Source organism: Petaurus breviceps, unplaced genomic scaffold (genome assembly GCF_028583685.1).
Source record: "Petaurus breviceps papuanus isolate PSGF00001 unplaced genomic scaffold, PetGlider_PUasm1.0 98, whole genome shotgun sequence".
Classification (NCBI taxonomy): Eukaryota; Metazoa; Chordata; class Mammalia; order Diprotodontia; family Petauridae; genus Petaurus; species Petaurus breviceps.
Window position 1 is genome coordinate 33,161,107 of NW_027187460.1, and position 72,089 is coordinate 33,233,195.

The window sequence follows — 72,089 nt, forward strand, 5'->3', positions numbered from 1 at the left end:
ATAGATCTGGCAATATCCCTTACTAAAAGAGTCATGGAACAGGCCTTTGACCTGAAAATCCAACTGCTGGGTATAAGTAGTAAGGCTATAGCAGAAGGAAAGAATAATGATTTGTTGAAAGATGTTTCCAGCTGTGCTATTTGTAATAAGGAAATGGAAGCCCAGAGATATGAAATGGGTTGCCCACTGTGTTGAATTGTCCGATGTGATTCTGCTACACATCAGCTTAGGACCTTAGACAACTCATTTTCTCTTATAAATCAAGGGAGGGATTTGATTTCTACTACCAGAAGTCTTCAAGCAGAGGCTGTAAGATAAATTGTCTGAGATCCTACCATGAGCTGGACTCATCTGAAATCCCTTCTTATTGTCATTCTGTCATTTTCTATTCCTTTTAAAGAGGTGACATTATAGGATTTTATAGGAAAGCCTCAGCCCTGAATTTTCAATCTTATCCTTTCTTTTTAAAATATCTATGATGGCATCTTTTAATCATTCAAAAGCTCCAGTTTTCAGTTCATCCATGGTGATTGTTTCCTAAAAGTTCACTTCAAAGCTTAGTTCCTACTTAATTAGTACACTGGTAGGCTATGTAGAAATAGAAGTTCAAAGTCTAATTACATAAAATTGTTACAGCTTTGGTGGTAGGGAGAATTTTGGAAGTAGGGAACAATTAAAATCTTTGTGAATGTGTGCATAATTTTCTTTTCTCTCCCAATAGTTAAAAGATTGTCATGGGTAAATTTGACTGGCTCTGTTTGGCTTCTGAGACATCAATTTAAATCAGTGTAAGTTGTAGAAAGGAACATTACAGCTCAATATGAGGAAGAGTTTCCAAAATCAGAGCTGCACAAAAAGGGAATGATCAACTTTGTGAGGTAGTGAGTTCCCCATCATGGGAGGTATTCAAGCAGAGTCTAAGTGAACTGGGTCTCCTTCTTACTACTTGTGTGACCTTTCCCTGACAGCTTTCTTTATATAGGCTTTAGTTTCTACAGCTGTAGAATGATCACGTTGAATGAAGAAATACAGAATTTTAGCCTTGGCCTTGAAGTTCATTTAACTTCCCTTCACCATCCTATCTTCCATCCCTATTTTAAAGTTGAGGAAACATGTCCAAAGAGATGAACAAGGGAAAGATCAACCATTTAGGTATTTTTTAGAGCACCAAGACTCAAAACTAAGGTTTCCTAACTCTCAATATGGTACTTATTTTCCATACTACTGTAACCTTGCCTCTCAATCATTTTTTTTTTTGTTTTCTTTTTCTCACTCATTCTTGTAATTTGTTCTGGAACTATAATTTCCTTGTGGTGAGGGAACTCCAGGTGTGGAAACTTCCTCCAGCAATGGAGGTCTGCAACCCCTCTGTAAATTTTCATTTTGAGACAGTTTGCTTGGAGACAGTGAGAAGTTGTGACTCACTCAGAGTCACACAGCCCTATTATGTCACAGGAAGAATATGACCCTAAATCTTGGTGCCTTAGAAGAAGCCCCTCCACTTTAGCAAATCTTATGCATTTAGAATGTATGTCTCCATAATAAATAATACAAAATGGACACAAATACCAATAACTAGGATAAAGAGTGTATCTTATCTAAAAGTTTACAGGTTGGTTTCTGAGGAAAGAAACTTCTGTAATTTACAAGATGCTCTTATGAGGTCATCTGTCTGTGTTGAAATGAAGGCAGTCTTAAGAAGTTTGGCAGGGACAGATGCTTGACCGTGTCTGTAGAACCAGGTGAAGTCATACGACCCATGTAATTAATGTTCCTTTTGGTGTACCAAGGAAGGCTCTGTGTGGGGCTTGGCTGTGTGTGTGTGGCTGTTAAACAAGGGGAGGCCCCTGGGTCTTCATAAGTTACCTCTAACCTCTCCTCTGGTAGGCTTGCACTCAAAATCGCAGAACTGGTACCCCAGCTCCAGTGAAAAGTGATGAAACATCCCTACTATTATCTTGATTTACCTTTCTCATTTTTGATATTATTTCGGGGAATAAGGAAAACCTACCTTAGTAGACACACAGGAATCCCACCGTGACACACACACACACACACACACACACACACACACACACACACACACAAAACCCCTAGAGCGGTTCCTCCCACCCTTCAGCTGCAGCATCACCCAGGGCCCCTGGAGTTAATTGGGAATTCACTCTCATTATTTCCTAAACAGTGCCATCTTCTGGTCATTCCGAGTCAGCACGCGACTGTCTGGAAGGAGCAGTGGGGCGGAGGTAGGGAAGTGACCATGCCGAGGAAGTCTTCAGGACTGGGGTACTGGTTCTGGAGATTGCCGCAGCGCTCGCAGATCCTAGCACCCAGCCTCTTGGCTGCTAATGTTCGAGGGAGGCATTCAGGAAACTCAGGGCAGTTAACGAGATTTCTTCGGCAATTGGTGTGATTGTCCTTAGGCAGACAGAAGGTTCCTCTTCCTTTTGTAGAGCGATTTTTAAAATAGGCGCTGTTTTAACATTTTTACTTGGAAGCGATGGCTAGATTTAACAAAGTATATTCTACTTAGCTGATCATAATTCTGACTTTCTCAACTCTGCTAATTAATTCGGGGGTGGGGGCAGACTTTGCCTCTCGTCCTGAATTTAGATTCTGGTATCTACCAGAGAAAAGGGATGGGGGTGGGGCGTGCATTGTCGGGGTAAGGGGGGGGGGGAGAAACTAGCAGGCAGAAAGACAAGGTTTTTTTTAAAGGTTTTAAGGTTTTTTGTCACTACCCTTCTGACCCTCAACATATAAATTACTATAAATACAAACATGTACATTTACATAGGCATATATGGGTACATATACATATAAATGAATGTCTATGTATCCCCTCATCAATGCAGCCGAATCTATGAATGGCATCATTCCCCTCTTCTCCCCCTCCCTCTCCTTAAAATATCTTAATAGAGAAATGGTCCACGCAACTCAGACAGAGCTAAAAAACATTTTTTTTAAGTTCACATTGTTGTACAGCAAGACGAAATCAGGTGGTGCTAACATGTGCGTACTGCATTTCTCTGCAAACTTTTGCAATTAAATCAAATGAATTTACTGGAGTTTGAACCGGTCCCAAAACTAAGAAAGTGACTTTGAATGTTCAGTTTCCTCTCTCTCTCTCTCTCTCTCTCTCTCTCTCTCTCTCTCTCTCTCTCCCCCTCTCCCCCCTCTCCCCCTCTCCCCTCCCCCCTCTCTTTTCTCTCCTCCCTCCCCCTCCCTTCCAGCCACCCCCTCTTCCCCACCCGCCCTCCCCCAACCCACCTCCCTTCTCCACTCCCCTCACCCCCACCCCCATCCTCCGCCCTATTAAAACAACCAGCAAGTCTCACTTGTTAAAAAGACCCCCTTAAGTTGGAGAAGGCAGAAAGGCAATAGCAGGAAAGAAAAAGTCAAGACGTCTGGAAAAAATTACCCAGTCCCTACTCTGAGAAGCTCATTGAACTAGGGACTTGAACTGGCCGGCATCAGCCAAAGAAGACTTTCTCCTGATGCTGCACATCTTGGGACGACTTCTGCTGACTCTTCATGAGAGTAGCTTTTGGAACTGAAAGGACACTTTCTCATATACAGACCTGGGAGCAAGAGGGGGGAAATTAGTAATTTATTTTAAGGGCACAAGCAATACACGTCGAGAGTTTGAGACCCGACGCTGAATTTAAATAATAAGTACAGAAAATAATAATTACAATATCCACTAAAAGTGCGAAGAACAGTGCATCTTAGGGTTTCCACAGAACCCCTCTTTTTTAATGTTATTTTTTATTTTTTTAATTTTTTTGGCCGGCCGTCTCAAATTCATCTGATCTCTTATTACCTCAATTTTGGGAACTGCTCACTACCAACCCACTGGGACCACACAGCAGGCTGAAGAAGACCTTTATGACCAAAGGCTGAACAAGGTAAGTTATTTATGGTGGCATTTCGGTGCATAGGACGGGTCTGAAATAAAACAGAGGTAGGCGGGAAGATAGATGTCTAGAAATATTTGTATGCTTGTATTTATTTACTTTTAAAAAAACCTTAAGACAACGTTGAACCTTGAAAGTTTGTAATCAAAAGAAAATTTTAGGTAAGTTTTTCAAAATGTGCATTTTAGGTTAAGTTAATCATCTTTCTCTCCCCCCCATCCCATCTGAGCCCCCTTAGATAAATCCCCTTGTAATGGAGTCGCAGGTACCTAGTTTGGGGGGGGGGGGGGGAGAGAGAGAGAGAGAGAGAGAGAGAGAGAGAGAGAGAGAGAGAGAGAGAGAGAGAGAGAGAGAGAGAGAGAGAGAGAGAGAGGATTGTCTCAGGATGGAGTTTCCTATCTTTGTCTTTTGGGAACTGTGGAAGAATGGCTTGCCGTGTAGGAAAGAAAAAATCTCAGAGAGAAGAGTCAATTGACAGCTTTTTCTCTCACCCCATTCCCTTCCCAATTCCTCTAGTCTTCCCATGTATCCGTAAAACGATCAGTATCTCAACTGTGTCATTAGTTCTCTGCTTGCTCTCCTTAGCGGAATATAAAGGGTTAAGTGATCCTGGTCCTTAGCTCCAGGGAGAAGGGATCCCAGCAAGGGAGGGCCCTAGTGCCACCTCGTATGTTCGCGGCAATGCGCGACCCGGCGGGGGCGCAGCCACTCCCACTCTCCTTCCCCTAGCCTCTTTCTTGCCTCACTACCCCCAGATCAAACCGCGGGGACTCAGTCGGGCTCTGCAAAACTTTCTTTGGGAGCATCTGTTCCTCCTGCTAATGCACATCTGGCCGAGCACCCTTAGAGGGGAAAGGAGGAGGTGGTAGGATGAGTTTGCTGGCTGGGCCGACGCCTCTCCGTTAATTGGGTCCGTTCTTCGAACATCCCACTCTGCCCAGCGAGCAAGCCTTGCTTTGGGAAGGGGCGGGGGGCTGAGGAGAGCAGCTCCAGGGAGAGTCGTGGGGGCAGCTTCCAAAAGAGCCCACCACCTTATACTAGTCCGGTGGTCTCTCAGCTCCTTCACGGCTTGGGGCTGCGGAAATTGCTGGGGCTCGGGATCTGGGGGCGAAGCACAGGGCACCAGGCCTAGGGGAGGCAGGGGGTGGAAGTGGGAGCAAGACCTTGAGACTGAGTCGGGATTTATCCACACCTTAGACTGAATTCGTCACGCCGGTTCCCGCCCAGCAGCAGTAAGAGGAGAGCGCTTTCCAAAAGGCGTCCCTAGAAGCGGGAGGGCGGGTCTGAAAAGTGAGTTTGTGTGAGCCTAAGAGAGACTTTCGTGGAGCCCAAGAACGACCCCGAGGGAAAGCCGCGCTGAAAAGAAAATTAAAGCTTGGGAGAGAGGGGGGTTGTGACTGGGTGGAGAAGGGAGATGGGGGAGGGTTTAAAAGGGGCGGCTCGTGTTACACCACTGAGGCTGCCAACTACCCCCACCTCAAACGCCCAGGCTGGGGAAATAGGTGCGCCACGGCATGCCTCCCGGGCTAGGGAAAGTGCCGAGGCAGCAGCCCGAGCCTAAAATCTGGAGCCTTTGGGGTGGGCGTGGAGAATCCTCAGCTCTCCCAGCTCTTCCGCTCCTCCCAATTCCCCAAGGAGCCAGACGCTGAGCTATATAGTCTGTGGATCTCCCAGCAGCAGCTAAAGAGCGAGCCTCACTCCCACACGTCCCCTTCCCCTACAAAACCCACGTGGCAAGGGCAGGGAATGCCTTTGACGTCACATCAGGGGGGAGATGTGACGCAATAGATCTGAAGGATCCTGATTGGGTTAGAGGGGCTTCCCCAAACTTGACGGCTGAGGGCTGAGGACCTTCTCAAAAAGGGGAAGAGACTGGGTTCTAAAAGGCTAGAGAAAGGAGGAGGTGTTTTATTGGAAGAGCAATTAGGTTTCTTTTAGGGAATGAAGATCCTAGCTTCAGGGAGAATAGCTTCCAATTTCCACTGGTCCTTGCCAGACTGTCTCTGGTTTCAGAGAACCCTAAAGCCAAGTAGAGTGACTTTGAAGGTATTAAAAGAGATTAAGATTTTCAAATGACACTTTACTCAAAGTTCTTAGCAAACTCCCGCCAAATGTCAGTTACAGATGACATCTTTTAAAGTAAGTTCAATGTAAGTTTCAGCCAACTATAATGTAAACTAAAGGTGGCGGGGGGGGGGGTGACTATAAATGATTTTTAAACCATTTAAATTTTATTTATTTAAAATTTTACACTAAAGAATCAAATAATTTCTTATTTTTGAAATTTTCCTGGTTTAAATGTTAACAAGTAGACTTCAGGTTTTTGTTTTTGTTTTTTCGCTCCAGTCTCCCCAAGATGCTGACAAGATTACACACACAGAAGTCCTGTGTTTCAAAAATCATAGCTATCCATGCAAAATAACCTTTAACTCAATGCAGGCTTTCCCAAGTAGTTTTCCTTTAATATATGAAGATATGTATATACATCATAAGCATATAAATACAAATATATGAATTATGTATTATATGCATTATTAAGGAGTATTATATTAATATGTATTATATGCAGTATTAAGGAATACACAAAAAATGAGTAATGGAATATATGTCTAATGATAACAATAGCCTTGATGTGAAAATACTTTGGTTGTCAGTGGAAAAGGTTCAAAGAACCCATGTTCCAGTCCTAACTCAGTGTTGTCTCTAACTCATTAGCTATGTAACGTTAGAAAAGTTCTCTCTAACCATATATAACGTCCTTTTCTGTGAAACAAAGGGGGAATTGGAATAGGTGTCCCAAAATCCCTTCCAGCTTGTGAAATAACATACCCTTTGAAATATTTTATTTTACTTTATTTTAGGGTAATACATTCTGACAAAAAATGAACTATAATTTGAACTATGATATCATCTTCGGAATAAAGTTAGTTTATATTTGTATATCTCCATAAGGTTTGCAATGTGTTTTATATCCAATATCTCATTTGACTTAGAACAGTTATGTGAGGTATGTAATATGGGTATCATATAGAGCACTGGGTCTGGAGTCAGGAAGACTCATCTTCTGGAGTTCAAATCTAGCCTCAGACAGTTACTGTCTATGTGACAAGTCACTTAACCCTGTTTGCCTCAGTTTTCTTATCTGTAAAATAAGCTGTAGAAAGAAATGGCAAAACCATTTCAGTATCTTTGCCAAGAAAACACCAAATAGGTTCATGGAAAGTCAGACATGACTGAAAGCAAATGAACAACAGCAAATGACTATCCATCATCCTTCAGTGAAAAGAGAGCTGCATAGGAGACATGGGATCATAGATTTAGAGTCAGAATTTAACTTAGTTGAATTACTCAAAAGCAAACTAGTTCAAAGTACTCATTTTACAGATTAGGAAACTGAGACCCAGAAAGGTTGTGACTTGCTCTAGGTTACATAGGTAATAAGCTACAAAGGCAGGATGTGGACCTTGATCCTTTTAGGATCATAGTATCATAGATTGGGAGGGACTTCGGAGGCTACTTAGTCAAACTCGGGGGGCCTCCCCTGCCCCCATCCCATTTTATAGTATGATGAAAGGCAAAATTTAAATACAGTTCCTCTGATTTCACAGCCAATACTCATTTTACTCTTTTATACCACAGAATTTTCCCTTATCAGAGGATCTAGATGCAAATTCTAACTGCAATTTAGGTGTCCTGAGTTCTAATCCCACTTTAGTTACTTATTAGCTGTGTGATCCTGGGTAAGTCATTTTAATTTCACTCAATTTCCATTTTTTCTGTCATCTGTAAAAAGGAGATAATAATAACACCTACTTTCCAGAGTTGTTGTAAGGATTAAAAAGAGATATTAGATAATAGCTAACATTTATATAATGCTTACTACATGCCAGGTACTTTGCAATTATTATTCCTGTTACTGCATCCACTGCACTACCTAGCTGACCCATTGTAAACCTTAAAGTGCTATCTAGTTATTACTTCTCTGTGTGACCATGGCAATTTACAGTAATACTAATCATGATGATGATGATTATAGCTAATATTTACATAGATAGAACTTTAAGTTTTGAAAAGCATTTTATAAGTGGCTTATTTTATCCTCACAGTAACCCTGGGAGGTAGGTGCTATTATTATCCCCATTTTAGAGATGGCTTATTTGATAGACTGAGGCAGAAGTTAAATGTGTTGCCCAGAGTCATACAGCTGATGCAGGGTTTGAATTCAAGTCATTTTTCCTCTAGGTTCAGTGTGCTATCTGCTGTAGCACCTAGCTGAAATTATCCATGGTCCTCATTTTTTTTTTCATGTTCGAAATGAGGAGGTTGGATTAGATGATTTATGAGCACCCTTCCAACTCTAAATATTTAATCTCCATTTAAAAGATAAGGAAACTGAAGCAAAGAAAGATGAAGTGACTTGCCCAGGATGAAACAACTAATAAATGTCAAAAATGTCAGCAATGGGATTTGAACTAAGGTCTTCCTGCCTGTAAGTCTAATAACAGAACCACTTTGTGATATTGCCTCTGATACCAAACTATAAAGATTTAATGAAACACGGGCAGAAGAGCAACTTTATATATAAGCATTAGCAAAGCAAAAACTGGGTTCACATAATAAAGAGCCATTCTCTAACATACTGAAATCTTATTTATAATGTCAAGGGTCCCTCTGAAAATTCCCAAACAAAAGGGAGAAAACATTAGGCAATAAGGTGACTGAGGTCTCCTCAGCCATTTTCTGGCCAAATGCCTATAGCCTACATAGAGGAGCCAATTTTCAAATTGCATCAGTATATATTTCCACAGCACATTTCCTTCTTAGCATAAAAGTTTGCAAAAGAATACCCTGAACTAGCAGAAATCATAGTGTAGTAGTAGTAGTAGTAGTAGTAGTAGTAGTGGTGGTGGTGGTGGTGGTGGTAGTAATAGTAGTGTAGTAGTAGTAGTAGTACTAGCAGCAGCAATAATAGCAGTAGTAGTAGCAGTAATATGCTTACACTTACATAAAGCTTTAAGGTTTACAAATAAGCCACATTCATTCACAACAACCCTTTGGCATAGGTAATACAAGCATTATTATTAATACTTTGTAGATTGAAAAAATGGAGAAATTATGATTTATCCAAGGTTGCAAAGAATTCTTCCTGCCTTTCCTCAGGACTTTATCCAGACTTGAACTTACTTGACTGACCTCCTATCTGGTTCACTTCGTCTTTCTAAGCCTCAGTTTCTAGATTTGTAAAATCAGGATAAGAATGCCTATAGTACCTCCCTCATAGGGTTGTTCTGATGCTCAAATGAGGTCGTTTATGTGAAACACTTTGTAAATTTGAATGTGTTATGTGTGTATATATGTATATATAGACATATACACAGATGCACACGTTTATATTTACATATGAATTTTTCCAAGACTATAAAAGCAAGCATTAATGTGATAGCAGTATGAACTGTGAACTCTTTTATACAAACATATGTTTGTAAATATATGTATGCATAATATATAATAATGTGTATATATATATGGAGAGAGACAAAGAGAGAGACACATGGCAGCGGGGGGGGGGGTGGAGAGCTGGCTTGAAGTAAGGAGGATCTGAGTTCAATTCCCCATTCTGACACATGGCAAATCACTTAACATCTCAATGCCACTAGATAACTCTCTAAGACTACAAGTAACAGTGACGGTATCAGTCTGTATTGTTAGAAAGGAGGTCTGATTTAAAAAAAATGGTGGATGTATGAACGTACATATATGTGTATATATGCATACAAAAATATACATATATACACACATGTATATATATGTGTGTTTATGTATTCATGGATGGGTATAAAATAAGGGCAACTAGATGGTACAATAGATAGAATGCTGGGCCTGTAGTGAAGATTCATCTTCCTGATTTCATATCTGGCCTCAGACACTTACTAGTTATGTGACCTTGAACAAGTCACTTAACCCTGTTTGCCTCAGTTTCCTCATCTGTAAAATAAACTGGAGAAGGAAATGGCAGACCCCTCCAGCGACTTTGCCAAGAAGACCCTATATGGAGTCATGAAGAGTCACATGTTCCTGAATAATTATATTAAAGTACCTCCATTTTGAAAGCTGCCCTTCTACCCTCCCCCTTTAGGATTTATGTAAGGAGGCCTGTTGTCCAGTGTCTTTCTTCTTTCTTTTGTAACCACAAATTACTCCACTATTCTGAAGCAATCATATGATATTCTGCTTTCCTATGCTCAAAAGAAGTCTTAACTAAATATAGAATCTAGATAACTTGCAGGTAGCTCTGAAATTCTTATCTTTTACTCAACAGCTGTCTTCAGCAGCCACAAGATGTCTCAATTTGGGTGCTTAGGAAAAGCCTAGACATAACAGGCATCCTGCTTCCTCACAAGCTCTGCCCTCTCCTCCTCTGATGCTTAGATACCTTGGGCAGTCCTCCCATTCCATTTATTCATCTGGGCACACCCAGTGGACACACATGACCTCGAATGTCCATAGCCAGGGAGCTCCAGCAGCTATGTAGGAGTGGACAGCTCCTCTACTAGAATCTTGTTAGGACCATTTCAATATGACTTAGATCTTCCTTCTCCCTGCACAACCTGCACTACACATATGCGACTCAATTACCTTTGCCTCAGGATGTCCTTCTGTACTTAAGAAAGCAAGTTCTTGAGTTCCCACCACGGGCCCTACACCCAGCAAGCCATGAGAGGGGTACAAAGTAAGTATACTCACTTGCCGACCACTTTGTTGGGGAGGCAGAACTCACAATCATAAATAAATAAATCAGATATTTGAAACCTTCAGTTGTGTGGTTCTGAAATATGGGCAAGAGCAGTTGGGTCTCTGGAAAAGAACAGTGTATGTCTGGAGTAGAATTAGAGAATGAAAGAATTTTTAAAAGTAGAAGGTACTTCAGTAAGATCTGGCTTCTTGGGGGATTTGAGCTGGACTTAGAAGGATTAGCTAGGACTTGGATGAGTAAAGGGGGAAAGGCCAGGCATTCCTGGCTAGGAGCACATGTATCATTGATGCTGGGGAGGGAATTCCTGAATTGGGTAAGGATTTGGACTGGATGGCCTCTGAGACCCCTCCCATCTTTCTAAGATTTTGTACTTTTATGAGATTGGATTGGACTTGGAGTGCTGGGAGATAAAGCTAAGTCTGTAGAGTTAGAATCAGATTCTGAAGGAACTTCAAAGAGAGTGGAGCATTCATTCTTTGTTTGCAGAGGTTAGGGACTATGGGTGTGGTTCATGGCATATACTGTCAGGCTAGGTTCCTATGTTGGTTAATTTTGCTGAATTGATTTTTTTCTTTTTCTCTTCTTTGTTATAAGGGATGACTTTCTGGGTAGAAGAGAGAGAAACATATTTAGAAATGCAGGTGTTGTAAAAACAGAAGATAAACTGTGTTTTAAAAGACACATGTAGGATTTTTAAAACTTGCTATATAAACAATAGAAAACTTTTGGATAAAAGATTCATGAAAAGGGGTGGGATGGTGGCAGTGGAATAAGAATGACCATTCCATCAATCAATCAGTATTTATTAGACATGTGTCAAGCACTGTGCTAGGTACTTGGCATATGAATATGAAAAAGAAAGACAATTCCCACCCTTAAGGACTTTAAAATCTAATGGGGGAAGACAGTATACAAAAGGAAGCTTAAAATTGAGGGTTTGGGGTGGGGGAAAGGATACCCCATGAGGGAAGGATGCTGGTGGTGAAGTCAGTCAGAGAAGTCCCAAAGTAGTCCAGCCAGATGAGAAATGAGGAATAACGTAATAAGAAAAGTTTGTCATGAAGAGTAGTCTTCAAGGGTGTGCAAAGTGAATTGGAAAAAGAGGCTAGAGTCAGGAAGACAATCTTGGATGTTGTGACTAGCAATAAGGCCCTGGATTCAGATGAAAGCAATGGAAATGGACATTAAACCTGAAATATTGGTGTATAGTCTATCAAGCAGAAAGAGAGAGTTTGTTAAAAGGGCAGAGATGCTATCTTCATGCAAGGGCCACTGGACTCGAGAATTAGAAGGCACTGGATTCAAGTTATGAATTCCCAAGTTATACTCTGTATTACAGCTTTAGACAAGTCAGTTTCCTTTCTGAGCCCCAGTTTTCCCAGCTATAAAATGGGGATAATGATACTTGAAATTTGGAAAGCACTTCTTAATCCATAAGGTTCTAGCTAAAAGTTGCTGTTTTAGTAATTACTAATAGTCCCCTGAGTCTGAGAGGATCAGTAGAGTTGAATGTTTTCCATCTATGAAGCATACTGAGGGCAGTTCATTTGAGTGATAGCCCTCCCTCTGCTCTCAGTGTTGGAGCAGGGGACTAATGTTATCAGATTGGATTTCAGATCAGAGCCTTACACCAGGGATATGCATCCATGCAAATGATGTATTGAATGCCTTTGCTTGGACTAAAATCAGGACTCTCTTTAATTTGAAATTTGGCTAGACATTAGTGCCAAGCCAGCATGACCATGAAGACAAGAACCCACCTGAAGGTTTGGTCTTCTAACGAAGTAGAGTTTTTCATAGACTTGAGTTATGTTACAGATCAGCTACTGAAGATGATGAATGTTTGATTCCTCTCCATGCTCCCACTCAATGATCTGGGACACCTACCCTCAAATATATTAAATTATATTTATGATCTCTCTTCAACTTTACCAGGTCAATGAGTTAAGGCAGCAAAAGCATTATCAAATGAGATAATATTTCTAAAGCACTTAACATAGTTTTTGACAAATAGTAAGTGCTTAATAAATGCTTGTTCCCTTTGCCCCTTGCCATTAAATTGCAAACATGGAAGCACTTGAAAGAATTCTGGATCAAATGACCTGGGTTCAAATCCTACCCTTGACCTTTATTACCTATGTGATCATAGGCAAACCAAGTAACTTCTCTGGGTCTCAGTTTAATCTCTGTATCCTGGGTAGGGGTACCACCCCAATCAGAGACTATGCTCAGGAGATTATCACTCTTTGAACTACAGAACTTCCATCCTACCCTTCTCCTGATGAGTGACTGCCTCATGTGAACCACTGTTTCAGGCAAGCCCAGCCACGTTTTGCTTCACTCAGCACTCTGGTCTTTTCATGTTCTTATCATGCCCTCTCCTTCCAATCCAGCAACCAGCATCGCAGTAAACTGTGACATTGTTCCTAGATGGACCAATGGATCTGCTCCTCATTGGCTCCATTCACTCTTCCTATAACTTCGTATACTAAAGTTCCCCTTCCTGGTCACTACTCCCCTAGGTGTATTGTTTCTCTGTAGATTGTAAGCCCCTTGAGGGGAAGGACTGTCAGGTTTTGTATTTGTATTCCTCTGTGTTTGGTTTTTGGCAAATGCATAATAACCAAGGCAGCTAGGTCTTGTAGTGCATATAGCCCTAGATTTGGAGTCAGAAAGACCCAAGTTCAAATTCTGTCTCTGACCCTTAGTAGCCATGAGATTCTGGGCAAATGGATTAACTTCCGCTTGCCTCAATATCCTTGTCTGTTTCATGTGATCAGTCATTTTTCAGGCCTGTCTGACTCTGTGACCCCGTTTGGGATTTTCTTGGCAAAGATACTGGAGTGGTTTGCTATTTCCTTTTCCAGTTCATTTTACAGATGAGGAGACAGAGGTAAACAGGGCTAAATGACTTGCCCAAGGTTTTCCTGACTCAAATCCAGCACTATATCCACTGTGTCACCTACCTGCCTATATATTTGGTGGGGGCAAGGCAGTTGGGATGAAAGGACTTGACCAGGGTCACACAGCTAAGTATTGTGTCTAAGACTGTATTTGAACTCAGAAGGAGTCTTCCTGATTCAGGGTCCAGGATTTTATCCACTGTTCCACCTAGTTGCCCTTCCTCATCTATTAAATTGGGCTAAAATTAGCACCTACTTCCCTGGTTTTGAGAATAAAATGAGATATTTGTAAAAGAAAAAGTTTATCACAGTGCCTGACACATAATTGGTGTTTATTAGTTTTAATTTGAATAAATGTTTTTTCCTTCCTCCTTATAAAAAGTTAAAAGTTTGGAGCAGATCATCTTCTAACCCTAAATCAATGGTCTATGATGCCTGCAAGGGGAAATATGCATACATTATCTCTTTTGCATAATTCAAACATTAAACTGACTATCATGTCTTGTGAAAGCTAGGGATACGAAGTCAAGATACAAACAAGGGGTACATAGGTGGATAGAGCACTGCCCCTGGAGTCTGGAGGACCTGAATACAAATATGACCTCAGACACTTGATACTTACTGGCTGTGGGACCCTGGGCAAGTCACTTACACCGGACTGCCTTGCCAAATACACAGGTACATATACACACACACACATACATACGTATAAGCTTTGTCCTCAAAGAGCTTATATTCTATTGGGGAGGGATAATACTAGGGTACTACATATATGCAAATAAGTGAAAATTAATATATTTGCCTAGTTATCCCATCACTAAACTCCCTAAGGACTTGGGCGCTAAGGAGATGACAAAACAGGCAGGTAGATTTTGATGGGGAAAAAGGATCTCAGGAAATGTTGAGACTGAACTTAGCCATTAATTATCATCATCATCATCTTTTTTGTCATAGAGTTCAATAGAAATGGTCTAGTTATGTCATGTCAGTATCCTACTTTTCTGTTTAATGTTTTGTGGACTATTACACAGGTTGATAAAACAGCTACTTTCATAGCTGAAAAAAAGCATTAGGGTATAATTTCATTTTCTGTATGTTCACTGAAAAACTCCTCGATGCAATTCAAGTAGCAGAAAGTACCACAGACATGACAATTAACTTATGCTGTTCCCCCATGATTTTCATCTTCTCTTCTAGGTCTCTTTATTTTAAAAGCTTTTCATTTCTTGAATCTTGGAGATTATGAATATGGTGACATCTATGAAAATTTTCTTAAGTATGTATGACTTAATATTATATCTCGGTGATTGATTGTAAAGGCTTTGTGAACCAGGGGTGCGGTCCAGTAGAGTGTATTAGTTGAGTTCTATAGGATATTTTGAGGTCTGTATTGTAGTATAAAGATTTGTACTTGTTGTTTGACTGACCAAATCTATTCCATGTGAACTCATGAAAGTACTAGGTAAATGACACCTATCCTTATAGTATTGTGGCTCAGGTTTTAGCTACAGGAGGAAGAGATATACTCCTAATGATTCATCTCACTTCCACATTCATTGCTGATAAAGCTTAAGGTAGGGGGAGTTAGAATTAGGGGTGTTTATAGAGGCCTTCCTAGTTTTCTATGCCTTCCAAGCAGCTGAGTAGCTAGGTGGAGCTGTAGCTAAAGCACTGGGCCTGGAGTCAGGGAGACTTACCTTTGTGAGTTCAAATGTGACCTCAGACACTTGGTAGCTGTGTGACCTTGGGCAGGTCACTTAACCCTGTTTGCCTCCGTTTTCTCATTTGTAAAATGATCTGGAGAAGGAAAAGGCAAACTACTCCAGTCTTTGCCAAGAAAACCCTAAATGGGGTCATGAAAAGTCGGACATACCATTGAACAGTAACCAGGTGGGCTGTTAGAACCAAAGTTAGAACCTAAAGTGTTCTAAAAACAAAATCACAGAATTTTCTAGTTGGAAGAGACTTGAGAGGTTATTTCATATGAACTCCTACTCCTACTTCATTTATCTGTCTGTCTGTCTGTCTATCTATCTGTCTATCTATCTATTGTTGGTTGAAGAAACTGAGATTCAGAAAGGCAGAAATGGAGCAGGAAAATTTGAGACTGATTTGAACCATTAAGTATCATTATAGTCATCATGCTCATCAGTGTGTAAAAATTCTCCTCTTTTCATAGAATTTACTAGAAATGGGCTAGGAATGTTGATATCCTACTATCCTTTTATATTTAGTGTTTTATGGGCAATTGCACAACTACATTCTTTGTAGCTGAAGAAAAATGTTAGGATGCAATTTCACCTTCTGTACATTCTTTGAAAACCTTCTCATTGTAGTTCAAGTAGCAGTTGCTGGGATTTTTAATGATAGAGCAAGAATTAGGATTCGGGTCTTCTGATTCTCATTCCAGTGGGTTAGAAGTTTCTTATTGCATGACGTGCAAGGTGAGACGCACCAAGGTGTGGTCATCTGTAGCAGCCAGACATATAAATGTAAGTGGCATTCATGTTTCCCTGTACTGCATTCCTTTTTCTAAGAAACGGAAGTCTCATGTTGCCTTGCCCTTCACTTTTGGGAACCTTGGTCCTGTTCCATCACAACTGAAAGACCTTCAAGAGAAAATAGCTATTTTCTCTTCCATCCCCTAGCTACCTAGTCCTCTCATTGTTTGTGTCATCCATAGTCATTGCATTGTTTTTTTTCCATAGGCTCTCAGAGTAATAATGGATAATATTTACATAATACTATTTTATTTAAGATCTGAAAAGTGCTTTAAATATGTTAGTATCTTTTTGTGCTCACAGAAGCCCTTTGGGATGCTTGCTATTATTATCCCTCATTTAACAGTCGAGGGAACTTATGTACTTGCCCAGAGTCACAAAGCCATTAGGAGGCTAAGGGAAGATTTGAACTCAGTTTTCCTGACTCAAATCCAGCACTATATCCACTGTGTCACCTACATGTCCATATATATACATTTTTTTTTTTTGCGGGGGCAATTGGGATTAAAGGACTTGCCCAGGGTCACACAGCTAGTAAGTAATGTCTGGGGCTGGATTTGAACTCAGGTCCTCCTGACTCCAGGCCTGGTGACTGTACCAGCTAGCTGCCCCTAGCTGTCTATGTCTAATCACTACCCAAGTCCTATCTTTCTGCCTCTATGTTGGGTCTATAATACCATTCCTCCTTTCTGTCTTCATTTAGATTATTCTAATCCAGACCCGTCTTTTTACACTCAGACTATTACAGTGATCTCCTAACTGATCTCTTTTCCTGTAGTGTCTGTGTGTCTCTCCAATACCTTCTATATAACACTGCTAGAATAATCTTCTTAAAGTCCAGCTGTGATCATTATGTCCTTTCTTCAATGCTTCCCCATTTTCTCCTGAATCAACACCAGCCACTTAGCCTGACATTCAATACTCTGAATTCCCTTACCATACCTATCTTCTCGACATTATATTCCACTATTTCCCTCCCTGTATACAGTAGGGAAATTGCCTTAGAGAGTTACCTTGGGGTTGATACTGTGTAAAGGTAGATACGTACCCAGCATCACAACAGGAATGGACTATTTGTGCACGCACACACACACACACACACACACACACACACACACACACACTGCTTTCTTGCCTCCATATTTTCTATCATGCAGATCCTTTCCCTTGGAATTCTTTTGGCCATCAATTTCTGCTTTTCAAAATTCTCCCTATTCAGGGACCAGCTCAAATTTAACCTCCTTTGAAAAGCCTTCTCTGACCCTCCAATGCAGATGAAATGCCCCCTCCCCTCAAACCATGTAGTACTTTTTCATATTCTAACTTTTCATTCCTTATCTTGATCTTGCCTTTTTATATTACCAGATTGTAAAGTCCTCAAAGGCAAGAATTGCTTCTCTCATTCAAAGCTTTGTGTATAGTACACCCTCAGTAAGCATTTATTAAATGGAAAAGGGAGGCACTGAAATAGTTAGTTATCTTGACTTCTATATAATTTTGATTTTCTAAGAAATTATGAAGTTCCTCTGTGGTTGGCAGCCAGCTGCTGTCCTTGGATCCTATTTAATTGGTAGATAGTGAGCTGAAAAGTTACAGCCATTATTTGGACAAATCTGCTGACTTTGGGGAATACTTGTAGGCAAATTATAGATCAGAGCAGAGAAAGGAGAAATTGAGTATTCCTGGAGCACCTGCTATATGAAGGTCTAGTATTATAAGGAGGTTGTGGAATATGGGCAAAAGAGGGCTGGACGTTTGGGCCCAATGTAGTATTTTCAATGTTGACTCCTGCTCATCCATAAGAAGAGGAAATAATTCCCCCTTCCCAATGCTGGTCTAAGCAAAGAATAAGTTCTGAATGGGCCAGAAAGAATTAAGGATAGATCTTTTAGAAATAACAGTTATGGGGCGGCCAGGTAGCACAGCAAGTAAGAGCACCGACTCCAGTGTTGAGAAGACCTGGAGATCGAATCCCAGGCTCAGACACTTAGCACCCACCCAGAAACACCTGGCCGTGTAACCTTGAGCAAGTTACTTAACCTCAATTGCTTAGGGGTGGCCAGGTGGCTCAGCGAGTAAGAGCACCGGCTCCAGTGTCAGGATGACCTGGATCAAATCCGGGCTCAGATACTCAGCACCACACCCAGAAATAACTGGCTGTGTAACCTTGAGCAAGTTACTTAACCCCGATTGCTTAAAAAAAAAAGTCACCAGCAGATCAATCTGGTTCTTAGAACTAGGAATAATACTTAGGGATCTCCATTATTATTTTTAATTCTATTGGGCAATGACAAAGGGGGGGGGGATTTTTATCCAAGAAGCTTGGTAGTCAATTTGAAAGGCATTGTGATCTAATAATATATATTTCAAACATACTCAAAGATCAACTAAGTCCTTTCCTTACAACAACCCTATAAAGTAGAAAGAATGTAAGATAGGATTCCTCTGTGTCAATACTTTTGAGTCATACAGAACACTTATATACATTATCTTGTCTGATCAGCGAGTAACCCTATGAAGTAGGTAGTCTATTATTATCCTCAATTTATAAATGAGGAAATATTCTCTGAAAGACAAAATACTTTGCCTAAGGTGTACATATATGTAGGTGTCAGAGATGGGATATGAAGTCAGGACTCCTGACTCCAAATTTAAGCCACACTGCCTCACTGAAAGAGTTTTGAGAGATATAAATTTCCATAAAATATAATAAGGTCACAGCTTACCCATCTGTAACATGTGGAGAGCAACTCTTGCCCCACATACCCCACTGGGATACTTCAAATAAAATAAATGAAAAGTCATATAATAACTATAAAATACTGCCTAAATGTATGCTAGTAAGAAAAATTCAGGGAACTAATGTTCTAAATCTTTTTCCTTATCTTTCTTGTCCTTTCTCTTCCTTCTCCTTTTCCCTCCTCCACCTCACCCTCCTTCCCACCTTTCACTCTTCCTCTTCTCTCTTCTCAGGTCCTGTGGCTCCAAGTTCATTTTTCTTTCTACTGGAACTTGCAAATTTCTATTTCTCCCATCCTAGTTTAAGGCTCCTTCTCCCCAATCTCAATCATTTATTAATATACAACAAATATTCACCAAGCACTCATACTGTGAATGGAACCATGATGAGCCAAATCAAATAGAAAATAAATTATAAGACCTATAAACCTCAAGGAGATTACTGTATAATTGGACCTGCAGCATGCATATATGGGAACTAATATTATAATAATGCTGATGATAATAAAAATAATAGTTTCAGGATCTGTTGTTTTATCTGTCTAGGTGATTTGTGTCTAATCACAATCCCATCCATATCTTTGATGGTTTCATGATTTACTTTGCCAAAAAAAATATTATTTACCTTTTTTAGGACTATACATTTCTGCAATAAAACAAGGCTGCACTCTGACAAAAAGTCTGAGATGAGTGCTGTCCTTGACTTTCCATTTGCTCAGGACCTGGCAGAGATTTTGTTCTCTCCTTTCACATTCACTCTGCTAAGCATTTTTTTTTTACAAATATCCCATTGGATCCTTACAACTCTTTGAGGTAAGTGGAAACTGAGTCAGTCAGAGGTTAAGTGACTTGCCCGGGGTCATACATTGAACAGGTATCTGAGACCATATTTGAACTAAGATCTTCCTGACTCCAGGGAAAACACTGGTAGTTTATGATCAGGATAGGTTCCATGAAGAAAGTGGTGAGCCCTTGGGCTGTCCCTCAGGTCTTCTATGTTAAAATAAAGATGCTGTGTTAGTTCCAGCATTGCATGTGCAGCACAAAAGATTGATATCATTGACCTGACTTCCATTTCCTAGTAATTTTTCCCAAGATAATTTCAAAGGGATGGTCTGAGGCTCCACCAAGGTCAGAGGGCAGTGTTTCAGCTTCAGCAGATGCTATGGCAGAGCCTATCAATATCATATGTAGATAAAGACCAGGAAAATGTGAATAATAGAAAGCCAAGAAGGGGAGCTCCAGCCGCTGCCCTTGGCACTTGTTAAACACACCCACACTTAAGCTTCTCACTGGCAAAGTGTCTGAGCTGCACTGGATTTTTTTTTTCACTGTTGTGAGAATGACTCATTTCTTTGAAATGAAAAGTTCTGAGACTGAGACCATGCTCCTGGGGTCCTTATGGGGCCGGTTCATAGAACCCTTGGGAGCTGCCAACATACCTACTGCCCTGCTCTGTTTATGAGGAGATACCATGCTTGCAGGCCTGGCGCTAAATGTTTAGCATTTCTCCTATTCATCTTACTGCTCTGCTTTCCAGTGATGTCATAAGTTCCCTCAACAAGTCCAGGAGAGTGCTAAGCCAAAACCTCTCTTGAATGTGAGGAGAGGGAAGGGAGGTGAGGAGGTGGCCTGGTTAAATGAAGCCAAAGCTTGACTGGAAGTCAGGGCACCAGGAATCCAGCCTTGATTCTTCTGCTAACAACTGTATAACTTTGGCCAACTCACTTCCCTTGGTTCTGTCATTTGTGAAATGGGGGGGAGAGGGGTGGGGTTGGACTTCTGGGCGTAATCTTTTATACCCTATGGTGATTCTACTGTTATTTTTCTTTTTTTTAATCTTCTTTCCCTTTGGCCTTATGGAGGGTGGGGGTGGGGAGGGAGAAGGTCAAGGTAAGAAAAATTAGAATTATTTATCTTTAATTAAAAAGCTAATGCTTTAAGATTTTCAAGAACTTTACATAGATTATCTTTTTTTTTTTTTTAAAGAAATTGGGATTAAGTAACTTGCTCGAGGTTACATGGCAGTTATGTTGTGTGGGTGTTAAGTATGAGGCCAGAACCGATCCCAGGTCTCCCGACTCTGGGGCCGGCGCTCTTACTCACTGCACCACCTGGCGGCCCCTATGTAGATTATCTTATTTGATCCTTACAACTGCCACACCTGCCCTGCAAGGTAGGTGCTATAATTATCCTCTAAGTATGACAGAGGTAAAGGAGGCAGAGTAATTAACAATAACACTGTACTACTGCTGCTGCTGCTGAAAGCTAACATATATATAGAGAGAGGTTATGATGTACCAGGCACTGTGCTAAGCACTTTATAAATGTTACTCATTTGATCCTCACAACAAGCTTGGGAGGTGGTGGTATCATTTACCCCCATTTTAAAGTTGAAGAAACTGAAACAAGCAGGGGTTAAGTGACTTCCCCAGGGTCACAGAGCCAGTAATTGTCTGAGGTCAGATTTGATCCAATTTCCTGGTTTCCACTTCCTTCCCTCTCCCCAGTGTGTCACTTAGGAGCCTTAGTAGGGGTTCTAGGAACCAAGGAACAACTACATAGGGGATATAGAGAGCTTAATCTAGAATCAGGAAAACTTGGGATTGAGTCCTGCCTCAGTCACTACCTGTGAAGTGATGGAAAATTCATTTAATGTCTCTGAGCTTCAGTTTCTTTACATGTAAAAATATGGATAATAATTCCTGAAAGATCTACCTTACAGTCTTGCTGTATCAACACAGGTAAAACATTTAGATTATTCCGTAAACATTAAAGGGCTATGTAAATATACAATGAGAGAACCTTTGTGGGTATGCCATTCGATATTTCTCCATAGCACATCATCCTTTACTCCTGAAATTTGTTCTGTGAAGTTTGGATTTGGTCAAAGAGTCACACTTGAGGAACTAGAGGGCCACATGTGGCCTCAAGGTCTCAGGTTCCCCACCCCTGCTCTAGATTATGGCACATAAGCATACTTTGGGTGTTGATGAGAAGTCTTGATGAGACCCTCTCCCATGCAAAAAGTGAAATTCAACTCAACAATAAAAATCCTTTGTAGCCCATTGAAAAAAGTACTGAACGACCACTTCCTCTGGCCCTAGCACTGTTATGCATGCCATGGAGGATGCAGATGTCAAGGAACTCACAGTCTCATTTCAGAGACTAGACTACCATGAATGGAAATTGATGTCAGATGGAGCAATGCACAAGGAAGGGCTTAATTTCCTGGTATAGACTATGTTGACTATGAAAGTTCAGAGGATAAGTTGATCAGTGAAAGGGCAGAAATAAAGTCACACTAAATTTGTATACCCATCCATTCTCCAAACTCCCCTAATTATTTTGAGAACACCATTTTTCCAGTCACTCAGATTCACAACACTGAAATAATCCTTGACTTTCCCTTATGGGTAATGAATTGTTTGCCAAGTCTTACCACAATGTTCACATGTGTCTCCACAATGGCCACCATCCCAGTTGAGACTCTCATCACATCATCCCTTGACTACTACAATAATTTCCAAATTGGTCTCCCTGCCTCATCTCCTTCTCTACCCCATGCTCCATACAGTTGCCAAATTGATATTCCTAAAGCACAGGGCTAGTAGTGCTATGATTTCCTTGCTAAAAAAACAAAATGATCCAGTGGCTTCCTGTTGTTTCTCTGTGATGCATTTTAAATTATTTACAATCTGGCTCCAACGTATCTTTCACATCACTTCCCTTTACAAATTTGATGTTCCAGCTAAATTGTTCTACTTAATATTTCCTATATGCAATGATCTGCCTTTTACCTTTTCAAATAATCCATATTTTACTTCAGACACATTCTAGCTGGATGCCTCTGGGTAGCTGAATTCCTCTCTCTGTGCCTCCTTTTGTCCTCTGTAAAACAAGGAGCTAGATCTGTAGGTCTGTAAGATCCTTCCCATCACTAGTCAGCACAGTGGATGAAGTGACCTGGAGTTAAGAGGATCTGAGTGCAAATACAGATTCAGACACTTAATAGTTGTGTGACCTTGGGCAGGTCATTTAATCCTGTTTGCCTTAGTTTCCTCATCTGCAAAATGAACTAGAGAAGGAAACAGCAAACCATTCTCATATCCTTGCCAAGAAAACTCCAAATGGGGTCGGTCATGGAGAGTCTATTGAAATGACTTGAGAACAAAAGTCTCTTCCAGCTGAAAATAGTTGATTCTGTGAGCTCTATGATTCCTCCCATGATGCCAGTGCAGTGTAGTAGAGTACTAACATGAGAATCCTGAGTTCAGGGATTCCGTTCAACTGAGCAGGTTGTTGTCCATGCACTTCCGCATCACCTTGACCTCTACCTCTTTAAATCACTGGTTTTCTTCAAGATTCAGTTTTGTCTCCTCCTATATAAGCCCTTTGTTGCTTTCCCCATTTGTTAGTATCTCTCCCTGAATTTACTTCGTATGTATTTCACATTTTCTACTTATCTTTGTACAAGCTGTCCTCTTATCACTCTTATGCCTGACAAAATAGAATATATGCTCCTTGAGAGCAGGGACTTTTATTTTTGCCTTTGTATTTACAGCTCCTTGCATCACACTCACCACATAAGTAGGAGCTTAGTACATACTTGTGCAATTGTATTGATTTCATTCCTGTTCCCAGTACAGATGGTGAGAGGGGACAGTAAATGATATAACCAGTCTCCTTCCAGAAATGGAACTAGAACCCAGGGTGCTCAGACTCCTTGTCTAATACACTGTACTGGCTTCATGGGAGGGAATATAGGGTTCACAGAATCATGAGTTTTGAGCTGGAAGGGACGTTACAGACCATCAGATGTAGTACTCTTGTTTTGCAGATGAGAGAACCAAGGCCCAGGGAGATGAACCCTCACCCAGAGGCACCCAGCTAGAATGAGTCTGAGATGGAATATGAACCCAAGTCCAAGCTCCATATTGTATCCCCTATACCTTATTAACACTATAAAGTTAAGACTGGAGCTGGCTTTGGAGGATGGGTAAAATCTGATTGTGGAAAGGGGAGAGAATTTCAAATCTTGGAATAACACAGCAGCTCCTGTAAGTCATATCAAAGCTAATACTCTGTATATATTTTTCTGGGGGAGAACAATAGAAATGAAAGCCATCCTTTGGATACAAAGTCTCTAGGGTCATTAATGGTAGTATTTCAATATTCATCACTTGATAAAAGATAAACCAAAGTTCTGACTTGGCTAGACCAATAGCTACTCTAGGTGTGACTGCAAGGGATGCCTTGAGGATGGAGAAAGGGGAAGGTAGGGAGATGAAAGAACCCTCAACACAAAACTTTATACACAAAAGGTACTAAATTAACAGTCAATAAGCATTCCTTAAGCACATTGGCAGCTAGCTGGAACAGTGGATATGATGTGGGGGTCAGGGAGTTCAGGGAGTCCAGGAACCCCAATAACCAGGGTCCCTAGAAAGCAGTCTGGAATGAATTGATGTACTCAAGCATTCTCTAAGTCAAGGTGGCAAAGATTTATTGTTATGTTTTACACAGGCAAGAGTTCTTAGAGAACCTGCAACCTTAGAGGGGTACATTTAAAGTTACTATAGGATATTCTATAGTAAAATTGTGCCAAATGTGCTAAGTAGGTGAGTCAGGGTGGGATTAGGGAGGAGTTAAGGAGTGGTCAGTGATTGAAGGAATATACACTTTTAATATCTACTGTGCAGGCGTATTGCCCAGAATTCACTGGGAAATAGTCCAAGGGGGGTGCTGCATGGAGGTGTGGTTTTAGGCTTGAAAATTCACTAAGTCAGCAAGCAGTCAGGGCTGATGAACCTGCCACCCATCAATGTTATGTTTGACAAGATGAATGTTGGGAGTATACATATGTCCCAAGCCTAAGGCATACATAATGAGGGATTCAGGATGTATATAATGAGCTAGGGAGTTACTTATAGATGATCTAGTGAACAATTCATCAGGGCAGCTTATTATTGTACCAAGGGGAGATAAACATTTGGCTGGGGCTTGATCATGAATGATTGCTAGGCAGAGTATTGGCATGGGGAGAAGTGAGCAGAGATAATGCTCTGAGGCTAGGGAGAAATGTGATTTTACAAACTGTGGTTCAAGCACAGGTAATCAAGCACCCCATCAGATAGAGTGCTGGACCTGGAGTCTGGAAGACCTGAGTTCAAATCCAACCTACTAGCTGTGTGACCCTGGGCAAGTAATTTAATCGCAATTGCCTCAAAAAAAAATACTCATCAAGAACCTATCATGTGAAGCACCTGGTGGTGTTGACTAGGAAGGTGCTGGAGGATCAGAGAGATTACCTGACTGGATTTTGGTCAAACAGCTATGAAGCATCCTAGGTCTGTAGACTGCTTTTAAGTGGGAATTAAACATATATACACACATACACACACACACATATATATACATACACATATACACATACATGTATGTGTGTATATATAATGAATGGTTAGTTTTACCCTCTTTATCTCTCCTTACTCTGCTCATGTTTTGGCAAAGGTTGAAGAATGTGGTTGTTGGATAGAATTTCTTGATTCTTTCAACTGCCAGTGGCCTCCCTCCACAAATACCTTGTATTTAACTGCTTTGCACATGTTTTATTTCTTTATGCTGTCAATATTTACATAGCTACTTGTCTGTTTCCTCTCCATTAGAATGGAAATTCATTGCAAGTAGTCATTGTCTAGGCCCTTGCTATATTCTCAATGCCTAGTACAACTCCTAGCAGCAAGTAGGTACTTAAAATCAATACTTGTTTTTTGACTGATTGATTGCCAGACATAGTGCTGAGTCCTAGGAATAAAAATACAGAAAGGAACATAATCTTTTTCCTCAAGGAGCTTATTTTAAGAGAAGGGGAGGGGGATACATTCTGCTTATCAATAGCCTTTCCCAGTTTGCTTGGATATCATTTGACCAGGTACCACTTGGGAACATTTGGCCAGAGTTTCTAAGCTCTGATGGGCATGTGAAGATGGAGATTTCATAAATGTATTTCTAAGAATAACCCAAGAATGTATGGCAAGCCATTTGCCAAGCTCTGGTTCATTCTGTTTATTTTATTCTATTGCAGATGCATTGTGAGAGGTTTATCTGTATCCTGAGAATAATTGGAACTACCCTTTTTGGAGTCTCCCTCCTCCTGGGGATCACAGCTGCTTATATTGTTGGCTACCAGTTTTTCCAAACAGAAAATTATTATTTCTCTTTTGGACTCTATGGTGCTTTCTTAGCCTCACATCTTATCATCCAAAGCCTCTTTGCCTTTCTAGAGCACAGGAAAATGAGAAGATCACTAGAAACTCCTATTAAGTTGAACAAATCTGTGGCTCTTTGCATTGCTGCATACCAAGAAGACCCTGATTACTTAAGAAAATGTTTACTTTCTGTGAAAAGGCTTACCTACCCTGGGATTAAGGTGGTCATGGTCATAGATGGAAATTCGGACGATGACCTATATATGCTGGAGATCTTCCGAGACGTCATGGGCAGGGACACTGCGGCCACTTACATCTGGAAGAATAACTTCCACACAAAGGGCCCTGGTGAGACGGAGGAGTCACATAAGGAGAGCTCCCAGTACATAACCCAACTGGTCTTGTCCAACAAAAGTGTTTGCATCATGCAAAAATGGGGTGGAAAAAGAGAAGTAATGTACACAGCATTCAAAGCACTGGGGAGGAGTGTGGATTATGTGCAGGTAGGTCTTCTAGACTCATTCCAATGCAAACACCCTTTTAAATAAAGCCACTTTTGTATCTCTCCAGCAGTATGCTATAGACCATCCCAGGGCCTTCTGAACACAGTGTTTCTTTCACTCTGTTTGAAAACAGCATTACTGTTGAAAGCATATTAAAAAAAAAAAAACTACTGCAGAGCTGTTAGAAAGTATCTATGAAAAAGTTTCACTTGTGCCATATGATTGGTTAGAAATCAAGACTATTTTGGACACGAGACCTTTTTCTGTCCCTCCCTCCCGTTCCTCGCCCTCTCTCTTTAGCCAAGTCAAATCCAAGGTCATTTTCCACAACTTTTCAAAACCTCCAACCCTTTAAGCAAATAATATCTTATGCTAGCTGCCCCCAGTACAAAGCTATTAAGACGTTGTATTCTACCAGCCCAAGAGGAAGGCACTGTGTGACCTTTAGAAACATTTTGCACAAAGATGGGTGACAGAGCAATTTAGAGATCATTTAAGAGGAAAAAAAAGCAGATGAGAAGAAAAAAAAAGAAAAACACCCATTTGTAAAAAGCCAAAATGGTGTTTACTTCATCCCAATAACAGCATTACCTCATTCCTAGCAGCTTGACCTTTGAAAACTTTCATGATGCGATTCACATCCACACAAATAATTACCCCATGTCCTTTATTAATTCCCTGAGCATACACTGTAGGGTGGGATCACTCAGTTTTTACATCACTCCTTATCTCTTATCGGGACTTTTACTGCGTCTTGGAATTGTCATAAATGAGTCTTTATGAAGATGAAAATGTCCTATGAATTTTCAAGTGACAGTTTTTCCCTACACTGAGATCTTTCAGATAGATTTTAGGAATAAGAACACAGAAAAGTTCTTGCAAAGTAAAAATTTAAAAGACAATCTCCCCATTGTCATTCCCTTTATTTTTATTTCTTTAGCTTTTGCAGTTTTATTGGTGCCTTTTGTTTTTATGTTACATTCATTTGTGGCCTTACTTACCTTCCCCCCCAACCCTCCCAGTGAACCTTTTCTGATAACAAGGAACCAAGGGACATAGAAACTTGCCTCTGACAATTATGTGATTATCCATATTCATAGTCTAGCTTCCCACCCCCACCAGGAAGAAGGTACATTTTCACATCTTTGCTATAAGAACAATATTGGCCATTATAACTATATTGCATTTGCCTTTTTTTTTAAGGTTTCTTTCAAATTATTATAATTGTTGAGTCGTTCTCCTGGTTCTTTAATTTGCAGCTGTTTATACAGGTCTTCCCAAGATTCTCCACTTTTTCATATTCTTTCTTTTCTTACTGTTTCATTCATATCTGAACAAGGCCTTGTTCCTGGGTTTAATGGGACTGTGATATCAATAAAATCCCCTTTTAGTTGAGAAGCAGGAAAAAAAAATCAAATGATCTCATTTCAGTCTTTTTTGACAGATACTAGGGTGTGCTATTTCCTTCTTTGTTCATTTTACAGTTAAAGAAACTGAGGCAAAGAGGGTTAAGTGACTTGCCTAGGGTCACACAGTAAGTGTCTGAGATCAGATTTGAACTCAGGAAGAGGAGTCTTCCTGGTTCCAGGCCTAGCACTCTATTCACTGTACAACTTAGCTGTCCCCCAATAAAGTTATTTTTTCAAATTTTATTATTAAAATTAATTAATAATTAATTTTATTAAAATTATTAGTCATATTAGCTCTAGTTGGTTAGTGCTATGATTTGTTGTAATGTCCCAATTGATGGGAACCAACTTTGTGCTCTGTTCTGTGCTACAACTTGTAACTTATGAAGTTTTTTCTGACAGACTTGACCTCTGTATTCTCTTTTAAAGAGGGATACTAGGTTCTATCAACCTTTTTAATGATTCTGTAAAAGGCCTTCTGGTCATTACACTCAAAGGTATGTTGGTTAATAGCATGGTATAGTAGAAAGCCTAGGACTAAAGGTGACCTGATTCAGTAGAACAGACTCAGGTGACCTAACCTGGCCTCTGTCCTTGAACAGCTATTTAACTTTGGACAAATAATTTAGTCACTTGGTGTATAAGTTTTCTTCTCTTTAAACTGCGAGGTTTAGGCAGCTAGGGAGCATAGTGGAGAGAATGTTGGACTTGGAGCCAGGAAGTCCTGAGTTCAAATCCTGCATCAGAAACTTCTGCCTGCCTCAGTTTCCTTATCCTCCCCCAAAAAAGTAATAATAATTATCTGACAGGTTGTTATGAAGATCAGGTGAGAAAATAAATGTGAATTGTGCTGCAAACTTTAAGGCACTCCAGGGGCTGGCTAGGTGGCACAGTGAGTAAAGCGCCGGCCCCGGAGTCAAGAGGACCCGAGTTCAATTCCAGCCTCAAACACTTAATACCCACACAAATAAACTAGCTGTGTAAACTTGGGCAAGTTACTTAACCCCAATTGACCTCCAAAAGGCCAAGAAAAAAAAAAAGCCAAAAACCTTTAAGGCACTTCAAATGCTATTTTCTAGCTATTATTTATACCAGTTGACCTAAGGTTCCCTCCAGTTCTCATATTCTGTAGGTTAATAATAATGATGATAATAATGATAACTAACTTTTACATATGACTCACTATCAGCCAGGCATTGTGAAAAGTGCTTTGCAGTGATTGTTGTGGTTGTTCAATTGTTTTTCAGTTGTGTCCGACTCTTTATCTCCACAGGGGGTTTTCTTGGTAAAGATACTGGAATTGTTTATCATTTGTTTCTCCAGTTCATTTTAAAGATGAGAAAACTCAGGCAAACGGTGAAATGATTTGCCCAGCATTACACAGCTAGTCTCTGAGGCCAGATTTACGCTGGAAGATGCGTCTTTCTGATTCCATGTCATCAACTCTATCCACTGTGGCACCTAGACAATGATTATCTCATGTCTGTGGTCACACACACACATGACAAAGTAGTCAGAAGACTGGCTTTAGCATCAGGAAGACCTGGGGTTAAGCTTGCCTCTGATACATACTGGCTATGTGACCTTTGGCCTCTTATTGTCCCAGACAACTCCCTAAAAATATAAGTTACAGATTAGTTTCTGACCTTCCCAGATCTAATGATTGGACCAGGCTTGAATATGAGATCAACTAGGATTCAGTATCAGAGGCCTCATTTTAGATAGGTTTGAGAAGTTTAGGAAATTTAGCCAAGTAATTCAAACTTCTTAATTTTGTTGTTGTTAAGTTATTTCAATTCAGTCCAACCCTTTGTGATTTTCTTGGCAAAGATAGTGGAGTTGTTTGCCATTTTCTTCACTGACTCATTTTACAGATGAGGAAACTGAGACAAACAGGGTTAAGTGACCTGCCCAAGGTCATGTAAACTAGTAAGTGTCTGAGGCCAGGTCTTCCTAACTCCAGGTCTGGTGCAAATACTTCCTATTTTTACCTCCTTTGAAGTGTCATAAGAAAGCTGTCTCCCACTTTATCTCTTTGACTCATTCTTGTCCAATACTATGTGTGACTTCCATAGTAAAATATCATAAGGGCTGCCACCACTGCATCTTTAAGCACAATAGTGCTAGCAGTATTAAGAGTAAATGCTAAATAGCAATAGCAACAATGATATTTCTTATGTTTGAATTGATTTAAGGTTGAATTAAGTACTTCCTTCGCAAATAACCCTGTCAGGTAACATAACACAGATATCATTACCCCCATTTTTCAGATGAAAAAACTGAGACTCATAGAGGTAATTTTACTCATGGAGGACACTGTCTGTCCGGACAATGACTGTACAGCTTATTAATATCAAAGTTGGGATAGTCTGGGTACTTCCTGAAGTCCCTCTACAGGGAACAGGACAACATAACCTCTGACTCTGTTTTAAATTCGAGCTCAATCTTACAGGAGTAGTCCCTAACTGCTTTAAACAGTTCTTATTTTCATTGGAACTCCTCTTTCTCTTATAATTCTGGCTTTAGATTGTGCCTGTATCCTTGACAACCTACACTGTGCCTGTCCAGGAAAAAAAAAATACAAACTTTTGAAACCGTGAAAGGACTGATTTTCTGCTAAAGCAGTGGTCAGACTTGGGAATAACAGAACGGAGGCCCTGCCTGTTGTGGCATGATCAACCTGGATAAGTTAGTGTTTTCTTTTGAAATGGCAGCATGGTTCTGTTGTTACTATTGTTTTTTTTTTAATGAATTCAAGTAATGACCCTGATGATGATATATGTGCGCATGTAAATGTATGTGTATGTATGCATATATGTGTGCAAATCACATATGTGTATCATATATGTGTATATCTAAACATGCATATATATACACATATATATTAGGTTCAGACCTATAATTTCTTCCTGTAGGAAATTCCCCATCAGGGAGCCTTCTCTATCAAATGCAAATCTGTATTTCTTCTTCAACTTGTAGTTGCTTTGGGTACTAAGAATTAAGTGACTTGCCTCAGAGTCAGAACTTAAACCCTGCATCTTCCTAGGGAGGCAGCTAAGTGAGACTGTGGGTAGAGAATTGGATTGAGTCAGGAAGACATGAATTAAAATCTGGCCTCAGCTACCCAACTGCATCCTTAAGATTACATGAATTGTGATTCAAACCCAGGTCTTTCATTACAGTTTCAGTTTTCATTACATTGTTCCCACTTTACTGCTCTAAGGAAAACAAAAAAGATACACTTTGGTGGGGAATGATAGTCAAGTTCTTTCCCAGAAGCTTAGCCTTAGATTCTTTTCTAGAGGTGTTTTCCAATAGGACTGATTCTCACCTGTCTAAGATGCTGATATATGTGTGTATGTGATTATTAGATAAGGTGATAGATTAGACAACTCTTAAATGTTCCTTATAAGTGTTACATTAAAATTTTATGTTATACTGTTAACTGTCAGGTCTATGAGGGTGAGGAATAGGGAGTGGACTTAAGATTTTATGGGTTATTGAGAATTGCCAAATGATCCCTCTCCCAATGCAGGTTGGACCTTTATTGTAACTTAAAGTCTTAGAGAAAGTTGCCTTGGGAGGGAGGTTATTTGACAGGATCTTATTATGTGACAGAGGGTTGTCCACCTAGAAGGCACTAAATGAATGTTTGTTGAATAGCTAATTGAAATAATCAGTCAACAAGTGTTTGTCCTCATCTGATCTTCCTGCTTCTGAGAACAGCTCTCACTGTCCAACTCTCTATGTCCCTTCTCATACAGAAACATTTTAAATCACCACCAGGGTAGTGGGGGATCCCCCTACCCCACTGCCTCTAATGCATATTTTAGGAATTTGCAAGCAGGGGAGGTCTAATGAGAATAGGTTAAGTATGCAGGAGGTTCTTGTAATTCTAGCCATTCCAGAATTCTTGGAAGAAAATCAGACCACAAACCTCAAAATATTCATGGTGCTTTAATTAGTGCACAGTTTGGATATCCCTTATGATATTCTCTGTCTTAAAAACCTGTTTGTTTGTTTTTCCCCTCCCTGCCCTTTATAGCAGTTCACACCTTTAGAAAGTTTGAGGATAAGCAAAATCATGGGGAAACAGTTAAGGTACAGGGAGTTGTAGACAAGATTCACGTTTTGGGAAAGGGTTAGACCAGACCAACTTGAGAGGCTCCCTGATGAATAATCTCCATTTCTCAATATACTTCTTTTTTCTGCAAATAGAACTAAGAGCCCTGGGTACGGACCCAGGTGACATAGGCACTGGTCCTGACCTCAACTCTAGGCAGGGGCTTCATTTACTTCAGGTTTCTGCGCCTTGTTTTTCTCATCTATAGGACGAGGGAGTTGTTCAAGGTGGTGTCCAAATTTCTTTGCAGCTCTAATATTCCAGGGCCCGATGGTATAAAAACAAAGAAAACAAAAAAGATTCTTCATGCTACTACCTCATTGCAGATAGCTAGTCATATCCATTCATCTCTAATGGCTTTTTGTTCCTCCTCTTCCACATGCCTGGAACGTTCTTCCTTTCAGTTGTTGACTCTTAGAATGCCCAGTGACTTCCTCCGAGATTCAGCTCCAGGGTCATCAACTCCAGGAGACTTTTTTGGTCTTCCCAGCTGCTAGCATGACACCATCTAGTCATAATAACTGGCACTTTAATGTTTGCAAAGTGTTTTACAAATATTTGATCTTCAGCAGAACCCCGCAATGTAAGTGCTGTAATTATCCCCATTTTACAGTGGTGGAAACTGAGGCAGACAGAGGTTAAATGATTTGCCCAGGGTCACACAGCTAGTAAGTACCTAAGGCTGAATTTGAACTCAGTTCTTTCTAACTGCAAGCTCAGCTGAACCATCAGCTGCCTTATATCACTTTGGTACTCAACTTGCAAATTCTGATTTTAAATAAATTATCTCCCCCATTAAAATATAAGCTCCTTCCTTGAAAACACAGACGTTTTTCTTTGTAGCTGTGCAGCTTAGAATAGTGCCTAGTATATAGTAAATGCCTAATAAATATTTGCTAATTAATTGATTGTATCATCAATCATTCAGCAAGCATTCACTTCATGTCTACTCATACAATTACAAAGCTCTGCTAGTTGGCATTAAATAAAAGAAAAATAGAAAGCCAATTCCTCTTTTTACTTATTCAATTATAACCACCATGTGGTACTTTTTGTGAAAATCATCTCTTTAACTCCCAACTGAACCCCAATGATCTTATGCCTTTCCCCATTTATTTGCTATCCCCAGTTTGAAAACACTGTAAGAATAGTTATGTCTTGAAAGTGATTAAATTGAGTTTGGGGGGAATGTAGGTCAATGTCTACCAACCAGCACTCAGAAAAAAAATATAAGTGCACAGGACACATTTTAAAGTCAAATTTACATTATTAACTTTTTCTCCATCCCTTTCTTAAGTCTAGGCCATCAAGAAAACAATATATCAAGCCCTGAGTTGTAGTATTGCTGAAATGCTGAGGTGTAAATGCTTACAGAGAAAATTTAACAATCAGCTCTTGTGAATAGTTTCAAGTTGCCTCTAGCACAGCCTGTACTGATATTCTATTTTTCCAGTGGTTTCATTACAGAGCTCTGTTCTTTTGTGCATTATACTATGGTGGGAGGGATTCATAAGTTTTGGAGGACATATTTAGATGTGGAACGTTACTCAGAGCTATGTGGTCCATATTCTTCATTTTATAGTCTTCTTACTACAAAGTTAACATTTTTTTCACTTTTACTACTTTTAAGTTCTCCTAATGAGAGGGAAGGAAGGTAGATAAGTGGCAAAATCATATACGCTTTCTTCTTATTTCTGGGTTGACAAACTGGGAAAGTATCTTTTAAAACACTTTCTTAAATTTATATAATTCTGTATTCATGATTCCTGAAAGAATAGCAAAGAAGATCTGATGAAAACTTCAGGATATCTGTCAAATACAAGTGCATCATGGATTGGTTTGACTGTAGTTAAATCAACCAAATCCAACAGGATAGGAAAGGAAAACTTTGCCGAGAGAACCATCAAATTGTAAAATAAAACTTTACCCCATCCTTAAAGATAGCACCTTCTGGGAAAAAAAATCCTTCAAGTTCCTTGGTCCAGTTTTTTGGTCTCAATGGCTAGAGCACCAGACCTGGAGTCAGTCTAAACCTGACCTCAGACGCTTACTAGCTGTGTTACCCTGGGCAAATCATTTAACTGTTTGTCTTAGATTCCTCATCTGTAAAATGGGGATCATAATAGCATCTTTCTCCTAGGGTTGTTGTGAGGTTGTTCCTTCGTGAATTCAAACAGAGTAAGTGAGATTTCCTTTTATTCTGTTAAGCTCTTGTAACCAGTCCTTTGGAGTGAGTGTAGAAGGAGGCTACCCATCAGTGAACCTGTAGGAAACAAGAAAGGAAGCCAGAAAATTGAGAAATACTAAGGCTTTAGACAGGTCTGAGGGCCTCACATTTCATAGCACAAATTATATTTTAGTAGGCTTTTCCATTTAAATCCAGGGATCTTAGCCTGGGGACTGTGAATTTTTTTAAAAATGAATATAATTTGAATATAATTAGTTTACTTTCTATAAAAAAGATAACTACCTCAGTTAAAAACAGAATCTCAAATGTACTTTTTCATTTTTGAGAAAATAACTCGAAATCTATTCCCTCTTGGAGAGACAAGAAAGAAAGAAGTAACAGCTGAATTAACAAGGATAAGGAAAAGTTGTTCAGCCAGGTCCAACTCTTGTGACCCTACTTAGGGTTTTCTTGGGAGAGATACTAAAGTGGTTTGTCATTTCCTTCTTCAAATTATTTTATAGATGAAGAAACTGAGGCAAACAGGGTTAAATTACTTGTCTACAGTCACCCAGCTATTAAGTCAAGTCTGAGGCCAGATTTGAACTCAGGAAAATGAGTCTTCCCAACTCTAAGCGTGGCACTCTATCCACTGTACAATGTAGCTACCCTGTAAGGGAACATATCAATTAGATTGACAGGGACAGTAGTGGTTTGTATTTACCTTATCTTTTTTAATGAAGAAGAGAGCAGGTATTTATTAAGCATCTACTATGTGACTGGCATGGTACTAAGTAAACACTTTTTAAATATTATCTCATTGATCCTTACAACATCCCTCTGAGGCAGGTGATATTACTATTCCCATTTTATAGTTAAGGAAACTGAGGAAGACATTAGGAAGGGTTATGTAGTTAATAAACGTCTAAAGCTAGTTCTGAACTCACATCTCCCTGACTCAATGCCCAGCAGCACTCTATCAGCTGTATCATCTAATTCTGAAGCAGGAATTTAACTGCAGCTGTTCTGACCAGGGTGTAGTCTTCTCTTCCATTTGTATTTCTTCTTTCTGTTTTTAAAATTATCTCAATTATCAGAACATAGAATATTTCATCGTAAGGGAATATCATAAGAATACAATGCAGAGATTTAGCAATATCCTAGGTCAGGTGTCAGTTGCATGCTGCAGGTTTTCTCACTGCAGTCCAGAACATATTACAATTAATTGGGAAACATTTTACAAAATGAAAATACAAGAAGACATAAATAACAACACTTTTTATTATTTTTAAAAATATTTTTTGTTTGTTTTTGGTTTTTAACATTCACTTTTATAAGATTTTGAGTTTTAAATTTTCTTCCCCTACCGAAGATGGCATGCAATCTGGTGTAGACCGTACATCTGCAATCATTTTAAACATATGTTCACATTAGTCGTGTTGTAAGGAAGAATTAGAACCAAAAAGGAAAACCACAAGGAGGAAGAAACAAAACAAGAAGAGAGAGAGAGAAAATAGTGTGTTTGACCTGCTTTCAGACTCCATAGTTCTTTCTCTGGTTCTGGACAGCATTTTCCATCATGAGTCTTTTGGAGTTGCCTTAGATCCTTGCATTGCTGACTAGAGCTAAGTCTATGAAAGTTAGTCATCTCACAATGTGGTTGTTATTGTGTGTAATGTTCTCCTGGTTCTGATCACTTCACTCAGCATCAGTTCATGAAAGTCAGTGACATCCCATTTTAAAACTAAATCAACACACTGCCTTTAGGGTTCCTCGTGTATGCCTTAGTCATCCCCATTTCTATTGAGTTTGATACCTCTGGGCAGCTAGCTAGCCCAGGAGAGAGTCCTGGCTCTGGAGTCATGAGGATCTGAGCTCAAATCCAGCCTCAAACACTTAAAAGTTGTGTGATCCTAGGCAAGTCACTTGACCCTGTTTGCCCCAGTTTCTTCATCTGTAAAATGAGCTGGAGAAAGAAATGCAAACCACTCCAGTATCTCTGCCAAGAAAGCCCCAGATGGGGTCATATAGAGTCAGACATGACTTGAAATGACTGAACAACAACAAAACCACTATCCTAGGTTGTTGCTTTTATGACTTGCCCAAAGTATACAACTAGAAAGTATCAGAAGCAGAGTTGGAACCCAGTCTTCTTGATCCAAAGGCCAGTACACTCTCTATTATACCCCACTGCATTTATTATCCTGGTTATTTACTGGTTAACTTTGTGAAAAACTCAATATAATTGGCAATGCATTATTCACAAGGGAAGGCTAAGGGCAAAATGGTTTTGGTCAGTGATATAGTAGAAAGTTCAACAGAGTCTAGAGTCAGAAGCCCTGAGTTCAAACACAGATTTTGTCAATTCTTTACTACCTATGTGAACTTGGATAAATCACTTTATCTATAAAGTTTCCTCAGTTTCCTTATCTGTAAAATGAGGCAATTGGACTAGATTAGAGATGTCATACTTAAGGCTAGTCAGCATTCCAGTGTACTGGAATCAGATTAAAATGTAATTGGAAATGTTTAAGAAAATTAAAAAAATACAATATAGATAATATTAATTCTTGGTTTTCTAAGTCTATAAGGATCCATTTGTATTTGGGTGTGACACCAGTGGACTAGATAATCTCTCAGGCTCCTGACCACCTTGAATCTTAAGAAATTTGAAATGTACTTTTGATTATTTCTCTGCATCAGGTACATAAGCCTTGTCTTGCCCTATATGACAGTGGGTTCTTTAAAGAAAGCCCTCCCCTCCTCTCATTTCTTGTATCCCATATGACACCAGTTGCTGAGTAGATAATAGGTGCTCAATGAATTATAGTTGTTGACTAATAGAAAACTATCTAAAAACCATGCAAAATTCCCTATAATATAGAGGTTTCCCCCCCCCAAACAGCTAGTATTACCTTTCTTTTTTTCTTTTGCTCTCCTGTATAGGTATTATAGTTGCATAATGCCATACATCAGGGTTGGGGAACCTGCAACCTCGAGGTTTTATGTGACCCTCTGGGTCCTCAAGTGTGGCCCTTTGACTGAATCCAATTTCACTTGCAGTTTGGATTCAGTCAAGGGGTGGCACTTGAGGACCTAGAGGGCTACATGTTGCCTCGAGGTCACAGGTTCTTCACTCCTGTTTTCATAGCCTGTTAAAGGTAGTGATAAATATAGGTTTGGAGTTTTCTGGGGCAAGAGTGTCAGACCCATTGCAACCCAGGTCATATGATGCCACTCTTTCCGAGAGTTTATCATGAGAATGGACTTCAGGATACTTGGTTTTTGAACCTCAGCTGAAGTTTACCTTCTGTGTTTGGTTAGTCATTTTTTTTTGAACCTCAGTTTCCTAATCTGTAAATTGAAGATAACAGAAAAACTACCAATATCACAAGGGCTATAATAAATCTGAGTAATTGTTTGGTTGACTCTGTAATAAGCTTAAAGGCTTTGTATGGGAGTGGGACAAATAAAAAAAGATTAGTTCTGAGAGTTGAACACGAACATGTGAGTTGAGTTTGAGGCGACCGGTATGAAATGAGAGGGTGAGCAGCTTCTTCCAATGTCCCAAATCTCCTAATGGCAAGCTCTTTCCCAAGGGATTTTGGACAGTTTTACTTTTCAGTCATGGCTGAAAAAGTCATGAGAACAGTCTTTCTCACAGAACTTTTGGCACGATGCTTTTGGAAACTGGGAGGAGTCTGGGGCTGTTCAAACATTTTAGAGCCTCAGAGATTTCCTTCAAGTTGAGCTTTTTATAAGAGGCAGTTCTAACTTGCTCTCATTCCCAAGCTTGCATGGTGATTGGAACGTTAATTTGGGGTTGCTCTTTCCTGTTGTCATTAGTCTTATTTTAGCCCAATTTTACCTTTCCTGGCTTAAGTCAATATTAGTGGGTGTGTCACTAATGCATCCAGATGCTGGAATCTTAAGGTGGTTTTGGAATTGTGCCTTCACCTTTTGCTGGCCTCCTCTTCGGCCTTTTGCCCAGCCTGTAGCTCTGTGCATGACTAGTGATTGGCAACCCTTGGAAGGGGTGGGCATCCAGCTTGGGGAAAAACACCTGGGCCCCCTTTGCCTAGAAGGTTTAGGATGCTAACTGAGGTATAAGACATGCTTGAGAATTTGTTACCAGTAATCATGTTGGATTTTCTAATCTAAAATATTTTCTATCACCTTCATTTCTCTATTCTAAAATCAGAGAGTACAGGGGTATTTCAAAATGGAAAACCAAAGAGTCATCTATCCAATACATAGGCATACCATACTTTAAGAAGTTCTGATATTTGAACACTTGCATTTATTCCCAAAATAGGGTGGATGAGAATTCATCTTTACAGAAAATTTGGCATGAGTCATTTATTCATTTAAAATTATGCTATTTATAGTAATTTTCAAAATTTGCATAAAGTGAGGAGCAGACACACACACTTTACACGCATATATACACACATGTATCTGCTCCTGCATATGTTCATTCACATGTATGTATATACACATATATATGTATATACACATAGCCATACACATCAAAATAGGCACACATATAAAATAATATGCACATGCATACATTGTATGTTATTTGTGTAGATGCCATACATGTGTATATATTATACACATGCATGCATATATACACACATGCATACATGCATGCATGCACACATGGACGTATCCTCACCACTCGCAAATTTTATACACACATATGTGTAGAGTATATACTTCTACCCTAAAACTATATATCTTTAAACATAAACTACAAAACTGGGGAGGGGAAAGAAACAGACCCTACAAACCTGTTCCCCTTCATTCATCCCTACAATAAATTATATATACACATTTACACACATATATATGCATATACATAGTTATGTATACACATACCTGTGAATATACATAAATCATATATGCAATGTAAAACTATATGTAATATAGCACAATATTATAGAACACAAATTCTATATATATAATTTGAGGGTGGTGGTAATTAATGAGGAATTATAACTTAAATAATGTACATATATGTAATTTATATGTATTTATATGTGTATATATGTATACAGACATTTATATTTATATTCATAGTGGTAGAGATGAGTGAGATCAAGGCAGGTTTGCAGTGTTTGTTTCTTGTTCCTCCTCAGCTTTAGCGCTTGTGTCTGTAGAGTATTTATAACGCAGAGGCATACTGTTTTTGCTTTTTCTGTTAGAACAAAATTTGCCAGTCCCTAACTATGGCCATTCACGGAGTGATTTGAGGCATTGTTGAGACTGGAAATTTCAGATTAAAATCAATCGCTCAATTCCTAAACGTTTATTAAGTATCTGGCCCGTGCCAGGAAGAGACATGAGGCTAGATGTTGGAAAATCTGAAACCCTCAGGTTTCTAATGAGTGGTCATTTTGTATAATGACTTGGCCATCTAAGCCATAAGCACTGCTGTTTATGAGAGCAGAGACGTTCCAGAATGTCAGTGTGGACCGCAGCCTCCTTCCAATGACACATGGCTGTTCACATCGTGGAATACTCTAGAAGTGTAAAGAATAGCCCTGAAGTAGGTAACACATCACGAGGTTTGAACTTAGCCTTAATCCTCCACCAGGACAGAATTATCTGCTGCCCTGTCAAGCATCTCGTTGTCTTTTGAGGGACGCTTGAACCAGTCACTATGTTTAGAGCGGCATTCCCTCATCTCCATGGACCATAGACAATGGAGCAAAGACCTCCGGTTGATTTCACACACCTTTCTCTATGCTTTCCCCATGCTGTGCCTTCATAAGAACTTGCAGAATGTCCCCAGAAGTTATTTCACCAGACATCACAGTGTCATAACTCAGTATAAGATTTGAGCCATCCCATCTAGCAGGTCACTAAACTTAGTGCTTTGCTTATGGAAAACAGGGGGGTCTTTGAGATGCCAGGGCTGTGGCATCCAAAACCTTATCAGGAAGCTTTGAAGTAGTAGGGCAAAGCATGTGATGTCGGAGTGCAAATGTGCCTGAGCTTTTCCTTGCCCTCTTTCACCTCCTTTTTTCACTCTGCAGGTGTGTGATTCAGATACTATGCTTGACCCAGCTTCATCTGTGGAGATGGTCAAGGTCCTAGAAGAAGATCCTATGGTTGGAGGTGTTGGTGGTGATGTACAGGTGAATATAACCTGAGATTTGACTTGAATAAAATAAGATTATAATGCAGAATGTGCTTTCTGGACACCTTAAAATTGAAGTCTCTTGGAATTTCATAGGTTAATTCTTAAACATTCCATAGTTAAAGAGAAATTTCGGGGGCAGCTAGGTGGTACAGTGAATAGAGTACCGACCCTGGAGTCAGGAGGTCCTGAGTTCAAATCAACCTCAGATACTTGACACACTTACTAGCTATGTGACCTTGGGCAAGTCACTTAACTCCAAGTGCTTTGACGTCCCCCCTCAAAAAAAGAGAAATTTCCTAATGCCTTATAACTTTACTTAAAACATGCTAATATTCCTAAAATGAGAGACAACATGGCATTGTGTATAAAAGACCAACCTTGAGTTCAAGAAGATCTGGGTTCAAGAACTACCTTTGACAAGTACTAATTGTGAAAACCCAGGGAAGTTATTTAATCTCTTAGTGCCCTAGGCAACTGGCCAAGATTCTTAAGTTACATAAGAGTTGCCAAACTAATTGTGGAAGAAATTTCCACACCAGAAATTACCATACCAATGAAATCAGTTCAGACCAATGCTTAAAATAATTCCATGCAGTGACATATGGGCTGAATGTGGGAAACGAAGAAGTTGATTGTGTATGTGTCTATAGACACACATATATAAATATGTATATATAAGCACCTATCAATGTATATGTTTTAAATTTTTTATTATAAACTTCATGATCAACAGATTTTTACATTTAAAAACAAAAGAGAACATTATATATAATTCCATTTTTTAAAAAATGCATATTGAATTCAACCAGGTAGTAATAACCAATAACTAACCTGCTACCAGTGCTTTAAAACTTTCAAATTTCTTTATATATTTTATGTTGTTTGTGTCCCCTTTTGAATTTCTTTTTGTTTCCTTCTTTGCATACCTATCACAATGTATTACTAACTGATCCCACAAAAAACATCCCATCACTCTAATAAGTATGTGAATAAAAGCACATAAATACATTTGATACAGTCATTTCTGAAAATGTATTTTGCATGTGTACATCATGAAAATAGATAACTGATAGTAAGTGGAGATGTACTTTTGTTAAATGACACTTTTAAGAGAAAAAAATCTAATCTTTTCTAAAACAGAATTCCAAAACAAAAAGAAAGGAGTACACAAGAAGAGAATTAGGTTATCCCGATGTCACACTAGAGAAAAAGGAGAAAATAATAATGGGGCTCAATTTTGATCAAGTCCTTGCTGAATGGGAAAAAAATATTATGTACACTATATGTATGTATGTATTTATATGTGTACATATATGATGTATTTTAAAAGAGGAGGAAGTGTTCATAAGATAAAAAAAGAGGAAATCATAATTAGAATGGTAGGAAAGAAAACTGCATATAAGGTAGTGAAAGAAAATAGCTGTTCTTTATAGGAACAGAACAGAGGGCAAGAAGAGAGGAGTGCTTGGGAGGTGACAGGAAGTGAGCAGTGGGAGAGCTAAGAAAGATCTTTAGGAAACCCAGATCAAATGGAAGCCAATAAAAAAGGGAATCCATAGGTTTATGGTACAAGAGAGAAAATGGAGTCAGTCAGGTATGAACAAGGGGGAGAATCTACGATCCAGGTGAGGGATGAAAGGAATGGAGTTGAGAGCCCTCTAAAGCAATCTAGCTTTAATGTAGAAAGGATTATTTTAGGACCTTGCTCTGCTTGGGAAACAAAGTTCTTTGTGTTGACAGTGACAATCCCTGGGAAAAGTTGGGAGACAGAAGGCAGTATTTTAAGATAAATTGGAAACTGGGCAGAGCTGGAGTGAATCAGTGAATCCATAATAAGTTGATATGTAAAGTTGAGGGAGAAAAGAATAGGACCCTATAGATTGAACTCAGAAAAAATCAAAATAGAAAAAAAAAGATAGGTAAAGGAATTGCTTGCCCAAAAAATCACTACTGTGATGTTCAATAAAGCAAGAAAATCAGAAGATATTAGCAAAGAAAATTAGGAAGAGGGAAGTGAAAAACTGTCGAGCTGACACATGTTGAAGGCAATGAGAAGATACTTGTTAGATTTGGATCTGGTTAGTGGGCCTTATACCTTTTTAACAATGCTTAATATTTCTGTTTCTTCTGATTGCAGATTTTAAACAAATATGATTCTTGGATCTCATTCCTTAGCAGTGTGAGATACTGGATGGCTTTTAACATAGAGAGAGCTTGCCAATCCTATTTTGGCTGTGTGCAGTGCATCAGTGGACCCCTGGGAATGTACAGAAACTCTTTGCTTCATGAATTTGTAGAAGACTGGTACAATCAAGAATTTATGGGCAACCACTGTAGCTTCGGAGATGACAGACATCTGACTAATCGAGTGCTGAGCCTGGGGTATGCCACAAAATATACTGCCAGATCTAAGTGCCTTACAGAGACCCCTATAGAGTACCTGAGGTGGCTGAACCAGCAGACACGATGGAGCAAATCATACTTCCGGGAGTGGCTGTACAATGCCATGTGGTTCCATAAGCATCACTTGTGGATGACCTATGAAGCAGTTATCACTGGATTCTTCCCTTTTTTCCTCATTGCCACAGTCATCCAGCTATTCTACCGGGGGAAGATTTGGAATATTCTCCTTTTTCTCTTGACTGTCCAATTTGTGGGCCTCATCAAGGCTTCCTTTGCCAGCTGCCTACGAGGGAATATCGTCATGGTTTTCATGTCCTTATATTCAGTGTTGTACATGTCAAGTTTACTCCCAGCAAAGATTTTTGCCATTGCCACAATAAACAAAGCAGGGTGGGGCACATCTGGAAGGAAAACCATCGTCGTTAACTTCATAGGACTCATCCCAGTGTCCGTTTGGTTTACAATCCTTTTAGGGGGTGTGATCTTCACCATTTACAGGGAGTCCAAAAAGGAATTCAGTGATTCGAAACAGACAGTTCTCATCATCGGTTCATTAGTCTATGCGTGCTACTGGGTAATGCTCTTAACCCTCTACGTGGTTCTCATCAGTAAGTGTGGCAGGCGGAAGAAGGAACAACAGTATGACATGGTACTTGATGTATGAGTGTACTTTTCGTAAAGTTGGCAAACATACACACACACACACACACACAAAACACTTGGGTCATCTTCTTTAGGGACTGTAATGAAATGGGGGCATTGGATAATGTCACCAAGGGAAATTCTTCACTGCTGCTGGGACTTGAACATTCAATCTCTATGGGTTTATTTTGATTCTGCCAAAGTAAAACGATCAAAAAAAACACAAGGATAAACTCAGATTTAACCTGTTGTTTCTATGAAAACGAGATGAATTCTTTGTTATGCACTTTTTTCCTTACTGTGCATATGCCTGACAGTATTTTTGCCTCATATACCTCACTAGTCATGCTTACGTGGGTTCTCAAGCAAGAAAAGCATTGGAAATCTCAAGGAAAAGTTCTTTCAACTTTTACAACCTAATTTATGGACTGTTTTGATAGATTTTTTTTAAAAAAAGAATTTTTAGAAAAGGTCTTCTGTTTTAGTCTGCCAAACACAATGCCAAAGGAGAATTGGCTGTATTTTTATACTGTTGTATTGTGTGTTTTTGTTTTGTATGATGACTTTTCCAACACAATTTTCACATATTCTTTATTCTACTTTTCTGCCAAAACCCACCTGTACTTCCTTTTTAGACAGATTTCAAAAGAATTCATACTTAAAAAACAAAAAACAACAAAAAAAAAGACAAAAAATAAACCTGCCCAAAATGTGAAGCTTTGTTGGCTGATGCTGTTGATGACAAAAAGAATAAAACATTTCTCTCTGCCTTTTAAATTGAATAGTTATTTCTATGAGAAGGCAATTTAGATTTCAGTCTTTTAACTTTGAACTTCCACTCAATTTCAAAAAAAGGCTAATAAAATTGTCCAACTTTTATGGAGGAAAAAAAATCATATTTTTGTATGCATCCAAAAATATGTCATTTTAAATCAAGGCCAAAGGGGTAAATAAGTGCAATTTTGTCATAACTGAATTAAAGGGAACATTGATTCTCAAAAAAATATGACACACATCACTGCGCAGAATGTGTGTATTTTTGTGGGTTTAAAAATGCACAGTAGATAAAGTTTAATATTCTTTGGACATACAGCCAATATCTACACAGACCAAGTTAAGAGCTAAAGTAATTATTTGGCTCATTTGTAATGTATCATATAGTTTTTCCAAAAAAGATAATTGTTCAACTTCTACTTGACTTTGCCTGTGTAGACAGAGGGTAAAACCAGCCCCATGTGGTCAAAATCAAAAAGAGTTGGGCACAATGTAGTGGTCTTGGAGCCTATTGATCAATATCCTGTTTAATTCAAATCAGAAGATTTCCCTCCAAAAGTATTTGATTATGAAATACACAGATTACCTCAACTTTCCCTCTCTTGACTTATATTGACATAGCTATGCAGTACAAGGGAAGGAGAAGGCTGGCACCTATCTCTTGAATCTGGGTATATAGAAAACCAAACAGGATATTATGGGTACCCACCCCCAAAACACACACACCTCTACATTTTGGGGCCTCAGTTATCCAGACTGGTGGATGGCACTGCAAATATTTTCCTATACTTTGTGCTGTGTAGAATCGGGCTAAAAATGTGTTTGGAACCCATAAAAGAAGTAGGCACCCTTTGGATTGTGACATTAAAAAGCCCTGTGGTAAAGCAGAAGCCATTTGGTGTTCTAATGAATTAGCCGTCTTTTCCACTTTCTTTTTATGCGGGCACCCACATGAAATTCTGCTGTAGAGAGAGCTGTACATGCTCACTACCTTTTGGTTTGTCTTAATTCAAGGTTCACAATTTTATGAAAAACCGAATGCTCAGTGGTTGGTGAACCTGTGAGAAAACAACACAGCCATTCAAAAAAATGAGATTAAAACTTGATTTTACCTTTTTAACTATTTATGTTCTAAGTTAAGCTTTGATACCATTCAAATGTCAAATTCTCTCATTCTATAAAAAGGTTGAATTAATTGCCTGTATTTATTTTAGCAATTATTCAATGTATTTCCAGTATAAGATGTATAGTAAAAATTGATTCTTTTTGTAAATAAAATATTTTTGATAAAACTCTTGCTATTTTCTTTTTTTCTCCTTGGGTTTGATTTAAGAGCATGAGTTTATGGAAATGTTCACAGCTGCCCAGGGCAGCAAAGGTTATTGATGATTTATGTCATATTAAAGTAGAAATTCACACCTCTGTTAAATCTAGCTTTTGAGAATATGTCAAAATTGAAATTAACCCTACATACTAGTAAGCTAGGTCATCTATGTGGCTCAGTGGATAGAGTTCCAGGCCTGGAATCAGGAAGACTCATCATACTAAGTTCAAATCTGACCTCAGATAACTACTAGTTGCATTAACACTGGGCAAATCACTTAACCCTGTTTGCCTCAGTTTCCTCATCTTTCAAATGAGCTGGAGAAGGAAATGGCAAACCACTCCAGTATTTTTGCCAAGAAAACTCCAAATGGGGTCATGAAGAGTTGGATATGACTGAATAACAACAGCAACAAATTAACTTGATTAATTTATTCATACTTCCGTCTTCCCTTGCCTCCCTTTCCCCCCTCTGTTCTCCTACTTTAAAGCTACTTGGAAAAATTTTGTAGACAGATATCACTTTATAAGTGGCTGATTATGGTTTGAGTGTTTTTAAAGGGTAACTATACTCCCATTTTACCACTACTTTACTTTCTTCTCTTCTTTTCACACTACTCTGGTTTCTCTTTCCATTGTTAGACACTTCTATGCCTCTCAGGACTTTAACCAGTCAATCAGCATTTATTAAGTACTTGCTCTGTGCTAGGCATTATGCTGAATCCTGGAGTTACAAGTAAAGGCAAAAATATGGTACCTATCCTCAAGAAGCTCACATTCTAATGGGAGAGGGCAACATAGAAATGAATATGTACATATAAGATATATAAAGGGCAAGTGGAAGGCAATTCCTTAAAGGAAAAGCAATGGGGTCTTCATGAATGTGGAGGGAGGGGTGAGATAGGGGCCTGAGAAAGGTCTCCTTCAGGTGGTGGCATATATGTTGAGTTATGAAGGTAGCCATGGAGGCAAGAAAGTGGCATGAATCAGTCTCAGATGCTGAGGATATTTTAATACCTGAAAAGATGCTGGATTACATTGGCATGAGTATTTCTCCCATTCATGTAGACAGGGGTGGGGATCCTTAAGGATTTGCTCTGTGAAGGTTGGATTCAGTCAAAAAGCCTCACTTACAGATTTAGAAGGCCATGTGTCCTTAAGGCAGCGGGTTCTCCATGCCTGAAAAAAATCTCTCTCCAATTAAACTGCCCTCTATTCAGCCCTTTTCTGATGATCCTCTTTAAATTCTCCTAATCTGGTCCAAGGATCACAAGAACAATCAATAGCTAGGCAACACTGAGAGTCTTTCCAGCCTTGTAGGTCTGGATAGAGCTTGTGTCCCAGTGACATAACCATTAAAAGCCCAAGGCCACCTCCTTGGCAACTAACATTTGCTGTCTTATATATAATGTCATATTTTAGGTTCATCACTAGCAATCTTGTGAGGCACACAAAAGAAATATTTTTAGCCTGTTTTATATGTTAAGGAAATTGAGGTTTGAAGAGGTTAAATTTGTCCGCCACCATAAAAGATACTGTCAGAGAGGATTTGAACCTAGGACTTCCTGACTCCAGGTCTATCACTATGCACTGTACTACTCTGCTTCTCTACTGAGACATGTGAGAATCAACAGTCAGTTATGGAATACTAATGATAATTGTTCTAGTTCTCATTTGTATGATGCTATATAATTTTTATATTTTATTACAACTGTGAGGTAAATAATATAATTATTCTTATTTTATATGTAGGGTGTGTGGTGTTGTGTTACGCATATATAGGCTATGTATGTCCACACGGTTCTGTCTAGATGTGGTTTTCAGGGAAACATGGATAGTAATCTTCAGAGTCATCTCTCCTCACCCTCCCTCTGTCCTTCTCCAAGGGAAACTGATTCTTGGCAGGCTGGTCATTACGTTCTTTTCAGTGAGAGGGGGTGTCTGGCTAGAATTATATCTTTCCACGTCCCCCTTGATATTGTTAGTCTAGGAGAAATAATTTTTAATTTTTAAGTTTGAGCTGAGTTCCTCATCATTCTTCCTTAATAGAGAATGAGTTCCCCAAGCTATATACCCAAGGCTTGACTCTTCCCAAATATCAGTTCCACAATGATCATGCATAGCAAACAAACTCATTTATCTAAGTCAATAGCAAACCAGACATCTGAGGAGGCATACATATAAGAATATATACTAGAAGATTCACAGAACAAATGAGCTCTAACATCGGAAGTGAGAAATCTCAGCTCAACCAAGAGAGAAACCTAGATCTCACCCAAGGGTAAATCCTCTCAAGTCTCATGTGTGGTAAACTGAGGCTAGAGACATGATCAAGGCACTGCTTCTTGTGACAGCTTCTTCCAAGAGTTTTGTTTTTTTCCCTTCATGGATTTGAAGAGAGTCTGGTTCCATATGTCTTCTCTCTGGAAGTCAGGAAAACAATTGCCTCTTTTTTCCCAGGTTCTCACCAACTCCTCCCCTTGCTCAGGCATGGATAGATCATTAAATAGTCAGTCTCCATAAATGAGGAGGGTCCCATGAAAATGGGCTTAGAAATTCAGATTACAGATAGATGAGGGAACAGGATAAAAGAGGTTAAGTGCCTTAACTAAACAACTAGTATAGGTAACAGAATCTTAAACATGGATCTTCTGATTTTTGAGTTATGTGTTTTCATTTTACTCTATTGCTAAATATGTAATATGGTACCTTTTCCATTCCTGAACCTTAATGTCTTTCTCTCTGGGATTACCTTCCATTTATACTGCATAGATCATATAGATATAGATATCTATATATATGGATATGTATATATGTGTATATATGTATACACACACACACATATATATGTATATATTTTTTTGCATGCTGTCTTCACAGGTAGAAAGTGAGCTCCTTGAGGGTAGAAACCATGCTATTCTCATTCTTTGTATTCCTATAGTTCAGCATAGTGCCTAGCACTTGAGCTTTTATTAAATAGTAATTAAGCATTTTTTTTTTGTTTTGCTTTGTTTTTATTTTTGTCTTTTCAGATTGAAGGATGAAAAGTCCTGATTTTTTTTATTAATTTGTTGCATAGTAAAAGCATTTTTCTGTACCTCCAGTTTTATTTTGCATATCTTTATTTTTTAAATGTATTTTTGCAAAAAAACTCGGGGCGGCCAGGTAGCACAGCAAGTAAGAGCACCAGCTCCAGTGTCGGGATGACCTGGGGATCGAATCCCGGGCTCAGACATTTAGCACCCACCCAGAAAGACCTGGCTGTGTAACCTTGAGCAAGTTACTTAACCCCAGTTGCTTAGGGGTGGCCAGGTGGCTCAGCGAGTAAGAGCACTGGCTCCAGTGTTGGGAATGACCTGGGGATCAAATCTGGGCTTAGATGCTCAGTACCACACCCAGAAATAACTGGCCGTGGAACCTTGAGCAAGTTACATAACCCCAATTGCTTTATAAAAAAACCTGATTTTATATTTTTATTTTATTACCTAATCTATTCACATTTAAAGTTCTGTGAATTGGGTTTATATTTTCCTACATTCGTGTCCATTTTTTCAAATTATATATTTTTTTTCCTTCTGATATAAACACAGTTTACGGTTACTTTAGCTTATGCCTTTTTTAGCATAGTCCTATTCTCACTGGCTCACTTCTCCTTGCTCCAATTTAAAAACAAAAAAATCATCTTTTTAAACTTATTTACCTTTGTGATGGTTTCCATTTTCTTTCCTATTTTTATCTGGATATTTATTTTTTTTGTCTCCTTTTTTCATTTCAGTCTAGTAGAATTCTCCTTTAGCCCTCTATTTCAATTATTCCTGATCATTAATTTGTTTTTTAATTTCATTTTTGTGTCGTTTTCCAGGTAGTTTCTCTCACTTTCTTCATTATCCATTCTCTTCTTGTCTGCTTTAGACTTCCATTCTCTGGTTTGTGACCCCTACACTTATGTAGTCTTTGCCTATTCTCTTTAATCCTCATGGATTGTATGGGCTGTTCCCTGAGCCCTTTTCAGAGCTGTTAATCTACCTTTCCTGTCTACGTGGTATTCAACTCTCACCTGTGGTTCCAAGAAGCTGTAGTATGGGCAGCAGTCACATTCTGGTAAATCATCTCGGCTGACAGGCTAAACCATGTTGAGAGTAACTGATGGGCCTCAATTTCATTGGTGAACTAGGGATGTCTCCCCTAAGCCTATGGAAACTTCCCCTAGTGGAATCTTTGGATAAGAACAATTTATTCCAACAGGCCATAAAGGTGGCTGAAGCTTAGGGCTTGGCCAGATGTTGAAGATTATAAGGTCATCCACTGTATCCCAAGTCATTACTAGTCATTTTGACTTTTGTCTTGCCATTGGACCTCGATGAATCTGGACAAGAAGGTGATGCTGATGACTTTGCACCTCACTTGAATCCAATTCACCCACAAGTCAAGACTTCACCCTGTGATGTCATTGGTCCTCTTCCAAAGCAAAGGACAAACAACAATCCTCATGGAATTAAAACTTTCAAGGCACCCATTCTGGGCTCTCGTGTTTAAGCTATTTCTGCCACTGCCTTGCAAAGCTTGCCCTGCATATTCGTTTTTCTACTGTCTCATTACCACAACAAAACCAATTCATGCAGGTAACACAGATAACATTGCCACATGATAGGTCATATCCCCCCAAAACTTGTTCCTGATTATGCAGCCTACCACTAATCTTTATCCTCCTCCTGGTTTGCTTCTTTTCTTCATTTGCCTCAAAATTCTCCTCTGTAGGTCCAAGTCCTCCCTTTTGTTCAGGAGGTGATCTGTGAATTCTTTCAAATGGCAGTTTATTTCCTATGTTCAGAAGTGCTGGGAAGTTCTTTTCCATTATTTCCTTCATTATAGTGTTAAGGTTTTTTGTCTCTCATGTTTTTTGGGAGATTGATGATCCTTATGATGTCTTTACACATTTTATTCTTTGTGACTCATATGTTTTGTTTGCATAATGAGTGTGTTTTCTTTTAATGTTATTATATTTTGCTTCTCTTCTATATAGTTATTTTTATCTGTTTATTTACATTCCTAATCTGTTGTTCTCTATTTCATTTCTTTTTTATGACATGCCCTCACAGATTCAAGGTTTTTTTTTTTATTCTGTCCATTATTTTTGGCCATAAATTTTGTTCTAATAGTTCTCATTTCTTTTTCAAACCACATGGTTTCATGTTCTCCTTAATTACCACAGGGTCTTCTGACTCATCAGATATAGGATCATTTTGTTTTGTTTTATAGTATTTATTCATGGATACTTGAATATGTTTACTAGATCTGGAGGCCATATTTTCTTCTGCTGTTAGTGTTTTCCCTGTTGATTTATTTGCTTATGTTTCTTTGAATTTTCTTCCTTTGAGATCTTTGGTAATTTCAGTCTCCCCCCACTTTTATTTTCTCCTATTGCTCAGTTTCTGGCTCCCTCCCTTCTGATGGGTCTTAAAGTATCTCAGCCTCCTCCAATGCTGGGCAATTCATGATTCACTTGCCTAGGTCTTTGTCCCAAGTGACACAGCTGGAGGCTGTCTTTCCATGAGGCTTAGTAAATATAACACAGCAACCTCCATACAATAAAATCTTGTTATAGTATGTTATTCTTCTCCCTTTTCCCCTCAGTTCTCAGGCCCAGTGATGACAGTTCAGAGACCTACCATGATGGTACAATGGGATTGATTTCTTAGTTATCTCTGAGGTGCTGGGAAGAGGAGAGTGTGCAGCTGAATTCTATTTCAAGCCCAGACACTTTTTCTGCTCCTTTGGCTCTGTTTCTCTGTTCCCCTGATGCCACCACTGTGCTTTCTCTCAGAGCCCTAGCAAGCTTCTGGGATCTAGAGTGATGCCAGGGCTTGGACTGTCTGTTGTAGCTCAAACAAACATCCAGAGCCTGGAGTAGGGATGGTACTGGAAAAAAAGAAAGGACAAGGTTTCAGTGTTGTGTTTTGTTGCAAGCCCATGTGTCAGGACATTGGGTTGGCTCTCTGTCTCTGTGTCTCTGTGTGTGTGTGTCTCTCCAGTTCCTAACTGACAATTGTCTGTTTGACATCTCAACCTGGATATCACATATACATCTTTGTTGTATTGATGTCTAGTTGCTTTTTAGTTGTGCCCAACTCTATGTGATACTTTTTGGGATTTTTGTTGTAAAGATACTAGAATGGTTTTCCATTTCCTTCTCCAGCTCATTTTACAGATTAAGAAACTGTATGATCTAGGGTAAGTCACTCTGTCTCTCTGGACCTTGGTATCCTCATCTATAAAAGGAAGGTATTGAATTAGATAGCTTATGAGGTACCCTACAGGCAGCTAAGTGCCTTAGTTCACAGACCACTGGGTCTGGAGTCAGGAAGACATGAGTTCAAATCTAGTCTAAGACACTGTGAGCCTGGACAAGTAACTTAACTTCTGTTTATTTCAGTTTCCTCATATATAAAATGGAAATAGCAATACCACTTGCCTCCTACAATTGCTGTGAGACAATAATTGTAAAGCACTTAGACATCTAGCACATGGTTAGCACCATATAAATGTTATCTATTATTATTATCATTATATATAGTAAAATTTTCTAGCAACAAAGAGTACTCTTGGAATGAAATGTATGGGCTCTACTCTATAGACATAATATGAGTAACAATAATATATCCTATGTTAATAATATTAAAATGTGAAAATAGCCTATTATTTTAACTTAGGGGGCATGTCTCAAATATGGGTTTCATATGTTCTTCGGAACTATCTCTCTAGAAGACTCAATGACTTCATATCACAAAAAGCCTCCAACTGCAAGAAGTTTTCAAAGGCATTTAGCCTTCAGGCAGTAGCTGAACAATAAGTTGCTTGGCATCCTTGTGGTTCCTTTCCTGACATGCATAAGTTGGGTTAAATGACTGTTAAGGTCCCTTCCAACTCTCAGCTTCCCTTATTCTATGAAATCTCAAGAAGGGCGATATACTGATTTAGATAATCAATTGGGAAAGAAGGGAAGAAAATGGCAGCTATGCAATGATCTCTGGCATCCCATCTAGAATTTGATCATGATGGTAACAATCATGGCAGGCAATGGCATTCAATATTTCAGTGATCAGATAGGTTAATGCCTTCAAGCCTCCCCTTGAAAACGAGGGTGGGACCTGTTGCTGTGACAATCTGATTTCTGTGTGGAAAAATCCAGTGCTCCCCAGGCTAGATCATATTACCCTATCATTTTATATGATGTATTCCTGCCCATTAGGTTGGGGAGAAAAAGTAGTTTATCAGAAGTTAAGGTGCCCCCTAGGAAATAGAGGCAGTAGTTGCTTGGGAATTGATGCCAAGAACAGTTATTATGTTGCTTCCTATTACTGACTTGTAATTCAGTCCATGAAATGTCTTTGCTTTGAATTCTTGGCTATACCCCTAGATATGATTTAAAAAAAAATAGTAGTAGAAGGATCATGAACACAGGGTTGAATAGATGATTATCCCAACAATACCATGCACCTTGATCAGGCTGAGTGAGGGTCAAATTGAGGAATCACCAGAAGTTATTCTTATATTAATGTGGCATTTTATATTTTACATTACCCTTTCATAGCCAATAGCTCCTTTGATTCTTATAACAACCATATGTTGAAAATAATAGGGGCTGCCAGGTAGTGCAGCGAGTAAGAGCACCGGCTCCAGTGTCGGGATGACCTGGAGATCGAATCCTGGGCTCAGACACTTAGCACACACCCAGAAACACCTGGCCGTGTAACCTTGAGCAAGTTACTTAACCCCAATTGCTTAAAAAAAAGAAAAAGAAAATAATAGAAGGATTATATCTCCCTTTGAAGTATGGAGAAACTAAGATTCACTCAGAGAGGTGACATGATTTATACAAGATCACAGAGCTAGCAAGAGTCAATGTAGGGGTTTGAACATGGGTTTCCTGACCCCAACTCCATTGCTTTTTATGCCATAATATAGGAAGTACTTATAAATCATGCTGTCAGACCAGCTTGATTCTTTTTTAAAGGATAGATCTGACCTTTGATTTCACAACTAAGCTAATTTATCACTTGAATCACCTATAGGTGATTGAAGTCTTCTAGTTAGGATTTTTCATCCATTTGGTTATGGATCTTGGCTATAGAAATATGTAAATTTGATGGCTTCTAAGTGGGCTCATATTTCCTATTTGCCACCAAGAATATTTTTAAGGTCTAGTTTTTTTAAGCCTAACTCCTCTGGCAAATCAAAAAGAAATTATATCCTGAAATGTCTAGAGAATTCGTAGTTTGTGGGTTTAACTGTCTTTGGGAGAAGTTTTGGTGACTTTTTTTAATGCTGGGGGAAAAGAGAAAAAGAGAATGATTGCTTCAGAAAGGGGTAGGGAAGAGACCTATTTCACTAATTTGACCTAGACTGAACTCATTTTTGATTTGGTCAGAGTAGTTGTCACTCAACCTTAGTCAAAATATAATATAAATGTCCCAGTGTTTCTCAGAAAGCTGAAGGAATAGGGGGTGACCTGTCAGATCAAGATGAGCTGTCTGTCCAAACAGAAAATTGTCTCTTTTTTTGGGAAGTAAGATAGACATAACAGTCCCTGAGATGGGAGGCTTGAGGAAGCAGTATGGTAGCATGATAGCAGTCAGGTTGGACAAGATTCTAGAGAAAATCATCCAGACCAAGGGTTCTTAACCTAGAATTGATAAACTTAAAAAAATTATTATAGCTGTCTTTCAATATAATCTGCTTCCTCTGCAGTAAAATGTAATTATTTTATGCATTAAAAACATTATTTGGAAAAGAGGTTCAAAGGCTTCACCACACTGTCAAAGGAGTCTGTGACACAAAAAAGGCTAATAACCCCGTGATATGATCTAAACCACTCATTTAATTGATGGGAAAGCTGAGGTACATAGAGGTATCATGGAATTAAAAATAATTTTGTGTTTTTTTCCAGTTTGACAGATAAGGCTCATAGCTTTGTGAGGAAAAGTGATTGGTTTGGGATTTGGCTTCAGAAAACCATAACGGAGTGCCCAGGTTTTGTGAATGCTATAATATAGCAGCTAAAAAGGGAAACAGAAACATCCTGTGTGGTGTCAGTCCGATTCAGGATGCCTGCTGGGGTCCAGACTTTCCTGAGTACCAAAGTTGGCTTATCTTGTGGTTGCTGAAGTAAGAGGGAAAGAGCAGATCATTGCAAAGACCATTTCAGGATCTCCTAAGGGCCACTAAGTTTAAGGCACTTCTATAGTTGGGCAGCACCTTCCTGGGTACGAGAAAGCAGAACCCTTAGTTCTTACTAAAGAAAATGGGGAAATTTCTGGTGAGAAACTACAGTTTCTTCAAGGCTAACAAAAGAAAATTTTGTAAATGGAAATACTTAAAGCTGGCTTCTGTAGGGGTGAAATGTCACATAACTAATAATATGTTTTTCTGGGGTGGCTAGGTGACACAGTGAATAGAGTGCCGGCCCTGGAGTCAGGAGGACCTGAGTTCAAATTCGGCCTCAGACACAACACACAGGCCAAAAAAATAAACCCCAAAAAACTAGCCGTGTGACCTTGGGCAAGGCATTCAACCCCAATTTCCTTACCTTCCCCCCTCCAAAAAGCAAAAAAAAATAATATGTCTTTCTAGGATCATAGATTTAGAGTTAGAAGATAATTTAGAGGTCATCTCGTCCAATCAATTCATTTTATAGGTGGAAAGATTGAGTCCCAGAAAGAAGGGACTTGCCAATGTCAGAGAGGTAGCAAATAGCAGAGATGTTACTTATTTTTTTTTTTTTGCTTTTTTGGAGGGGGGAAGGTAGGCAAATTGGGGTTAAATGACTTGCCCAAAGTCACACAGTTAATTTTTTTGTGTTAAGTGTCTGAGGTGAGATTTGAACTCAGGTCCTCCGGATTCCAGGGCTGGTGCTCTATTCACTTCACCACCTAGCTGCCCCAATAGAAGTCATCTAAACTTGGAATTTTTCTTTTTAATTTTTATCCAAAAACTATAATAGTCCAGTGGTTTAAGGGTTCTTTTCAAAAGTGTGAAGAACTCAGACTGATAAATCTCTAATAGCTCTACTCTGAAACTCATGCATCTACCCTAAATATTAAATAGAAAACTGCAGTCAGCTCTAAGTTAAGACCATCATCTGGTCTATATTTAAAGCTTCTAGGACATTCACATTAGCTAGTATATGATTTCTGAGAAATAAGGATTGAAAAATAGCAAAGCTTAATGGCTAGACTCAGAATATGGAGTGATGTCAGTGGGACTATTCAACATTTGTATTAAAGTTTTAGATGAATGGAATAGAAAGAATGACATGTTTATCCAATTTGAAATTGTCAGGAAGTTGGTAGGGCCAGTTCACAATTTATATGGCGGAACTGGGTTTCAAAGAGATTTCAACAGGCTAGAGGGATAAAAAGGAAGTCATACATTTGGGTTAAAAAAACCCAAAGTAAAGAAACTACAGCAAAGTCTCAGAAGAAAACATTGAATACCATGTCATACTTATCAAATTTTAATATGACAGGAAGCTGGTAGGATTAGCTAACAGTTTATATGGCAGAATTGGCATCCAAAGAGATCTCAACAGGCCAGAAGGATGAATGTTAAAGCCTCATACTTGGGTTCAAAAAGTCAACTGTAAAAGATGTGGGAGGCCTGGCTAGAAAACCATTTATATAAAAATGGTATGTCTTTTTTAGGACTGAGAGCTTAATATTATTCATGTGACATAGTTGACAAAAGACTTGAACTTTAAGCTTATTTTGACAGCTGAATGAAAGATGATTGGAGAGGGGAGATAATGCAAGGAGGGAGACCAATCAGAAGACTTCTGAAAGATGAGGGGTAATGAGAGGCTGAACTGGGGGTATGGTGGGAGGGAGTTGTCTGTGAGGAAGGAAGGAGAGATTTATGCAAGCTAGAGAAGATGATTTGGTAAGGCAATTGACTGGCTATGAGAGATGAGGGATAATGACAATTCAACATCAGTGTTCAGAAGAATGGTGGTGTCTTCAACAGAAAGAGGGGAATTTGAAGGAGGATTAGCTTTAGGAGAAAAGATATTAAATTCTGTGTTTTGATATGTTGAGTTTGAGATACTTATTAGAAGGGAGGAAAAAAGTTTTAAAGAGGGACCTGATAACTTTCTTTGAGTATTTGAATAATGTTCATGTCAAAGAGGGATTAGACAAATGTTTTGCTTAGGCCCAAGAGCAGAGCCAGAAATAGAAGACAGTAGTCAATAAACATTTATTAAACTCCTACAGTATGCTAAAGGATAAGGATATAAATGAGAAAAAGACAGACAGTCCCTGTCCTCAAGGAGCTTACAATCTAATGGGGGAAAATGATATACAAAAAAAGAAAACTGAAAAGTGGAAGGGAGGGGTAGCTGCCACAGGGTACTTGTGGGGGCATGAATTTTATGGAGTTAAAACAAAGCAGCTGATAGAAAATGAAGAGTTTAATTGGAAAGTTTGGAGCCCTATATAAAGGAAAGCTTTGGGAGGAGATGTCACACATCAAAGGTGTTCCAACAAGGATTAGAACTGGCTTACTTATTTCAATGTGAAAAAAAGACTATGAAGAAGCCTCCTGCACATTGTGTAGGACCATTGGGGTGGGGGGGGTATCTATATTGATAAGATTATTGATACACTGAAGAATTAAGTGCATTAATTGAGAATCACAGAATCTAAGGTAATTTAGTCTTTGATTTTTATCATTAAGTTTATATATTCATTTTATCAATAAAACATCTGAAACAATAAAATAAACATAAATAGTAAGAAATACATTTTTTAAAAATTCAATGTGAGAATTTAAACCTAGGAAATAAACAAATATTTCTATTCAAGGCTCAACACACTGTTTGGTGGATTGACGAGACTTAAGAAAGTGGTGTAAAAAATATAATAACGTAGATTAAATGTAAAAGTGTGTTGTATATACATTTTCCCCCAAGAGAGGATATTGTTAAATATTTAACAAAAAACTGCTAAAGAAGAAACAATTCTCTTGATTTGCAATGTGAAAGAACATTAAATTTGAAGTCACAAGGTTTTGGTTCAAACCTTGGCTACCGAGCCATTTACTACTTTTGTGACTTGGTACAGGAGACTTCAGATATGAACCCCAGGATCTAAGTCTGTAAAAGAGAGAGACTGGTCTAGGTGACCCCTAGGATTCCTTCCAGGTCAGTAGCTACGATCCTACTTTCCATTTTGCTGCCACCTGGCTCAGTTTATCAATATGAACATCCTGGCCTCAGATGGAAAATGATTTGATTGTAGAACACAGTAATTTCTTTCTAAAGGAACTACTGATTAAGTAGTGCAGCAAGAAAGCATCCAGAGCTCTAGGAAAGATCATAAAACTCCTGGACCAGAATCCTTGGCCTGTGAATTGTTGAGGTATCTACTCTGTATGTCTTCCAGTACAAAAAGGATTAGGCAGCTTTGACTCATCCTGGATCTATAGGATCTTCCTCATTCCTCATTCAATCTAGACAGCAAACACACACACACACACACACACACACACACACACTTCTACTAGGTGATACAAGTCCTGGGGTCAAGTCTAAGGACTGCCAGTTTTCAGCCATGCAATCTTGGACAAATAATTTCATTTTTCTCAGCCTCGGTTCCTTAATCTGTAAAATGAAAAGGCTGTACTAGTGGCCTCTAGGATCTCTGATGTTCTATTTTCTATGATTTTCTTCTCAGTCTAGGAATTCGTCCCCAAAAGACTTTTTCTAAAGCATAATTTAAAAAAAATTACTCCAAAACACTGCAATATGAAACACTCGGAGACTACCATGTAAATTCTCATTTCCCTTTATCTTCAATCTCTCTACTCTCTCCAGGTATTTGTGCAGAGTGGAACAGAGGATAGAGCATTGGGCCTGGAGTTAGGATGACCTGAATTCAGATTTGACTTCAGACTCACACTAGTTGTAAACCCTTGAGAAAGTCACTTAAGGTCTGTTTTCCTAAGTTTCCTCAACTGTAAAATGAGGATGCCAATAGCACTTACCTTCCACAGCTGTTCTCAGGATCAAATGAAATAGTAACTGTAAAACATTTGGCACAGTGCCTGGAATGTAGAGGGTGCTTAAATTCTTTTTTTTCTTTCCTCTCACCTCCTTTCCTTCCTTCCTTCCTTCCTTCCTTCCTTCCTTCCTTCCTTCCTTCCTTCCTTCCTTCCTTCCTTCCTTCCTTCCTTCCTTCCTTCCTTTCTTCCTTCCTTCCTTCCTTCCTTCCTTCCTTCCCTCCTTCCTTCCTTCCTTCCTTCTTCCCTTCCATCCTTTTCCCCAAAAGTATACTAGATTTAGAATTGGGGAACCTGGATTCAAATCCTGGCTTGTGTCCCCTTCCTCGCCGCCCCCCCACTTGAGGGAATTGGACTAGGTAATTTCTAAGGTCCTAAATCTATGATTGTGATTTAAAGTCTTTTTGAGATTGTTTAGGGATGGCTGAACCAATAATGTGTGCTAGGCAGATACATGTTATTTGGCACTTTTGACAAAAGTATTATTATCATCATTACTATGCTAATATGTACAATAATTCCATGAATTTGGAGAATTGCATTCCAGTCATAATACAGACAGCTTTTGGATTTGTACCATTGCAGAACTGGGACTGCAACCTTTGGCTCCTGTCTGTTGCTTCACAATCATCAGGGGTCCAATTCACATTCCATTTATCTGTCTATGAATGATTTGCAGGGCTAAAATGAAGGTCCAAGATAGTAAAACAAGGAAGATCATAGGATTTAGAGTTGGAAAGGACTTCAACAATGATTTTGTTCAATCTCTGATTTAAAAAAAAAAAAGTTAGCGGTAGAAGCAGAGGTAAGCTGAAGCCAGCTTGAAATGCCTCTTGAGAGTCAATTGTTCAATTATCAGTGTAGCCTTTAAACCCCAACAAATGTTGCACATCAGGAATCTAAAAGAATTGTCTGGACTTCAGAAAGCAATGGAGAAATATTAATAATGTAGATTAAATTTGCAAACTTTAAAATTTCATATAATGCTATTATTATTATTATTTCCATTATGACTAGTCCTAATAATAATAATCCAACCTATGTCACAAACAATCTACGTGTCTGTGGCCATGTCACTTGACTGCCTTGTGCCTCAGTTTCCTTAACTTAACTTAAAGGTATTGGATTAGATGTCTTTCAGGATTCCTTTGATCTCCAAATCTGTGATTCTGTAATCTGGTATAATAAGATTTAAGTAGGTCACTATCATGTCACTAGGAAGAGGAAAGGTCTCACTATTATTTATACAAGTTTAATAAAAAAGCCATATAAGAGACCTCAGTAGAGAGTAACCAACTATTTATACTGTCTCTTCTCCTTCTGTTCATTACTGGATAGCTTCTTATCTGACAGCATGTGCATCTCCATTATCATCATTCCTTGGAGAACAAGAAGCTATTTTTATAGAAGAAGCCCATTACTTAACTCTAAATATTCAGTGGTTCTTCTTCCTTTCCTTCTCTATGTCTCATCTGTTGTCCATTCAAACTCTGAGGTAGATTAGCATATAGGATAGATATTCAGTTTCAAGTATCAGTCAGTCAGTAAGAATTTATTACACACTTACTATATTCCAGGAATTATCCTAAACACTGGGATACACACAGAAGCAGAAAGACAGTTCCTGTCCTCAAGGATCTTGCATACTAATGCAGGAAGACATCACATAAAAGGAAGATTGAGAGCATGGGGGCATGGAAGAGAAAATCTTGAGTGCTAACCGGGGAGGAATAAGACACTACTGACCTGACTGTCCTGTTTAAAGAGAGGTTCTTCAAGGAATCTTCCAACCAGAGGGAGAGGATGCAAGGGCAGATGGTAATTCCCACATGTGAATTCCAGGGCTGGAATGAGCCTCCAAAGATGAAGAGGTTTCTAGGGCAGGGAAAAGAAAAGGATAAGGATTGAGAATTGATCTAGTAATTGAGGGATCCTTAGAAAATTTAGAGAGAACATTTTCAGTAGGGTGGTGTTTTGGGAAGCCATATTGCAAAGAGGAAAGAAACTGAAGATTGACAGGAGTTACAGGGTTGAAGAATAGAAGTATTGGTAAGAAAGTAGGAAGTGTATGGGAGGAGGGATATAGGATGATAGTCTATGTATTAGGACATACATACCTTATACATGGCCATTTAGTCTTTGCTTAAAGACCTCTTAGAGAGGAGGGCAAGGAGGAGGACATTCCCTCCAGACTCTACCCATTCCACTCTCAGACTTTGCAAAGTTTTGGACAATAACACCTTATGTCAAGTCTAAATCTGCTTTTTTGGCAACAAATATGGCTACAAGCTCTTGTCACTGAGGCCAGGCAGTATGCATTTGATCTTTCTTCCAAATGACATCCCTTTTTAAGACTTTTTTCCATTTCTTTAACATTCCAATAGTCTTTCAAACCCACAAAACATCCTAAGATGACTTGTGACCTCATACTAGTGTCATGTGAAAAAAAAAAGAATAAGGTTTGACAGACTAAGGATTCCCAGACCCCCAGAGACTGGTGCCTGTTTTTCCTTTGGAGAGAAAGAAGGAAGATATGCCCTGAAAGTTCAGAAATGGAATAATATTTGATTAAAAGGATCAAATGAGATCACCAATTATAAAGTGCTTTGTAAATTTCAAAATGCTATTCCTGTCACCGTTGTTGTTAATATACTGTGAAACATCTTTGTTACCTACACTAATTCTTGCCATTTAAGCAAAATACTGTATTTGGAGTTAGTAAACATAGGTTAAAATCCCAACTTTGACTTATTACTTGTTTGACCTTGTTCAGGTTCCTTTATCTCTCAAGGAATCAATTTTTATATGTCTAAAATTAGGGAGCTGTGATAGATAATCTCAAAGATTCTTTCCAAATACTTTGCAAACATTAAAGTACTATCTTAATGTCTCCTCCACCTTCCTTCTCCATCGTAATCATGACTACCATCATCAATATCATTGTCATCACCAGAGACAATATAGCATAATAGATAGAGGACCAGCCTTTGAGTCAGGATGACCTGAGGCTAAGTCCTGTCATACATTAGTTAAGTGATCTTGGAAAAATAATTTAACTTTTCAATGTCTCAGTTCCCTCCCTTAATACGGGAAGTTACATAACTCTTGTTAAGCATCATTAGTGGAAGGAATTCCCTTGCCTGATGCCACTACACCAGTGCAGGTCAGGAAGATATATGCATGCATATACCCATAAACCAACCAGTGTATACATATAAAGAGTAAAACTCTTATGAAACAACATTTTATCTCATCAATAAGGGGAGTCAGTGAAGAAATCATTTGTATGAGGACCTGAGGTAGGAAAAGTGGAGAAAGAGGAGGGAATTTAAAGGTACAGAAAAGAGGAAAGGAAAGAATGCAAAAGGAAAAATAGATTCTCTGGATGAATCATTTAACCTTTCTCAACCTAAGTTTTCCTCACCTATAAGAATAATAACCACTTCACAGGGTTGTGAGTATTAAATGAGATGTAAGATGTTTGGTGAGGGGAGGTGATCTGGCCAATGGACGAGGCAGTCATCGCAACAGGTTCTGATAAGCTGCTAATATGCCCTGCTTAGTTTAAGTACTTTGACCATCCATAAATGTTATTTTACTGCTTGAAAATGAAACAGTTGGGGAGGAGTGGTGAGCTTACTCTGGCTTTGAATAACCAAGGGCATGGTACTACATGACAACAAAAATGTTGACATTTTTTGCTTCTTTCCTTCCAAATGGTGAATAAGGCAAAATTTCTATAAACTTCTACATGGAGGAAAATAGTAATTTCACTAACTCCTGCCCAGGTGACATGTGTCCATGAGCATATGGTGCCTCAGATTTATTTGTGTTTACTCCTTCCTGATCTCAAAAATGATTAAGTATTCTAGAAAGAGGCTACCAACATGATTGGGAGGTGTATCCGAGCTGAGATGAAAAGACAGTTCCCTGAAGATGGTAGCAGGTTTAGGATTTGTAACCAAACAGAGAACTACAAACATATAAAGAGAACCCCATGAAGCTGAGGAAGGAGATTTCAAGGACCCAAAGCTGTGAAGTATCCATTGGCCACATGTGTTTTCTATGCATGAGTCTTTACCATTATACTATATATTTAAGACCATTCTTTTCATTGACCTCCTTTGCTCAAAGGTAAGATGTCCCACATTGAGAGAAATGGGGGGGGGGGCAAATACACTGTTATATCTTCTCAATAAATCCCTTTTCCAAATGGAAGCCTAGGGACTCATGAGTAGTACTACTAAAAATCCCAATCCCTCAGGGTTACTGCTAGAACCATGAGACCATGAGGAGGATAATAACATTGAGCCACTTTCTCAGAATCCACCTTGCCATTTCTAGGGGGAGTTGGGAGATTAAGCTAAGAGTGGGTACTACCTATGTAAAAGTATTTTTTTTTAAGCAATCGGGGTTAAGCAACTTGCTCAAGGTTGCAAGGCCAGTTATTTCTGGGTGTGGTGCTGAGTGTCTGAGCCCGGGACTCGATCTCCAGGTCGTCCCAACACTGGAGCCTGCACTCTTACTCGCTAAGCCACCTGGCCGTCCCTAAGCAATTGGGGTTAAGTAACTTGCTCAAGGTTACACGGCCAGGTGTTTCTGGGTGGGTGCTAAGTGTCTGAGCCTGGGATTCGATCTCCAGGTCTTCTCAACACTGGAGCCGGTACTCTTACTCGCTGTGCTACCTGGCCGCCCCGTAAAAGTATTTTTTAAGCCTCAAAGCATTATATAAATATTGACTATTTAAAAACCCATAGAAATGGGAAGAAGATGAAGGACAGAAATGAGAGGGGAAGATAAGGTTCATATGAAGTCTTAGGGGAAAAGGAAAGAAATTTTAAAAAGAGAGATATCTGTGGTAGGGAGTAAGGAGAGTACCACCGGACACCAATCACTGGACACAATCAATGCCATTGATTATCATAACATGTTTAGATAGTTAGATATGGCACTTTGTAATTGTGGGTAGATAACTGATAATACAACAATGAATGCCACTTACATAGTTCTTTAAGATATCCAAAGCACTTTAAAATATTATTTCATTCAATACTCAAAATAACCTTCTAAGTTTCATGTTATGGATACCACTTGCCCAAGTTCAAATACCTAGCATGGAACTAAAGCAGTATGTATGCATTTGTGTGTATGTATGTATGTATGTGTGTGCATATATACGCATATGTGTGTTTGTGTATGAATATGCATATGTGTGTATACTGTATAGATACAGTACATATTCTGTGCATATGTACAGTACATATAAAATATATAAAATATGCTGTATATATGTACAGTACACACATGTATATGAATATAAAATTTATGGATGAAACAGGCATTTTCATAACATAGCATAATAAAAAAAAGATTGTACCTGAAATGGCAAATCTATTGTGAACAATTTGCTATTCCTTTTAAACGGATAATAAAGTTATGATGTAAATTTCTTTTTTTCTTCTTATTTCCCTCCCCACCATAGAGAGGGCTACCATTAGACATGAATATGGTTTATATAAGTAAAATAATTCTATATGTACTTCTTTTTATTGATCCTTTCTTTGAATGCATATAGAATTTTCACTATACAACATTTCTTGTTAGAAAGTAAACACATAAATTATTTCTCTCACTTAACAGATGAGAAACCTGAGATTGAGAAAAGTTAAGTGACAAGGTCAGGCTGAAAATAAGCTGCAGGAATGCAGGGGTGTGCTGGTGATTGTTTAACAACTAGTTAAACACAGACCACATCTCTAAATTTAATCTGGATTACTGATGTATGCTCCATCACTTTCTTAAATCTAGAAATAAATAAAATAATAAAGCAAGTCCTGATTGGTAGCCCCAGCTAATTTCTGTACTGTAAATGGTCCCACTGAAAATTTAACAAGTGGCTCTGATTAAAAAACGATCCCAACACATCCCTTCAGAAATGGACTTGACTCCAGGGCTTCTGATTCTAAATTCCATCATAACACATTTCACAGAGTTTGCAATGCCACGTGTTGCCTTGGTTTCAGATAGCTGTTCAATCCTGTGTCCTCTGACTCACTCTGTAGCTAAAAATTATTAATCTGGTCTTTTTTAAAGGTGAGAATTCTCAAAACCCAGCCTAAGCTGTATTACAGTGGCACATTGCAGAATAGTTGGGGACACAAACACACGAAGTTTTTCTCTTTGGCAACCAAGAAAAATTCCCAATCTGTCATGTGTTCAAAATTGAGCTGATTTTCTTTCTGGTACACTACAAGACCAGTAATATGGTGACTAAAACATGAATGGAATCTGAGACTGCACTGATAAGCCTTAGCAGGCAGGATTTGGGAGCTCACAGCCCCACTGTCTCTTGCTCTAGTCAAAACACATCTGGAGGTGTTATTCAGTTCTGGGTACCACATTTTTGAAAGGACATTGATGTTCTGGAAACTGTCCAGGGGAAAATAACCAAGATGATAAAGAGCTTTGAGACTATGCCATGAGAAGACTTGTTAAAAGAATCAAGGAATTTTAGCTTAGAGAGGAGAAGGATTGATTGGGCATGACTTCTATTTTCATATGCTTAAAATGGAAGAATTAATTTTTCCCCCTGCTTAGTCCTAGAAAGTAGAACTAGTTTAGGAGTGCTTAATTTTTTTGTGTGTGTCCTGGACCCATTTGACAGTCTTGTAGAGCCTATGAATCCCTACTTACAATAATGTTGTTAAATGCACAAAATTAGTAAGATTTCAAAGAAAACCAATTAGGTGTGTAGTAAATGTTCATATATAATATATATGTATATAGTAACATGAATATATTCCCATTTATTTATAGATACATATTAATACAATTAGTTTAAATTAAAATAAAATTAATAAAATAATACATATAGATACATATTAATACAAATTAATGTCACATACACACATGCATATATTACAAAACCATGTGTACACATGGATATGCCTATATGTACATGGGAATATGCATGCATCCATGCATATGGATCCATGCATATGCATATACTTTTTTCAACATGATTTGAATGCAAGAGTTGGTATAACATATAACACTGAGGAAATGTTAGAGCAACATATGCCATTGAGAAAAAGGCAATGGGCTGTTCATATCATGTAAATAAAGGATACCAGATAGATAGCAGTAATGATCAGCTCTAAATGCCCCAATAATGCTCAGAAATGTTGGCACCCTAGAGATATATGATGCATGGCCTCAAGATTCCCCACTATTCTATCCACCATATGATGTCCAAAGTGATTTTCCTAAAAGCAGAAATCTGATCATTCCATCCTTCCTTCTCCCACCCCAAACAAAGTCAAATGCCTGCTTTTTGCCTATAAGATCAAATATAAACCCTTGCTTGTGATCCCTTCACAACCTGGCATCTTCCTCCCTCTCTAGTTTACTTAAACATTATTCCTCTCCTTGCATTCTGTTTCTAGCCAGAATAATCAGCTTACTGTTGTATATATATGATGCTACATCTACTATCTCCATGCCTTTGATCTGGCTATCCCCCATCCCTTGAGCAGCACTCCTTCATCTCTACTCCACAGGATACCTGGTTTCCTTCAAGACTAAGTTGACGGACTGTCTTCAGTTTTTAGACTTTCCTGATCCTCTTCCCTTTCCACCATGAGGGCTTTTTCTCCTGAAACTATCTTGAAAATATCCTGAAATTGGCTTCATTTTGTAGATAGTATGTATTTTCTTATATACACATATGTTTTCTTCCTCCATTAGAATGGAAGTTTCTTCAAAGCAGTCATTACTTTGCTTTTCTCTTCCTTCACCCCCAACATCTAGCATAGGGCCTACACTTGATAAATGCTTATTAAATGGGAATATTTTTGTGAAACCATATTACAAATCATGGCACTGTTGAGATCTTTACCTATGGAATACTTACACCAGAAACATAATGAATCCCTCAAAATACTACATTGTCACTATTATCGTTTTGTCTAGCCTCAGAAAAAAAAATGCCACATCTTACAATTACCATATCAAATGTATCAGAAAACCTGTATTAAAGTTCTTGTCTGGTGCCTTCCTCTAGCACAGAAGAACCTCTGATTTCTGGAAAACTGTGTGGCTCAACCACAAGCTGAGGCAAATCTTGGCTCACTGGAAAGGCCTTGAGTCTAAACTAAGTAATGGGCTGTATAGCTTGTCCATTAAACAGTCCAGTTCTTAGGAATTCATTACCAGTTGGGCCACAAATAAATTCAGTTGTTCGCCACATCGACTGGAAGACACATGTATCTCACATGGTACAATGGAGTTGTGACCTGAATAAGTCAAGAAGTTCCCATTCTGATCAAATAATTGATTTCTATAAAGTATCAAAGTAAGAAGAGCTCATAGAATCTTCTTTCTGAAAGGCATTTACAAATCAATTAACTAAAGGATTTTTATGAAGTATTATTGAGTACCAACTTTATATCATAGCTTGAGAGTGAGTGGAATGGCTGAGGTTAGAGTCCCAAGCCTTTCCAATGATTCTTTTATATTTTTTAAAAAGTTTTATTGATATGTTTCATCTGTATAATTCATTCGAAGATCACACCCATCATGAGAAGTCTCTTGCAAAATAAAACAGTTAAGTAAAACAATTACTACACAGTGACCTCATCTGAAAGTGCATTCAGCATTTCATATCTGTATCACACCCTTCTCTTCTCTCATATTTTTGAATGGGCAGAAATCTTTTCTCTCCTTCCTACACCAACTCCATTAGGAAAAAAAAGAAAAATAAATTCATTTCAACAAATACACCTAGTCAAATTATGGAAACGTTTTGCATAACTACACATGTATAACCTATATTGAATTGCTTGCCTTCTCAATGAAGGTGGGTGCGGAGGGAAGAAGGGAGAGAATTTGTAAATTGAAGTTTTAAAAAGCAAATGTTAACAATTGTTTTTACATGCATTTGGGAAATAAGATATGCAGGCAATGGGATATAGAAATGTATCTTGCCCTTTAAGGGAAGGGGATAAGAGGGGGTGGGGTGATAGAAGGGAGGTCAGACTGGAGGAAGGGGTAATCAGAATGTGTGCCATCTCGGGATGGGGGGGAAGGGAGAGATGGAGAAAAAATTTGGAACTCTAAATCTTGTGGAAATAAATGTTGACAACTAAAATAAATTAATAGGAAAAAATATATACCTAGTCAACCTAAACAAAGTCCCTCAATGGTGGGAGAGAGAGAGAGAGAAAGACACAGAGAGACAGAGACAGAGAGAGAATCTTTATATCTCTGTCTCATTCCATACCCTAAATCTGTCACCTTTCTTTAATCTTTCCAATGATTCTGCTGTCAACTCTAACTGCTGGCATTTTTGGTAAAAACAAAACAAAACAGAATCAAAACAAATAACCACCAAAAAAGAAAAATAAAAACCCACGAAACAAAAACAAAACCTGACACACACAACAAGTAAGGCAAGATGTGTGGGGGCTCAGCATAAAGTATTGCCTGCTAGGAAATCCAATCTAAGAGCTCCTACCATTCACCCTACAGAAGTCAGGGCAGCTGGCAACATACTCTGCATTTTACAAATTAGACTTGACCTTTGATTCTCCAATAGCTTGCTATCATGATATTAGTTTGGACCTCCCAAGATGACAATTTGGAGGATACCACCAAAGCAGTTGCCATGCAAGTTTTGGGGTGCTGGGTTTGATAACAAATAAAATTTTAAAAAAATGACATTTGCAACCCAGGAAATTTGGCTAAAACTTGTATACCGAGCAAAGAGAATACTTAAAAACAAACATAAAATAGTCTGTTTCCAACTGCTTTTTATCCTGACTCAAGATTTTTATTCTTTCTTTTTTCATTTGTACCATAGTGGAAAAGACAAATCTCTTATTTCAAATTTCAGTTGTAGCTGGTGCTAACTGCATAAAAAAGCACATATTATTTTACTTCCTAGCCTCACATTGTGAGAGCTGCCTGTGGTCATATCTCTTGTACTCCATACAATTAGTCAAGTTAATTAGGAAGACAGAAACCTAACAAGTGGTTAGAAAGGGAAGCTGATTCCATAGTGGGCTTAGCAACATAAACTGCCCTAAAACATATGGCCCACGTACCATCATCATTCAGGGAAGAAATTATGTATAGGTTAGTGATCTCGGGTTAAGGGGAGGTCCAGGGCTAGAGACTATTGTCTGTTCTTGAAAATCCAAGGAGCCTGAATGTCAAAAGTTTAATATATGCAAACACGTAACTACCCTGGTCTTTATCTTAAGCAAATCCAGTAAGTCTTCTCAATTTAAGTCAGCTTTTCTCACTTCAGTTTTATGGGCAGAATAGAATTATTAAAACAAATTTGTAGAGGTGGCTAGGTAGCACAGTGAATAGAGCACTGGCCCTGGAGTCAGGAACACTTGAGTTCAAATCTGGCCTCAGACTCTTAATACTTACCAGCCATGTGACTTTGGGCAAGTCACTTAACCCCAACTGCCCTGCCTTCCTCCTTCCAAAAAGAAAAATAATTGTAATTAAATTTAGTGTTATAAATTAAATGTCCGATTTTGTGGACATTTCTCCTGCTTGTGAACTTTAAAAGCATACATTTTCTCACCCATTTTGCCTTGGTTTTGGAGCCATTAGGTGAAAAACCACTGTTTTGGAGTCTGAGGATCTTGATGCAAATCTATGTTCTACCAGCTATGTGACCTTACTCAAGTCACTTGATATCCTTAGATTTCAGTTCTTCATTTGTTAAATGAGAGGATTGGATGTTACCGACTCTAAAGTCCCTTCCAGCTCTAAGTGTGTGATCTTATGAGTCCTGGCTCAGTCACTTACTACCTGCGTGAATTTGTGTAAGTCACTAACGTTTGACACTAATGAGTTGTGTGATCATGGGTAAGTCAACCTCTCTAAGCCTCATTTTCTCATATTTATCATTGAGATAATAATAATAATAAAACCTGCCTCAGAGACTTGTTGTGAGGTTCGAATGCGATAATGTATATGAGACATCTTGTAAATTCATTATATAAATGTCAGCTATTAAGAACCATAATCTTCATATTCACAATATTTATGGGCATCAGTTTTCTCATCTGTGAGATGGGAATATTTATGTATGTACAACTCACCTCACAGAACTATTGTCAACAAAATAGTAAAATGTAAAGTATTATATAAAAGTGTGCTTTATATTGTTGCTGTCAGATCAGAGAATCATAGATGTGGGGAGACAGAAGGGACTTTAGAACCCAGCTAGCCCAACCCAGTGCTGATTTCCACATATAAAATCCCAGCCTCTGCTTGAAAAACTGCAATAGTCAAACAGCTACAAATAGAGATCAAACGAGACAAAGAACTTTCCAAATCTCAAGACTCTGTGCCTGGCCCATAGTAGGCCCTTACTAGTCAATAGAGTGTGAGCTGACCATATATTATATAAATATCTTTTTCCCCCCACATTGTTGAACAGGAGAGACATTTTGGCCTATAGGTTTCCTAGAGGAAGTTATCTTTTCCGTTAAATATGTGTATTCATGTTGCCAATTCATCTGACTCAATTTCCAAAGAGTAAACTTGGTTTTATTGGCTTCAGCTGTTGACTTCTACTCCATGAAATACTACTTATCTGTGAATCTAGCACAATGTGCTAATTTTCCATACCTATGCCCAAGCCATCTAATGCTTTTGAATTCAAATATGTTAAGGGAATGACATAATTCTATATTGGAGAAAAACTTAGAACTTTTTAGACCTAAAAACGTATATTTATCTTAGTCATATTAATATGTCTCTACTGTGCTATTCATTAGTTATGTAAAGTGTCTTAAATATATTATGGAGATCCATAAACATAAGCCTATGTTCACGATCAGTATACTCTAGTTGATTTTTGGAATTCAGTGAAGGAGAGAGAACATTAGACTTAAGAGTCAAAAGACCCAGGTTTAAGAACTGTCTCAGGTGCTCACCTCACTATGATCTTGAACAAGTTACTTTTTATTCTTCCTGGGCCAGTATTCTTATTGGTAAAGTGAGGGGTTTGGATCTGACGATCTCTACAATCCTGTCTAGGTCTGGTAGTCTATGAGTCTGTGTGTTCTATAAACAATTTCTTGATTTACAGAAAACTACAATATGATAAAAATGTACCTAAGGTGAAAAATAGGCTGGGCATAACTGAACCTTTCTTTGATTATTTCAAAACTCCCTGCAAGATGTGTGGTAGAAGCCTAGAGACCCTTGGATGTGGCATCATGGCTTCAAATTCCAGGCTCTGAAACCAACTAGCTCAGCAAACCTGGGTAAAGACACATTATTTCTCTGAGTCTCAGTTCCCTAATGTGTAAAATGTGGACCATAATAATACTTGTGTTACTTACTTAATGGAAAAGCAAACTTCCTCTAGTCCTTCAGGTCAAAATGTCTCTCCTGTTCAACAAGGGGGGAAAAGATATTTATATAAGATGTAGTTGGTTACCTACTGCTCAGGTTAATTGCCTTTTGTAAACCTTAGAGCATTATAGCAATGGTAGTTGTTGCAGACCTGTTGTTCAGGGGTGTTGGTCAATCAACAATCATTTATTAAGTACTTAATATATGCCAGGTACTTATATTAGTGCTGGGGGTAAAAAAGAAAGACAAAAATATGATCTGTGTTCTAAAGGAGTTCTGAGATAATTATGTATATTGTTATTAGTAAATGTAGTATCTAACCCTATGTACTATATGCACATATTTAAAAACTAATGTTTATATACACGTGTATATATAGTATAACATATGCATATATACACATATGTTATATGTATATGTGTGTAAGTAGACATGTTCAATCTGCTATTTTTCAATCACATCTGATTCTTTTTAACCCTATTTGAGATTTTCTTGGCAAAGATGCTTTAGTGGTTTACCATTTCCTTCTCTATAGTTCATTTTATAGATGAGGAAACTAAGACAAACAGGGTTAAGTGACTTGCTGAAGGTCACACAACTTAATATGTGTATGAGGTTAGACTTGAACTCAGGAACATGAGTTTTCCTGATTCCAGGCCCAGTGATCTACACATTTCTTCATCTATCTGCCCATGCATGTAGACAGACTATATTATAGAATATATTATATATAAAATATATGTTACATATACAAATATATACATAGCTGGCATTCATACAAATCACTTTAACATGCATTCTAATCTCATCTTCACTGTGAACAATCCTGTGAAGAATACACAATAAAGTCACATTTTCCTATGAAGAAACAGGCTGAGATCAATGACTAAATTCAATGCCGCTAGAATGGGCAGAGCTGAGTGAATTCCATGCCTTCTGACCCCAAATTTAGACCCCTTTTCACCATATAATAGCTCCTTTCAATAAATACTTGAAAACAACCTGTTTGTTTACGCTTACCTCTTTCTCATATTAGAAGACAATTGTAAGGAAGAAGAAAAAAGTCTTACTATTTGAGTTTTCTGGTTGTTTGGCCTCTGGATGCCTAGGATAGCACAGTGCAGTGAGGTGTCAGACT

The 72,089-nt window shown here is 38.7% G+C and overlaps 1 protein-coding gene across 1 annotated transcript; it reads left to right on the plus strand.

Moving 5' to 3' along the window:
- Nucleotides 1-3,283: 3,283 nt before the first annotated feature.
- On the plus strand, nt 3,284-45,483 carry HAS2 (hyaluronan synthase 2). Its single transcript, XM_069081209.1, has 4 exons — nt 3,284-3,905; nt 25,899-26,525; nt 40,266-40,367; nt 42,510-45,483. The coding sequence occupies exons 2-4, from the start codon at nt 25,899-25,901 to the stop codon at nt 43,437-43,439; spliced, it is 1,659 nt and encodes a 552-aa protein (XP_068937310.1). The 5' UTR covers nt 3,284-3,905; the 3' UTR covers nt 43,440-45,483.
- Nucleotides 45,484-72,089: the final 26,606 nt, after the last annotated feature.

Bases quoted from the DNA above. Each gene is read 5' to 3' on its own strand.
- HAS2 (XM_069081209.1), top strand. From the start codon at position 25,899: ATGCATTGTGAGAGGTTTATCTGTATCCTGAGAATAATTGGAACTACC. The intron at 26,526-40,265 runs GTAGGTCTTCTA...TTCACTCTGCAG, and splicing joins GGAGTGTGGATTATGTGCAG to GTGTGTGATTCAGATACTAT. The intron at 40,368-42,509 runs GTGAATATAACC...TTCTGATTGCAG, and splicing joins GTGTTGGTGGTGATGTACAG to ATTTTAAACAAATATGATTC.